This window comes from Saccopteryx bilineata, chromosome 3, assembly GCF_036850765.1.
Source record: "Saccopteryx bilineata isolate mSacBil1 chromosome 3, mSacBil1_pri_phased_curated, whole genome shotgun sequence".
In the NCBI taxonomy this organism is placed as follows: domain Eukaryota; kingdom Metazoa; phylum Chordata; class Mammalia; order Chiroptera; family Emballonuridae; genus Saccopteryx; species Saccopteryx bilineata.
This window is the reverse complement of record NC_089492.1, coordinates 6,832,367-6,891,069: the sequence shown is the minus strand read 5'-3', so window position 1 is coordinate 6,891,069 and position 58,703 is coordinate 6,832,367. Positions and strand designations below refer to the sequence as shown.

Below are 58,703 nucleotides of genomic sequence, written 5' to 3'. Positions count from 1 at the left end.
GGCAAGAAGCATGCAACAAATCCTTCCCTGGACCCTCCAGAGGGAGGATGGCCCTGCCAACACCTTGATCTTGGCCTTCCAGCCTCCGGAACTGAGACGATGAACTTTTGTAGCCTTCTGTTGTTTAAGCCACCCCGCGGTGCTTGGCTGCGGCAGCCCCAGAAACTCATTGATAAAACAAGCCGCCGCCCAGAAAGGCCGCAAGGCCAAAGGAACCATGCCAGGGCCCGGAGAGGTAAGTCAGGACCAACTGCAAGGACCAATGACGTGGGCCGTGACCCTGAAAGGACACACCTGGAGAGCTGATGAATGTTCTACTGAGTCCTCCCTTGGCACCTCCCCTTAAAATTCCCACCTTTGAAAACCCTTAGGAAGGAGGACCCAAGTGCAGCGCCCTCTAGGGTCCGTACCCACACCTTGCCCCCACTTAATAAAGCCAATTAGATCTTCAAATTTACTCAGTTGGATTTTGTCCTTGGACAGAATGAATGGCCAGAAAATTTTATTCTGAAAGTAAAACAAAACAAAACAAAACAAAAGACATCTAGCAGAGTTCTCCGCTCCTCTCCTCCACGGATAAAAACGCAAAACGCCCGCTGTGTTCCAGAGGTCCGCGTTCTCGCTGAACCTGGCTTCTTCTAACCGTAGGACTGAGCACACATGGCCTCCGAGGAGATGAGAACGTGGGCACCCAGCCCATGGCCAGTGTCATAGTCTGCATTTCGTAAATCCTGCCTCCGGACCCCCGTGCTACACCTGACCACTCTCGTCTGTCACAGAGCCTTCACGAAGTGGGTGTCTTCGTTCACCCCATGAGAAGGCAGAGGGAGCTGCTAGACACAGCTTGGCCACAGCAGTGAGATAACATCAGCTTGCCAGGAGAGGGAACAAAAGGACGGAGAGTCAGATAGAAAATATGGTAAAAGCAAGTCACCCTCGTCCGGGTCAGACTATTTAGCGGAAGGGGAAATCGCTCTGGCAATGAAAGCCTCGAGGGCATCCACAGGGACAGTCCCCGGAACTAGCTGCTGCTTCACAATCCCAACACATCAACAGGTGCTTGCATCAGCCATGGGCTCAGGGAACTGTTTGTTGCTTGTTTTTGTTTTCATTGATTTTAGAGAGAAGACAAGGAGTGAGAAAGGTGGGGTGGGGTGGGGTGGGGAGGAGCAGGAAGCATCAGCTCCCGGTTCTTCTTGCATGCGCCTTGACCGGGCAAGCCCAGGGTTTCGAACTGGTGGCCCCAGCATTCCAGGCGGATACTTTATCCACCACGCTGCAGGTCAGGCCTCAGTGCACAGTTTTACAGGCAGGAGGGATGTCGTCTATTTTAGAAATGGCTGGACAAGCCATTTAATCTCTTGAGCTTTGGATTTCTTATCTGTGACGCAAGGATAACTCAGTCTCAGAGATGAAGGGAAAAAGGGGGGAAGAAACTAAAATGTGAACTAAATATTATTATTATTATTATTAGAGGAAGTGCTTGTTTATTTAACAACAACCTCTTGGGAGGTTCTGGACCCTTGGGCAGGCCCTGGAGATACAGAAACAAAAACATCAGTGATGGAGAAAAGGAAACTCAGGGTGATGCCCATTGTAAGTGCCACATGTGCTACTGAGGCCACTTTGGCAGAGTGAAGTGGTCACAGGGTCAGTGCTTCCTGGCGGCGTGGCGGGGACAGGAGAGGGGGCTTCCGGAGACACTTCTCGGAGGAGGGATGGGGAAGGGCCTGTCCTGCAGCAGTGAGTTTGCCGTCACTGGATTTAATTCTGCAAAGGACTTAGCAACTCACCTGGCGCAACTACATCAATTACTGGGAGCCCCGGGGCTGCCTGTATGTGAAGGAGGGGGTGGGAGTAGAGTGGACCCAGTTATAGTTCATTGGGCAGTGAGTGGACATGTGAGTCTAACTGGACCAATTAGATTCTTTCCTTTGAAGACACACAAAGACCTGGTTGGTTCTGGGTCCAAGGATTGAAAGGTCACTTAGCCCTCAGGTGAGGTTTGCCATTTGGAGCTTTGGAGCTGCAGAGCAGTCTGGTCTTAGAAAGGAAGAAAGAGGCTGATCTTCTGACAAGGACGCCTCCCGAATCCCATGGGGAACCCCCTAAGGCCAGGCCCCACCTTCCGTCCACGTGGGACACAGTGGAAGGGTTTCCGGGCAGCCTGGAAAGCCCAACAGATATGTAACTAGGTGGATTTAGGCTGCATCGAGGAACCAACCAACCGAGCGACTGTACTGGGAGGCTGAGCCTGAGAGGGGCAACGAGGAGTGAGCGGGGCAGGAGGAGACCTCGGCTGCACATTCCGGCAGTGGTTGACCTCGAAGCACACCTGGTCTCCCAGCTGCTGCTGAGACCCATGTGTCAGGGCATCAAAACAAGAGAGGCAGCTAGGAGAGCAGAAGTAGGTCCCAGCTGGCAAAATAGCCCGTGGGCGTAACATCTTTAAATAGCACCCAGTACACCGAACCCCTGCAGCAGTCCACTGCCTGGGCCTGGGCGGAGGAAGCCTGAGCTCCCGGGAGCTGATGGTGGTGATCCAGGGGGTATCTGTGCCCCCCTCCCCTCCCTCCCTCCCTCCCCAAAGCTGATGTGTGTGCCTGCTCCTCTGCTGATTATTTGCTGGCTTTTCCATCACCCGCCTTTCCCTTTTTTTTTATTTTAGTGAGAGGAGGGGAGACAGAGACAGACTCCCGCACATGCACCTACCAGAATCTACCTGGCAAGCCCACTAGGGGTCGGTGCTCTGTCCTTCTGGGGCCCTTGCTCCATTGCAACTGGAGCAATTTTTTCGTGGCTATGGAGCCATCCTCAGCACGGGGGGGAGGGGGGGGTGCGGGGGGGGGGCTTGCTCCAATCAAGCCATGGCTGTAAGAGGAGAGAGAGAGAGAGAGAGAGAGAGAGAAGTGAGAGGGGGAGGGGGAGGGGTGGAGAAGCTTCTCCTGTGTGCCCTGGCCTGGAATCAAACCCAGGACCCAGGACATCCATAGGCTGGGCTGATGCTCTACCACTGGGCCAACCTGCCTTTTCTTCATTCTGACTCCCACCAGGAGCTGACACAGAGAAGGTGCTCACTGTGAATGTTGGATACTTATGAGCCTACATGCTCCTCCTCCTGCACCTGGAGCAGGGCTTATTAACCTGGAGTCTTCGGACCAAGAATCCATGGAGAAAGTACAGGGGCCATGTACTAGGATGGGAGAAAATGCACCTTTCTCTTTACTAACCTCTCATTGCAACTGAGCATTTTGCTCTATATAAATATAGACACAAACCCTAATACCACCAGTTGAAACCACACCTATTTTACTTAGCACAGCTGTGGTAGATAGCCAAGATATTGTGCTCATTGCTGCTTGGAAATCATACCACGCCTGCCTCCGCATTACTAGGTAACGTGTTAATGAAGTACATGGTATGCCTGACCAGGTGGTGGTGCAGTGGATAGAGGGTCAACCTGGGACGATGAGGACCTAGGTTTGAGACCCTGAGATCACCGGCTTGAGGATGGGATCAGAGACATGACCTCAAGGTCGCTGGCTTGGGCAAGGGGTCACTGGCTCAGCTGGAGCCCCCACCCCCGTCAAGGCATGTATGAGAAAGCAATCAATGAACAACTAAGGTGTCGCAATGAAGAATTGATGCTTCTCATCTCTCTTTTCCTATCTCTCTCTTTCGCTAAAAAGAATAAAATAAAGTACATGTTACTATGTCACATGATTGCAGCATTTAGACAACTATATTTCACTAGCAGTGAAATTAGGTTATTTTATTTTATGCATCTAAATCTCTTCCTGCCTCACACAGCCCACACGGGTCACCCACCTGGGTCTACACCACTGGTTTCCCCTGAATGCACAGACCTTCCATCCTCCATGCTGGGGTCCACACTGGCCCCTCAGCTAGAAATGCTCTCTCACCTCAGGACCGAGTCAACTCCTACATATTCCAAATCTATGTTCTCTACCATGGGGCAGTGAACTAAGCCCATGAACTACACGATGAGGCAGACTTACGGCTAATCACACCCTCTAAGACACACTCCAAGAAGTGAAGAAAAACCAAGATAAATAATAGCATGGTCGCTGTGTAAGTGGTGGGGTGTCTTCTGTGTAGGCTGCACGGAAATGGTGCCTGGCTTTGAAAGGAGAGTGGAGAAGGTCCTCAGCTCAGTGGAGAAACCTGGCGGACGCTACCTGAGCCAGGTGATCGAGGTTAAGGTCATCAGAGAGATCAACCCTGCTGACTCATCCTGAGACAGGCACCTCCTCTCTGTGGTCTTCACTCCCAGCTCAAAACCCTAATTGAACCAGGAGGAGTGTCATACCAACCTCCACTGGGGGACATTCTACAACACGCCTGACGAGTGCTTCCCGAAACTGTCAAGGTCTTCCAAGACAAGGAGAGTGTGAGGAACTGTTACCGGCCCAGGGAAGCCGAGGAGACAATGACTAATTGTGCTGGGGATCCGCGGACAGAAAAGGGACAAGAGGGGAAGAACAGTGAAATCCTCATCAGGTATGGAGTTTAGTACATCAACCCTGATTTCTTAGCTGTGACCAACGGACCATAATAACTAGTAAGCCATTGATAACAATCAGGGAGACTGCGTGTGGGGCATTTGGGAGCTCATTGTACTTATTACCTTTGTAACTGTTCTATAAATTTTAATCTTAAATTTAAATAAAAATGGGAGGTTATACTAAAACCTGTTGAATTTACATATTTTCTCCCAATAGAAACCAGCATTGCAATCGGATGTGATTGGATGTGAAGAAAAAAGAGTGGTTTTTCTACATACATTTCTGTAATAAAAATCAAACGTCAAAAAAGATGTTTCTCTCTAATCATAGGTTGAAAAGCTTTATCCATTGTCACTGTGCTGTCCAAGCCATCGAGCACTTGACCTGGGCCTGGTCTGCGAAATACACACTGGTATTTGTTAGATAAATAAAAGGATGGTGTCAGGCCTGCGGTGGCTGAGTGGACAGAGCTTCCGCCTGGAACGCTGAGGTCGCCGGTTTGAAACCCTGGGCTTGCCAAGTCAAGACACATATGACAAGCAACAGGAAATCAACAAACAAGTAAAGTGAAGCAACTATGAGTTGACACTTCTCGCTCCCTACCCTCTCAGTAAAATCAATAAATAAAATCTTAAAAAAAAATAAAAAAGAAGAATGGTAATATCTTGGATATGTTGGATTAAATAAAATGCATTATTAAAATAAAATTCACCTGTTTTTTTCTTTCTAGCTTTCAGAAATGTGGTGACCAGAGATTGCGAGGCTCACATTCTATTTTTATTGGACAGCAAGACTCTAAACCAGGGGTCTCAAACTCGCGGCCCACTGAACAATTTTGTGCGGCCCGCAGACTAATCCACGAAGTTCAAAATATTTTGGATAAAATTAAGTAAACCTAGGGGCCTACTTGTATTTTTCATTTCTCTAGCATCCTAGCTAGATATTAGCTTAGTTAACAGCAGTTGTGATGCGAACTATAGTTTCTGGTCATTTTGTGACACTGAGTAAACTGCATGTACGATTGTGCTTGTTGTACTGATTTTTTTTTGTTTTCAACCGCAGTGAGAAAAGTGTTGCGTAACAGTTGCCTTTTGTAGACCTAGTGCGGCCCGCCGAACGGCTGTGATCTTGCTCTGCGGCCCACATGCTGAGTTGAGTTTGAGACCCCTGCTCTAAACCGAAGGTGAAGGGATATGGCAGGAGGCCCCAGGTTAGGAAAGGCCCATCCCTGGACCACGATGCCCCACGCACGTTATCTCCGGTAGAGGAAAAAGACACGAGCCACTGCAAAGTTACAAATTTATTGGTCTGGAAATAAATACAAATATCTCATTAAGAAACTCCTCTGGAAAGACCTGTACACAACCGCTTTCTGTCTGGATTCGGCCACTCCTGCCTGGACACCTGAGCCTTCTGCACAAGGTCTGGGGAAGCCTCCCAGGGGTAGGTGGCCCGTGACCTGCATCATTTATTCCCCCTCAAGCTACCTACAAGGCTTGACGACTTCCTTCTACCAACTTCAGGGGTCCTGGAAACCACGAGATTCCCAGCGGCTGATTCACAATATCCCATGCACACCGATCAGACTTCCTGTAAGATCCACGGTTAGCCAAAATGAAAATCAAAAGGCAGTAGTAGTACAGGAACTCGGCAGCTAGGCTGACGTTGCCTAAAAAATGTCAGTGGTGCCGCTCCATTCAGAGAAAGGAGGTTAGAGGGGCAGGGGAGAGCGGAAGGCAGGAGAAGGAAGGAAATCCCACGGAATATGCATTCCCTTACAGCGTCCCAGCCACCACTCCCAACCCTGAATCCCCACCCCCCTGTACAAAAGCAAATGTCAATCCGAAGACCCAGGTCAACAACCTTGGGCCAGCAAGGTCAGATTCAAACCCCAGCTGTCAAAAGATTTAACTCAATCACAGAACATTCCCGGAAACCAGAACAGGATCAGTTGAAATCACAACTACACTGGATTCCATCACATCCACAAGGAATCTCTTACTTAGAGCTAGTCCCCGAACCCACCCACCCCAACACCCCTCCCCCCACTGCACAGATTCATGGCAGCCAGGTGCAGCTGTCCCGAACGTCTCCTCCACTTCAAGCAAAAGCAACCACATAGTGACCGGATCTTCCCCATGAGTGAAACACCCGTCCGTTCATGTACTTGGGGTGGGAGGCAGGGGCAAGGGAGAGGAGGCAGAGAGCAGAGAAAAAGCCTTAAATTCATGATACCACATGTTTGCCAAGAACATTTCTTTCTTTTTTTTTTTTTTGCAAAGCCAGGAGATTTTGTCGCCCGCTTTCGTGTTCATTAAAAAATGTCAGAAAAGCAGACTTGTATGCTTTGGCATTAAAATGTGTCTATATGCACAAACTTTAAAAATCTGTGTCAGGTTAACTACATAGATTTGCTTTTCCAAACCCTTCCAGCCTCCACATAAATTCTGCCTCTTTTTCCTGCTTCCTGTTTTGCCTGAATGAGCGACCCACGGTTCCCCGCTCTCCTGCCCCCCAGACCAGAAAAGGGCGCTGTTCCCGGCTGGGTCGGTCTGTCTTAGCGGGACAGGAAGTAGGAAGCGGGGGGGCGGGACTTCCAGCCCAATGCCCCTTAGATCCAGGGTGCCCAGGGCAGCCTAGGTTTGGATGGATGGCGCGTTTCCCGCCGAGGCTCTTGTTTTTGGCAGTGTGGCACCTCTGAGGGAGGGTAAGACAGTGGCCACCAGGCCACTCGTTAATGAAAACAGGACACTGAGATGCTTCTTTTCCTTTGGTCCACCCCACCCGGCCCTCGGAAAGGACACCCTCGACAAATCCCATCTAACATTGTCATTGCCAGAGCTCACGTTTACAAAATAAGCTTTGGATTAATATCGAGTTACGTGCGGTGGGGCAGGCAGGGGACGGGAAGGGGCTGGAGGAGAGGGCAGCGACGGTGATCCCGCAGTCCAGGGGGCGGCTGTCCATGCAGGCCGCCTAGCAGGACACCTCCATGGACGTGGGCCCGGCGTTGTTCCCAGTGGCCCCGGAGTTGGGGGTGATGTCCAGACGGGTGCCCTCGCTGGTGTGGGAACGGCTGCGGGTGCCCTCGCTGGTGTGGGAGCGGCTGCGGGTGCCCTCGCTGGTGTGGGAGCGGCTGCGGGCACCCTCCAGGGATGTGACACTGGAGCCCGAGGCTGTGCGAGACCGCATCAGGCGGGTCATGGTGGCCGAGGGCACTGGGGAGAGAGGAGAGAACCAGTTAGGGGTAGGGAAATGCTAGAGGCAGCCGCACGCCAGCAATGGCGCCTTCTCTGTGCCCGACCTGGCCAAGCATCTCCGAGTCCCATCCATCTCACAGTAATCCAGCCACTAGGCTCCCTGTTGTCCCTATATCAGCCCACGGAGGTGGACAGTGAGGCCCAGGTCAGGTAATGACTTGCTGCAGTCACATAGTGGCTTGAACCCAGAGCTTAGTCTGAACCCCAATTCTGCCCCTTCCCTAACAGCTGTGTGATTGTGGGGGTGTCCCTCTCTGAGCCCCCTGGCCCCATCTGTAAAATGGGCACACTAACATTGACCCCATCAAGGCAGCACTCAGGTGTATGCCCACTGCCCTGTACTGTCACCAAGCACTCAAATGAGGGGGACACTGAAGGTCAGATGGACTAGTCCCTCCAGCCACAGCTGGGAAAACCAAGGCCACACGGCGTGTTTGTGGCAAAGCTGTCTATGTCGCCTCCACCCCAAGAAGCCTCTGAGCTCCCAGGAACTATCACGGGCGTTATCCATTCTTCGGGGCTTAACACGCCCTTGCACATGGCAAGTGGTTGATAATATTATATGTAATGAAGACAAGACAACCCCCCCCACCTGTACTGGGTTGAATGCCACCCCCCCAATCCACATCTACTGGAATCTCAGAACACCACCTTTTTCAGCTTCTAGAACTGCAGTACTACGAGAGGATACATTTGTGCTGTTTCCAGCCACCCGCTATGTGGGGCTTTGTCTTGGCGGCCACACCAGTATGTTGGGGGACGTCACTCGATGGGCACCTGTGTCAGCTTTCTGTGGCAGACACCCACACCCAGCATCAATCCCTGCTGTACTAAATCCCCTTCTCAATGGTTGGGTGGCGTCATGGATGCCAAGGGCTCGTGATGCCTGCACCATCTTGAACAGGCGCTCAACAAATGATCCCTTTCTTTCGCTTTGCTTGATGCCTCTGGGGTTCTCACTCCTCCCGTGAAACCTGAAGGATGTCCCGGCTGACGTGGAGGGATAAAGGAGACCTGCTTTTTGCTTCCTTTCTCCCCACAATACACGTTCAAAGCAGAAATCCAGACCCAGGGGAGGCCGGGACAAAGGAGTTGTGACTCACACCTTGCACAGTAAACACACGCTGCCCAGTGCTATCTCGCTACAGCTTTAGCCTGCACCCTTTCCCACGGGGAGAGCAGCTGGGAAGGCGGGACACCCACAGGCAGGTGACGTCTGTTGGAAGAGGGCACCTGGGGACATGGATCCCGCCCAAAGCATATATATCAGGCTCGTCCGCTCTCGGCCTCACTAAATACGGCTGAGGCCAAACTTGGGACTGTGGTCAGACATCCTGCTACTATTTTAAACACAGCAGACAGTTTGAGTCTCAGAGGAAAAAAAGCGCAAGACCTTAGAAGTGCAAAGACTTCCTAGTTAAGATGGGCACATAAGTTATAATTCCAAGCAGCAGGCAGAGAGAGCCAAAGAAACCACATCAGGGCCAGAGCCACAGCTGACACACCAACGAGGACCAGCTGTGGCCACCGCCCAGTGGAGCGCGGAACCTTGGTATTGTCTGTCCGAGTCCTGGACCACGTTCCGGAAAAAGAACCGCGTGCGTTGATTGGAGGAGCTACAGCCACAGCACAAGCAGCAGCATGCCCTTGAACTGTGAGGCCATTTATCTAAAGTTTTAGCGAAGACGCTCTCTGTCCTACATGGAAGTAACTTGATCACCCGCTTACTCTAAGCTGTACAGTGTTCAGAGAACTTTCACAGATCGCCACTCTGCTCCTTACTTAAGTAAGCCTCAGTTTCATCATTTGTAAAATGGAAATAAGAGTATCTCATAGGATTACTGCAGTGGTTAAATGAGGAAAAATAACAGAGTTATTACTACTCTTTTATCGTTACCACCATTAAGGGCATAAGCATCATCATCACCACCATCATTCTCACCATCATCACTACAACCAAAAGTCTCTTATTAAGGAAGCAATAATGAAAATTAAAAAGATCTGCACGGTTTCACTGTTTTCTGACTTCCTGGTGCTTAAAAGGATTGTATCTGCACCTAAATCTAAAAACATTCCCCAGTGAGAAACAACTTCTGTTCAACATTCCCCAGTGAGAAACAACTTCTGTTCAACAATGGATGGAGAACAAGCCACTGTGGTGTCAAGAAGACACTCACTCTATGCTGCCACCCACCCTCCCTGCAGCGAACTAGTTCTTCCCCTGACCTGCCCAGTTTGCAGAAAGCTGCTGCTGGCCAAGGTGTTACGGAATTCTCATGCAAACCTGGTGCAGGGCCCGGCATTCCGAACCCCACACCTGCCCCCGGCCCCCACCCGCTAGGAAACGCCGTACTTACTGTATCCCATGCCCTGCACGAAATACTTGAAGGCCTCGGCAAGCTTGGCCGGCTGCAAGAGAGAAGGGACAGGGCAGTCAGTCACCGGAGCTCCAGATCATGAACAGCTGTCTGAGCTGTGCCCGTTGTCACCTTCATGAAAGACCTTGACCCAAGAGAGAAGGCCACCCTGTGCTGGCAGGACAACACACGGACGGAAAGGGACGACTGTGGGGTAAAGTGTAGGCGGCACCGATAGCTGTGGCCAGCGGGGAAAAGTCACATCCCTTCCTCGCTGTGGGAGCGCGGTCGAGTTACACGGCCGCCTGAGCCAGTGTCCGCCTGGGGAGGCTGGGCCGCACCTGCTCCTGAGGGTTTCCGTAAAGAAGACTACACGAGATGAAGTGGCGTGTCCTACTCGGCGTCCAGAATGTGAGTGACGCCATCAATACCACGTGCCACGCATGGTGGTCACGGCCTTGCGGCCTGCTTTCATTTTCTCCTGACAGTAGCCTCTGAATGCCTTCTTCATGTACAGTTCACAGCGGCACAGACTTGGAGAGGTACTTAATCCAGCCACGGTCCTACTGTTCATTAGTGGTGGGTTCTGCAGATGAACCCAGGGCTTTCCAAACCCCATGCTCCTGAGGCGGGTCACTCAGCCGCCCTAGCAGAACGGCTGGCTGGTGGAAGGAAGAAAAGATGAAGAATGGATGGATATATGATAGATAGATAGATACATACATACATACATATATACATATATACACATACATACACACACACATGCATGCATAGGTAGATAGATAAATTAAAAAAAGATTGAGGAAAGAGGAAGGAAGGGAGGGAGGGAAGGAGGGAGGGAGGGAGGGAGGGAGGGAGATGGACAGAAGAATGAAAAAATTGGATGGACAGAAAGATGATGGATGGACAGAAAACAATGAACAGAGGAAGTATAGATAAAGGGGTGGATGGTTGGACAGACAAACCAGTGCCTCAGCTGGGCTACTTTAAGTGAAATGAGTTGGGAATGCCAAGAAAACACAGTTTTACAACCCCTCTCAAAAACTGAATTTAATCAAAATCAGGAGATGGGTGCGCTCTCTCTGGGGGCACACGCATACCTTCCCCCCTCTTCCTCCCATAGGTGATTACCTTGGCCCTTCTCTCTCCTGAGCTCCCAGCTCCCTTCTTTGCTTTTGTATTACTTCCTGAGCCCACACAGCCCAGCTGGCTCACTGCTTTCTAAATAAATTCTCTTATAATTTGGGGGGAAAAAACCTGGGAGGTGAATAAACAAGTAAAGGCCACATTTACAGTCTAATTAACCCTGACTCTCCAATGTAACACCCCAGACCTCGTCTGCTCTTTCTCTCCCTGCTCCGGGGAGAAGCCGCCATCGGCAGAGGCAGGGTTCCTGCCCACCTCCCCCAACTCCTGCTCTTGTTCTATAAAGAGCAGAGGACACGTAAAGGGGAGACTGTGATCACAATGCCCTCTGTGGTTTGTGTGACAATGGAAAGAAAGTGTCAGGAGTTGCAGGCTGGGGGTGCAGAGAGCTAGGGAGGTCTCAACATGGTGAGAGGAAGCAAGACTACAGGTCTGGGAACGGGATGTCTGGGCCCAGCCCCGCCCCCCTGGGAGGCCACGGGCAACGTCTCCATCTTCTGTTTCACTCTCCTCTTCCATGAAACGGAGAGAAGATGCTTGCTCTCCCCGTCTCTGAGGGCTGTTGCAAGGATCACAGGGAAGGAAGGATGGGAATACCCTTTGTGATGCACCCAACGTGTCAGGCAGGAGGAGGAGCAGTGATGTGGTCAAGGGTCCTCCCTGGGCTCATCTGGAACCCTGGGCTAGTTCAGCTCCTGCCAGGCCTGTGAAACCACGTTTGAATTACAGCCAGGGTTTGGTCTGTGCTCATTTCAAGTATAGAAAGAAAGGGAGGGAGGGAGGGGGGAGACATAGAAGGGAATGTCGTGCCCCTTCTCCACATCCACCCTCGGGAAGGTCCTGGAGTCTCCCTGTCTCAGTGGACGTCTCGGGCTCAGGCCGAATGGGCAAAACGCCCCTGCAGGAAGGTGCAGCTATTAGCTCATGATCACATCTACGCAGGGTTCTGCTGGGAGCCCATCTGTTCCCTCCTGCAAGTGGGACTCCGCATATTTCACTGGCTACTCCCAGCTAGCAAGCGGGCAAAACATACAACAGATAAAATGCTAAAACGATCTTTGCTCCTGTCTGGTGGGAGCAGAGGGAGGCCCTGGAAACTGCAGAGAAGCTGAGAGAGCCGCCAACAGCTACTGAGCCCGCACCTCTGCGCAAGGCTCTGGGAGGGCAGACTCCGAGCAGCGCCGAGATCCCGGACCTGCCTGACGCTCAGAGAAGCTGAGAGCCGCCGACGGCTACTGAGCCCGCAGCTCTGCGCAGAGCTCTGGGAGGGCAGACTCCGAGCAGCGCCGAGATCCCGGACCTGCCTGACGCTCAGAGAAGCTGAGAGCCGCCAACGGCTACTGAGCCCGCAGCTCTGCGCAGAGCTCTGGGAGGGCAGATTCCGAGCAGCGCCAAGATCCCGGACCTGCCTGACGCTCGCTCAGGCTACCCCGGGGCCCACCCGGCCTCTTCTCCAGACTCCTGGTGAGACACTTCCATCCCACACGGCAGACTCTTTCTGGCTGGCACAGCTTCCTCTGCTAAGGTCTTACTCTGCGCCCCGATACACCTCAAAGCCATCGTCCACTGACCGGGAGACTCAGAAGTCAAGCTCCCCCTTTCCTTCCAGACGAGGCCATGAGAAAGGCCTTAGAGAACTTGGTCCCTACGGCATGGAGAAGCCCCTCTGAGCACCCGTGGGAAACCTGTGGCCTCTGGGGTCAGGCAGACCTGAGTTCTCTGGTCCCCAACTGCCACGCTGTGTCCACTGGACAAACCCCTCACCCCTGGGGACCCCAGTGTCACCCACACAGGGCTTTCTGGGGCTTGAACGAGTGCTCGTGGACAAGCACCGTTTCTGAGCAGTAACCGGTGTCATCACGGGTCATAGGGAGGTGGGGGACGAGCCTGCAGGGAGGGGGAAGGCAGTAACAGGTCTGAGAGGCCCGTGCCCTCCACCTGGGGAGTGGTGACAGGCGGGACTCACCTGGGAGATCTGTGGGAGGCCACCACAATCCGCCATCTGGAAGAGAGGGAAGGTGGTGAGCAGCCAACACTCAGCGGAGGCGATCCCGGCTCTGGGAGCCAGCTCCTCGTGGGCACCCGCCTGCCGCTGCCCTGCCCCCTGCCCTGCCCCGCCCCTGCCCCGCCCCACCCCTGCCCCCTGCCCACTGCCCTGCCCCGCCCCTGCCCCGCCCACTGCCCTGCCCTCTGCCCTGCCCGCTGCCCAGTCCTGCTGAGATGCTGGGCACGTTACAGGTGGAGAAACGCCCGGCCCCCTCCTAGTGAGGCTGCTGGTATTCCTCCACGTCTCGACACTGGACTGTCTTCCTGGCCATGATGACTTGTGGCATCTGATATGCCGGGAACCCTGCTCGGCCCTGTTGAAAATTTCACTCTGTCCCCCAAGAAGCCTGGAAGGTACATGTCCCACCGAAGAGGCAGAAAGCGGGGCAGGCAGAGCCTGAGGAACGGCACGAGGCCCTGGACACACGTTCCCCAGAAAGACACGGCTGGACTCGAGGCCTCTGGCCTCCCAGGGCCCCTGACGGGCCACCCTTGGTAAACGCGCTAACTCCCCAAGTCCCCACTAAGCCACCAAACTAAAGCCATTGGCACTTATTAAAGCCCCTCCAGGCACATGTGAGCATCTACCCAGGAGGGGGGTGAACGGGGCCCTGGCTTGGGCGTGCTCGGGCGCAGGGGGACAAGGCCTTAGGGAGACGGACCGGAGGGGTCAGTGGGAGTGGGTGATGCTGGGCCACCTTACAGCCCAGTCAAGGCCAGGTGCCAAGGGCGACAGGCTGCAGCCCATAGAGCACTGGGGTCCCACCGAGGGATCCTCTCCTCTTGGCTCTCATTCTACCAGCCAGCCAACCCAACAGATGTTTGTGAAAAGCAACATAAGTAATTATTCTGTCCTCTCTCGCCACCCGCTTTGCCTAAAGCAAGCACACCCCAGTGTTTGCAGAAAACTCAGGAGTCTCAAAGAGCAAATGCACACGCCCATCACCGCCCCCGTACCTTGAGGAAGGTGGTCTTCGTTGGGTCCAGTTTCGAGTTGCACTCCACCTGGACAAGGAAAGGGAGGAGAAGTGTGTGAATTTCCTACCTGGCGCCCAAGTCCTGAGCTTTCCCTGCTCCCTGCCTCCGCCGTCAGGGGCCCCAATGTCCCCCCTGGCAGAGCAGAAAGACGGTGGGCTTCGGGATCAGACACACGGGGCTGTGGGCTGCAGCCCCGCCCCTGCTAGCCCCGCCCCTGCAGCCCCGCCCCTGCAGCCCCGCCCCTGCAGCCCCGCCCTGCTAGCGTGTGACCTCGCACAAGTCGCTGAACTCCTCTGAGCCCTGGTTTCCTCGTCAATAAGACGAGGTTAATAGATGTCAAGGGGTTGTTCTGAAGACGACCTGAAGTGTAGAAGGTACTCTAAATATTCACTAAACGAGTGGCCTCATTCACCAGTGGAGGCCGGTGAGTCTATCTGTAGTTTTGACATCCCCGAACCCAACACCTATTTTCATATTTTGCCAAGCTGGTTTCTCTCTTCAATGTCAGTGACTCAAAAGTACACCCAGAACTGGGCAGAACACCCGTTTGGAACCTGTGGTGGTCAAAGTGCCTATGTTAGAACTATCACCTCCCTTGATGTGAACACTATATCTCTATTGGATGCATCCTGTGATTATGTCCAGTGAGTTCGTTGACAATACACTCAGGATTCATTAGGACACTTGGGTCTTTATGACAGGAACGTCTGCAGATCCTGCTCTGCAGCCCAGTTCACGGGGCATGTCACCACTGTAGGACTCCGCTTCCTAGCTCCTAGGTCTCCTGTGTCCCCAGCTATGGGCATGTTGAAAAGGTCAAGGCCTTGCTTTGTCTCCACTACATCAGAGGTGGGGATTACGGGGTGAAATAAACCAGAAAGCCTTGCTTAAGCCCAGAGCCTTGGGTGCCTCCCGCCCTGCAAGACAATCAGGCACCAACCAGTCTCCCAAATGGGAGGAAGTCTCTTGGCCAGGAAGCCAAGTGGAAAACACACTCATAAAAGCAAGCCAATGGGAGGCAGATGGGCCGGTGAGGGGGCCTGGGAGAGGAGACGGAGGGCCCGCTGCCAAGCATCAGTCACCAGGGAAAGAGGCTGGTGGCTAGGCCCTCAGCCCAAAGGCCAGTGTGGCATTAGAAGACGTCACCTGCCCTTGCAAAGGCAGAGGAAAGGAAGGAGGTGGGCAGGGAGGCTTGATACAAAGGCGATCGGATCTGGAGTGTTGAACAGAGCACAAACACCAGTGGTCGAAGCTACGTACCACAGCGTCCACAGCAGGAGAGCTGTCCCCAACCACCAGCAAAGCAGGACACCTGGGGGCAGAGTAAAGGGGGAATTAATACACAGTTCAGTTTGAGATTCTCACACTCCCCGGATGGCAAAGCTTCTAAAAACGTTATTTTGGTTTCCCCAGTACCCTTTGCTCATTTTCCTTCCATCTTCTGCTTTGTTCTGAGTATAAAATAGGTTGGTAAGTCATTTACACCTTAGTATAAATTCCATCAGAAAATGTCTACACCCAGATGTTTTTATTTTAAACACCCTCTCCTCAAGGAAGGAGTAGGACTTGGTAGCAGTCAAGGGCAGAGACACCATGGACATGGCCGACAAAGGAAAAGCCATGTGCCCAGTTCAGGTGTCCCATAAGATGGTCCACTCAGGGAGCTATAAAATGACATGTCACTATTGGTGGAACACAGCTGCTTGTCTCCACGGCTTTTCTTCTCCTACTAGTTTATGGGCACTTGAGGGTGGGCCCTGTGCCTCATCCATCCCCAGGCTCTGTGAGGCAAAGCTAACACAGCAGTCAGCATAGGGTCGATGCTCTGTAAGTTCTGTTCTAAGTGTGGGCAGCACTCCTTCTAGACCCAAGGCTCCAGCCCAGGCCTCGGGCCACCCTAACAACTGAGCACCTGCCCAGGGAGAAGGAGTGAGACCGGGTCGTGCCCGGTCTCTGGGCAGGACACATCCAGTTCTCATGGATTACAGTGTCCTGGCACAAGGTGGCCGTCCCACCCCAGTTGGAAAGGAGTCCCTGCCAGAAACTGGGAGCAAGCAAACTGGACAGTGCAGGGGAGGAAAGTGACTCACTGCAGGGTGACCGTGGGCACTCCCGGCACGGGCCGCTCAATCTCCAGGTCCCGCCGGCTGCGGACGACAAGAGCACCATTAATCACATCAGCCCATCACCCTCTTCCCAAGTCCCCCCTGAAGCCCCTCCCACTGAGCCATGCCCAAGAGGTATTGCCATTGGCCATTCTCTTCTGGCCCGCCACCCTGTGTCAGCCTGTGCGAGGTCACGTGGCTTTGGGGACAACACAGCCTCCTGGGGTCCATAAAAGTGATTTTAGGGACGTTTCCCATGGACCCACCTCATGGTCCCCAATGTGTTATTTTTGTTTGTTTGTTTAATAGGTGTAAAAATCACATCCTCTACCACAGAGCGTCCCTACGTCCCCCCCGGAGCCAGCACCTGACCTATGGCTAGCCCCCACCCAATACTCTCTCTGCTTCTGCCCTTAGTCTGAGCCCCACCCTCACACCCAGCTGCCAGTCCTATGCTCTCCACGGTCCCCCCCATGTGCCCACTGCCCCGCTGACAGCCTGACCCCTCCAGTTCTCAGAAAGTGTTTGCCGAATGAATGACGCTCGGCCTCCGAGTGGTACACACTGGGGACAGCACCGCTCCCTCCCATGCTGAGTGGCTGGGGGACAGTGAGAGGCAATGGGCCCTGGACTTCCTCACAGACGCTGATGCTCACCATGGGAGCACGAAGAGGCAGGGCCCGCAGCCCATCTCTGGCCCCTCCTGCGAGCAGGGCAGAGCTGGCTCGGCTAGCCGAGTGTGTTCCCGGGAGATGCCCAAACTGCTGGCTGGCACCAGTGGCCCTGAGCTGTCCCCTCCCCTGACTGAGCTCCAGACAGACACCCAGCTGTGGATAAGAGGGCTGCATCCTCGCCAAAGGCTGGGGGCAGGTGTTCCTTATCCTGGGAATGACTCATCCGCCTCCCAGCAGCGTCTCTGGGTCCCTCCCACCCCCTAGGGCTGGCTTCTCCCTCTCAGCTCTCTTCACATCACAGCTGTCCTTTCCTATGGTTGCCACGGGCACAGGTATGTACTCCTGACCCTCTGAGGGCGTGGATGAGTCCCACACGTGTTTGCATCCCCCCTGGTCTGGAGTGGTAGTTCAGCTCCTTGCAAAGCGCTCCAACTCCAGGCGGCAGCCTGTCCTAATAGTTTATTTGCTCAAACTCAGGGGCTGCCTCTTCTACGAACATTCCACCCCCCGCCCCCCGCCGCATCCCATGTTGCAGACCTACGCAAGGGGCCCGGTCGAAACGGCCGTGGCGTGGCCGCACAGCAGCCGTACCTGTTGTAGGCGTTGATGAACAGGTGCAGGTTGCCGGGGTTCATGTCATTCACGATGTGCTGGCGGTAGGTGTGGACCACCTCCACGTTATTCTGCATTTCCTCCTGCATTGAGAGAGGGGGAGAAGTGTCCTTCGTGGCCACCATGGCCCTCGGCTGGTCACAACCCTCGTCACTCTTCAGGTTGTTGAGGTGCGAAGTGAAGGGGACGCTGTCTGAGCCACGAGACCGCGCCAGAGCCTCAGGAAGCATCCAGAAGAGCGGAAGCCACGCCCAGACGCCGGCTGACGTCTGTCTGCACATCGGCGGGCAGCACACGGGGACACAGAGCTAGACCTGCACCGCGTGCCCTTCTGGGCTCAGCACTTAGAGTTTGGGTTTGCAGTCCGTCTTCCTGGGTCTGGAGCTGGACTTCGGAGGGGTTCAGAACAAGCCATCCCCAAGATGTGCCTCAGTAAGATACGAGTTACTTTGAGCTAAAGGCAACCGAGACCCTGGGACCCAGAAGGGAACTTCTGCCCCCCCCCCCCCTTAACTATCTAGAAGAACTTAAATCAGGAGCCTGGCCCAAGATAAGAGTTATCACCAAAAGGACTTTCCTACCTATACCTGCATGTCAGGACAAACTACTAATAAATACGTGCTCTCCCGGCAGTGACCCTCTGAAGCCCCAAGTCGTTCCCTCTTCCTTAGCTCAGATGTCAAATGCACCTCACTGTCCCTTTCTGTCTGCCTCTCTCGTGGATGCAGGGTTCCCACGCAGACGCATGTCGTTAGAGTCGGTCGTTTCTCTTGCTAACGTGTCTCGTGTCTCTTTCATTGTTAGATCAGCCAAAAGAATGTTGAGGCTAGAAGAAAGTGTCTTCCTCGCAATTCCATCACGGCTCCTTAGCCTCTCTGAGCCTCAAAGCCCGCAAAAGGGGGGAGGGGAGTTACTACAACCCACTTTCTTAGGTCGCGGAGTTTCGTGGGGTTTCACGGGGGTGCTACACTTTGGAAAGCCCTTTGTAAACTGTAACAATTGACACAACTATTAACAATTGTTATTTTCTAATGAGGAGAAGTGACAATGTTCAAATGCTTGCAAAAACAAAACCAGCTCATGCTATGGGCAGTTGCCGGAAGGACACGTGGTTCCCACAGGGGCCAGCAGCCAGAGCCTCGCAGGGGCTGCCCTCGGCCTCTCCTGGCCCCGGTTCCTTGCTGGATGTGACTCTGGACCAGCGCATTAGGAGCTGGCTCTGTTTCTCGTTTGTACAACAGCAGATACAGCAGGTTTCACAGAATGCTCTGACGTGATCGGAGGCGACCAGAGCCCGAGTGGGAGGAAGCAAGGGAGCCGACGTCAGAACCGAGCTGTCGCCAAAACAGTCCACGAGCATGTAGGCAACAAAGGGGCCGACTGAGAGATTGTGCTGGGATATCAGATCAAAACACAACCACAGAAACTTGGGGGCACAAAGAGAACCCACATAATATAGGTACAATCATGCCAGACTCTCTCCCTACACGTGACAGCCCTCCTCCAAGGAGATCTGAACACTGGCTCTGATTTTTTCCATATTCTTTTTTTCTTTTTTCTTCTTCTTTTTCAATTAAGAGGAGGAGAGATAGAGAGACAGACTTCCACATGCACCCCGACTGGGATCCACCGGGCAATCCCCTTTGTGGTTGATGCTCTGCCCATCTGGGGCCATGATCACAACCAAGCTATTTTTAGTGCCTAAGGCAGAGGCTCCACAGTAGCCATCCTCAAGTGCCTGGGACTGATGCACTAGAATCGATCGAGCCATAGCTTAGGGAGGGGAAGAGAGAGAGAATGAGAGAGAAAGGAAGGGGAGGGATGGATAAGCAGATGGTTGCTTCTCCTGTGTGCCCTGACCAGGAATTGAACCCGGGACATCCACATGCTGGGCTGACGCTTCACCACTGAGCCAACCAGCCAGGGCCATTTTTCCCATATTCTTATCAGTTCAGATTATACAGTCGGGGTGGAAAATATGGATCACAGGCTATGAAATGGAGCCTGAAAGAGGGATGAGGACTATAGTGGACCGAATGGTGGCCCCCAAGATACATCCACATCAGATCCCTGGGCCCTGTGGATATTAATTCATTTGGGAAAAAGGGTCTTTATGGATATAATTAAGGATTCTGAGATGGCGTAATCCTAGATTATCGCTGGGAGGCAGGGGTCCTAGAGCTGATGTCAAGTGTCCTTAGAGAAAGGCAGAAGGAGATCTGGGACAGACGTAGGGACGGCCGTGCAGAGACGGAGGCAGGGACGGGAGCAGGTGGCCACAGCCGAGGGACGCCTTAGCAACGGGACGCTGGGAGGAGCAAAGAGGGGACGCCCCACACCCTCTGCAGGGCCTGCAGTCCGGCCAGCACTCGCGTCCCGTTCCAGCCTCCGGAACCCTGAGAGGGTCCAGTGGTGTTGTTTCCAGCCCTCCCGTGTGTGGGGGGGAAGGCAGTGGCCACATATCGCCAGCCTCCCAGCAGAGCACCCGCTTCCCTGGGGGGTCCTACAGTCACACTGCATGCGGGCACCCTTCCTAGCTCGGGAATGGCCAGTGGAGAGCGGGCCTCTCACAGGAAACGGGGCGCGGCGCCTCACGCGGCGCCACCAAGGGGAATTGCAGACCCAGCGGCGAGCTGTCAGCTCCTACACTGCCCACGGGGTGCCGTGTGGTTGCACTTTAGTGAACTGTGTTTAAAAAGACTGATGGTCAGAAAAGAGGGGGAACAAGCGACTCAGTGAATACGAGTAACATTCGCATTATTCGGCGGCATCAGCTCGTGGGGCCCACTCATTATGTCTCGTTCTTCTCTATGCCCTACGTGCTGGGCGGCGCACAACCTCTCTGAGTGACCAACCGAATACCAGGCCACGCGACTCACCTTCCCAAAGAGGTGGGACATCACCATGTCTGGAAGGGCTTGGGTCCATCCGGAGATCTGGGAAGGACAAAGACCGGTGGGATTAGGAAGAGGGCATTCACAGTAGCAAGACAAGGCCACCCAAACCCCATGGCCCTTGGGGCTCCCAGCACTTAGGTCCGAGGACGCCCCATCCCTGAGAACTCGGTTGCCTGTCCCTGGTTACCTGCTAGACCTGCAGCCTCAGAGGCAGGGTCCAGATCTCCATCCATTGCTTATTCTCAGAGCCCGGGGCACAGAAGGTGCGCACACCTGTGTCCTGAACAGACCCAGCTAACTCCTACCTTCCCCTGCTCCATCGTGCACCAGGCCGTCAGCAAGGACCCCGTTCGTTTCTTCTAAACACACGCAGAGCTCCTGGAGTCTACACCTCAGGGTCTGCTCACCTCAAACTATGGTGTCACCTTCTAGATTGTCCCCTCCGGCCACTTTCCTCTCTCCGACTAGACTGAGCTTACTGAAGAAATGAATGACCTCCTTTTTACCTCCCTCTAACAACAACGCCGGACTAGGTATACAGCCAGAGCTTCATAAATGCTAGGCAAACAGCAGGTGCTCCATAAATACTAGATACACAGTGGGCTCTCTATAAATGCTATGTATACAGCTGCAGCTCCATAAATGTGTGCTGACCCCCTTTGAGCACCAGGCTGGGACTGGCAGGGGACCCCAGCTATGTGGCCCAGGACAGGCGGCAAAATCTCTGGGCCTCCGACTGTTCGTCTCTAGCTTGGGATGCCAGGAACGTCACAGTCGCAGGTCACAATGGGGAGTACGGGAGCAACAACCCAATGCCCAGGGTCTGACCCCAGTGCCCGGCACACAGGAGACCCCCGATGGAGGTCCTTTTCCTCCAGGGCTGGACTGGAAAGGAAGGAAGTGGTGGCGATACTCAAACCGCACAGACATTCCACAGGCTCCGCTCCAGCCAATGGTTCGTGTCCCCAGCCCTCCACGGCTGGCTCAGAACAGCTACCCAGGAGCCAAACTGGCTGACTGGAATGTCACTTCCTTTGCTGGAAAATGAAATAAAAAAACAAAAACAAAACCCAGGGAGTGTGTTCCGCTCCTGAACGTCAGGCAGGCCGGAGGGAAGGGCTGCTGCGTCTCATGGCAGAGCATTTCAGGAGGAAATGCAGGCAGTCGCAGACCCGCTGGCCAGGACAGGGCGGGGTGGACGGGGGAGGGGCACGACCCCTGTAAGCCGCCTGTCCTCAACTGCCACCCTGAACTCGGCAAAAATACTCTTTCGAAATGAGAAGCCAGGTTCACTCCAGCTTGAAAGGCTCTGTCCTGCTTCAATTGGAATGATTTCCCCCTCTCTCTGGCAAATACTGGGGCTTTTATGAAAAATAATAATAATAATAATCATTTTTAAATAAACAAGGAAGCCCAGGCCACTAGCCAGAGCAGAGCTTCCTGAGACAATGTGGGCCCCCCCCTGCTCCAGGAAAGGGTGTGTCCTGCCCCTCCCATGCCCAGCCCTGCAGCGCTTGGGTCACAGTGGGCCTTTAACACCTGCTGCAGGAGAGCCCAGGAGCACAGCACGGAGGGGTGGCCCAAGGACCGTGGGTCCAAGGGCCTGCATTCTGCCCTAATTCTCTTTCTGCCTAGCTTGCGCGACCCTGGACAGCTTCCTTGAGCACCGAGAGCCTCAGTTTCCCTCCCCTGAAAATGGTACAACAACCCCGCCTGCTGGAGGACCCATGAGGGTTAAATAAGGTCATGCATACACAGCAACGGAGGGTGGAAACAGCATTTGGTAACCATTCAACACGCGTTAGCTAATTATTCCTGTTGCTAAACTAAGTGGCCTAGAGTCAGTACCAAAGATATCTTCCTTTTTCATTAATAATATGTGGATTCCTGGGACTAGAGGCATTTGTCTTGTTCATCTTTCTCTTCTCAGCGTCTTGAGAAAAGCCCAGCAGATGTTGGGTTCCCAGAGAATATTCTACTCAGGCCTCGCTTGTCAAAGCTGGCCCGGGGACCCCGATAGTGCTGGCTTAGACCGGGGACCCCGATAGTGCTGGCTTAGACCGCAGATGTCAGATACTGATATCTGAATGGCAAATCTCGAAGGCAGTGTTTACTATTCTAAGCGAAGCAGAGGAAACCTGCTTGCTTGGCCAGGCATGGGAAGTAGGGGGCGGTGAAAGGGGGTGACTAAGAGGGGTCTCGGTTCCACCGCTCCTCCGGGCAGAGGCGGGGGCACCTCCCCCCACCCCCGCACTTCGGGACCCCGCTGGGCCCGCCCTCAGGCTCACCTTGGAGGCAGCCCAGTCCATCCAGCCTTCTGCACAAGGGTTCACATTGATGAGGACCAGGCCCTCCACCATCTCGGGGTTGTTCAGCTGTAATTCAAGACACGAGGTGAGAGACACAACCCGCCAGTCTGAGATACTATGAACCTTAAGACTCAAACCGGAGATGGAAAAGGACCAGGGAAGGGCTTGTGGGGGCCTCCAGAGCAGCTGGTGCTCTCAAGCCCTCCCTCACCCCACAGAATATGGGATCGGGTCCCCCAGGGAGTGGAAAGAGGATGCCCAGCGAGGAACAGAAGCACACATGCCTGCTGGGCAGCCTCGGACAGGTCACTGCACCTCACTGCCCCTTAGCTGTCCTTGCTGTGCAATGGGTGTATCATACCATCAACCTCACAATCAGACAGGCCCATGAGTACCCTTCCATAATCAGTAAGAATTCTAGGACTTCCAGAAGAAAAAATATATATATATATGTGTGTGTGTGTGTGTGTGTGTGTGTGTGTGTAGATGATACAGTTTAGACTGTATTTTATCTGCTCAGTGTCTAGATAGCCAGACCACTTTGTATTCATGTAGCCTTTCTAACCTTTAGCAAAGTCCAGCCAACAATAGGGAGTCAGCACATATATGGTTGAATAAAATGAGCATCGTTGCATTTTAAACATGTTTTTGGTAAAGATTTTATTCGTTGATTTTGCAGAGATGAGGGTGGGGAGCAAGAAGTATCAACCCATAGATGCTTCACTTTAGTTGTTCATCAATTGCTTGTCATATGTGTCTTGACCAGGCAAGCCCAGGGTTTCAAACAAGCGACCTCAGCGTCCCAGGTCAACACTTTAGCCACTGCGCCACCCCAGGTCAGGCAGCATTGGTGCATTTTTAAACAACTGGTTGGTAAAGATACAAAGAACCCAGCAGCCCTGACTTGGGCCCACAGTAACATACGTGACAACTGTCATGTTAACACATTTCTCTTCGATTCTAGTTTAAAATTGCTCTAGATCTAAGAGTCTCCGGACTATAAAACCTCTCACAAAGAAGTGGCATAGTAGAAAACACAGTGACGTGAGGGCCTGCCCACGGTTGGCCACTGAGTGAGCAAAGCCGACAATGAAAGGTGTATCTTCAACAGCCTTGCAGTGAAGGAAGAGGAAACGCCCTCGGTCTGCGAGTGACACACACCACACACACACACACACCATACACACACCACACACACACCACACACACACATACACACACATACACACACATACACACACCATACACACACCACACACATACACACACCACACACATACACACACACACATACACACACCACACACACCACACACACACATACACACATACACACACCACACACACCACACACACACATACACACACATACACACACATACACACACCACACACACCATACACACACCACACACACCACACACACACCACACACACACACCACACACACACCACAAACACACATACACACACCACACACACACATACACACACATACACACATACACACATACACACACCACACACACATACACACACATACACACACATACACACACCACACACACCACACACACCACACACACCATACACACACCACACACACCACACACACACCACATACACACCACACACACACCACATACACACCACACACACATACACACCACACACACACCACACACACCCCACACACACACCACATACACACCACACACACCACACACACCACACACCACACACACACCACACACACCACACACACCCCACACACATACACACCACACACACACATACACACATACACACACCACACACCACACACACCCCACACACACACCACACACACCACACACACATACACACCACACACACATACACACACCACACACACCACACACACACCACACACACATACACACACATACACACACCACACACACATACACACACATACACACCACACACCACACACACACCACACACACCACACACACATACACACCACACACACACATACACACATACACACACCACACACCACACACACCCCACACACACACCACATACACACCACACACACACCACATACACACCACACACACACCACACACCCCACACACACACCACATACACACCACACACACATACACACCACACACACACCACACACACCACACACACATACACACCACACACACATACACACACCACACACACCACACACCACACACACACCACACACACCACACACACATACACACCACACACACCACACACACATACACACTACACACACACACCACACACACACACACCACACACACCACACACACATACACACTACACACACACACCACACACACACACACCACACACACCACACACACACAGACGCTGGACCACCCACCACCGTGCGGCCTGTGCTTCTCCCTGGGGTAATGGAATGATGATGGGTCATTTCTTCTTTCCTTTTGGGATTTTTGATGTGTTTCCAATTTCTTCCCTTCATCTTAAATTATTTTTGTTTAAAATGTAATTTCAAAAAAAAAATGCCCAAGAACTCACCGCAAATCGAGTGAGGATGTAGGCACCGGCCCCTGTTCCCATGCCGATGACACTCTTCAGCCTGAAAGCAGGAATGAGAACACGTGTCACAGAAGTGGGCACGGGGAGCCCTGTCCACCCTCACGGCCTCCTTCAGTCCTTGTCCCTAGGCAACCCTGTCTTCCCCAGTGTCTGTCCCGGTCAGTGTCACTGAAGATGGCTACCAGGCGAGACAGTGTGGGGACATGCAGCTGTGCTGTGTCCTCGTGACACAAAATGCATCATGCTTTATGGATTGGCCGAAGGCTGTGACCTTGGAAGAAACTGTCCCTTCTCTTCACTTCTCTCCTGACTGCAGCCCGGGCGCTCAGGGACAGTCTGACATTTACGGGAAGGCCCATTACCGCTTCTTCCCGCTCAGAAGCTTTATTTTGGATTCTCAAACTTGGCATGAAAATCAACTGGGCAAGAAATCCAAGGTATCATCGTCAGACAGAAGGCTCAAGGAAGACAGAAATGAGCACTGGAGAAAGACGAGAGGAGTTGAGGGCTCAGGTAACCCTGTCCCAGAACGTTCCATTGGAAAGAGAAAATAATGAAAGAAAAGAAGACAGGAAAGGATGGGGGGCTGGCTGTCATCAGGTGATGCCATCACCCAAGGAGATGTGACAAAACCGTGAGTCCAAGTGAGCCAAGCGAATTTCTTTCCCGAGCTTTAAACTCCAACCTAAACGTCAGTGGTCGGGCCAGATCAAGGCTGAAGGAAAGAAAGGCAGAAGCTAGACGCCCCCTGTCGCTGCAGGCTGATGGGGGGGGAGCCCTCACCCTTACCCAAACTGGTGAAGGACACCAGGCAGCATCTCGGCCAGCTGATCCATGGAGGGGTACATGTACCTTAGGAGAAGCCACACAGAGGAGTTAGCGAGAGCCCGGACCCCCGTGGGAGTGGGCAGTGAAGACAGGACCAGGCTCGAAGGGGAGGGACCACGCAGCAGCCTGCCCCCTGTGCCCAGACGCCCCCATCGTGTCCCCCTGCGCCCCTCAGTGTACGCAGCCCGCTCTGTTAAGCAAGGCTGTCTCCATCCTGAATTCTCCGCCTTTCTCTTTGTAAATCCACCCTTCACGGATTGCTTCCTGTGTTCCAGGTCCCTCCCCAAGTGTTCGATGAGTGTTACAAGCTCATTTAATCCCTGCAACGACTTGATGAGGTTGTTAGGATCCATCCCCCCCCCCCATATAAAGATGATAAATATCCCTGAGGTTGAGAGGTTATATCAGAGACTTGGCTTCACAGAAGACTATATTTTAGTGCAATAAAAAAAAAAAAAAGAAAATTAAAAGCCAGTCTAACGCCTCCCCCGCCACCTGTTTCCACCCTGCAAGGCCCCCCCCTCCTACCCCATGGGGAAGGACGCAGCGCCGTCCTGCTGGCCGGGGGCGTCCACGTGGCAGACGGCAAAATGCTGGGTGATCTCCTGCATGTCCTCGGAGTTGAAGAGGGGATTGTAGCATGTTTTGTCTGGAGATGGGGCAGGGGAGAGAGGAGAGGGAGGAGTAAGGACAGAACGAAGCAGCTCGCTCCGTGCAAAGCGTACTCATCGGTTCGTTTCATCCTGTTCAGCAGGAGGAAAGAGACTCACATGAAAGAACCCTATCTTTCATTCCCCTGCCCTGCTTCGCTCTGGTGATGAAAGGCCAGAACAAGCCATGGGGAGAGGGAGCGGGCGTGGAGGTGGAGATGGTTCATAAAGTCTACCGTACTGGCTGGTGGAAGTGTAAGATCAGAAGGGGCCTCCTGCCTCTTTCCAAGTATTCATGTCCATCACCGTCCCCATATGAGGTGGGGTTACTCCACTGATACTCTTTCTCCTTGGGTTTCCTAAACCCCCACATGGGGGATAGTAGCACAGAAGATTTTCAAACCAGGAGGAGCATAGGGGATACAGCATGAACTTCCCACTTCTTATATGGCTGTGAATGAGTCTCCTAATTCCTGAGAGCCTGAAGCAAAAGTGGCCAGCTGGTCACCAAATCCTTTTTCTTTGTTTCCTGGGCATGCTGCTGCACTACATTTCCCAGCTTCCCTTGTTATTAGAGGGAGTCATGTGATCGGGTTCTGGCCAATAGCATGTGATGCTTGCTACTTCCTGGAACACCTGCTACTCAGTCCTTCTAGGTTTCTCTCTCTCTTCTGTCATCTACAGGCCAGATGCAGAGGGTCCAGCAGAAGCCTCGGAGGCTCCAGTGCATGGCAGAGCCACAGCTGGAAGGAGCCTGGGTCCCTGAGTTACCGCGTGGAAGGTGCCGCACAGACTGCCCACTGCCCACTGAGTTGTGAAAAGAGTGAGCAGGAGTGTATCTTGCGGTAAGCCACAGAGGTGCCGGGTCTTTTGTTACAGTTAGTTAGCTTACTGTGACTAACGACGAGCCTCTCTAAAACAGGGGGAGCATCACCACCACGTGCAATCTCCTTTCCTCATCAGAGCCCAGTGAGATACGGTGACCTCTCCCAAAGTGCCCAGCATGGGATCTGATACATGACGGACACATGGGGACACCCAAGGGAGGAAGTGGATGAAAGAGACTTGAGAGTAGAGGAAAGAGATGGTTTTCAGTGACTGACATCATCTCCAGCCTCTAGAGTATTAACAAACTGTAGGGGGAAAAGTGTAAACTGGGAAGTCTGTCAATCAAAAATCTAGCAAGCGCCTGACCAGGCGATGGCGCAGTGGATAGAGCGTCGGACTGGGACGTGGAGGACCCAGGTTCAAGACCTCGAGGTTGCCAGCTTGAGCACGGGTTTGAGCAAAAGTTCATCTGGTTTGAGCAAAAGCTCACCAGCTTGGACCCAAGATCGCTGCCTTGAGCAAGGGGTTACTCGGTCTGCTGTAGCCCCATGGTCAAGGCACATATGAGAAAGCAATCAATGAACTATGGTGCCACAACGAAAAACTGATGATTGATGCTTCTCATCTCTCTCCGTTTCTGTCTGTCTGTCCCTACCTATCCCTCTCTCTGACTCTCTCTCTGTCTCTGTAAAAAAAAAAAATAAATTAAGCAAGCATGAGCTTGCAATGCTCAAATGTAGAGACGACTGGACCAGCAAGGCCTCCATGTGCCTTCTGAATTGTCCCAGGAAGAGTGGCTCTTATTCGGCATAATTTTAACACTAAGTAGCTCTTATTCCATTCCTATCTGTGAGAAATGGGGATCCCACATATGGTAACACTTTCTGGTAATCTCAAGAATTCACCGTCTAAACATTCATAGCGGCGGTATTCAGAAGAGCCAAGAAGTGGAAGCCATCCAGATGTCTATCAACTAAAGAATGGGTAAACAAACTGTGGTATATCCATGCAATGGAAGACCACTTGGCAAAAGAGAATGGACTAATACATGCCACAGTGAGGATAAACCTGGAAAACATCACAAAGGAAGCCAGTCACCAAAGACCACCTACTGTGTGATTCCATTTTTACGCAATGTCTGGAATAGGCAATCCTTAGAGACAAAGAGTGGACTAGTCCTTGCCAGGAACTAGGAGGATAGGAAATTGGGGGTGATAGATAAGAGAACAGGATTTTTTCCAGAGTAAATAATGTGCTAAATTTTATTGTGATGATGGTTACACAACTCTGAAAATACTAAAAACCATTGTATTCGTTAACTAAAAGAAGTCACTGTCACACAGACAGACAGTGGGGCTCTCCCTGAATTCCCAGCAGCTCCAGGCACATAGACAACTCCGTGTCCCCATGCAGTGCATTCCAGACTCTCTGTATCTGTGGCAAGAGTTCTTCCCAGAACAGCTCCAAGAAGTCCCAGCAAGAGAGTGGCAGCTGGACTCCCTGCCACCAGCCCTTCCTAGCTGTCCTCTTCCTCCAGCCTCAGTGGGAACAGGCTCACTAGGAAACCAGGGGTCCTTGGAACTTACGGTTCATGCCAATGTCGTGGTATGTGAGGATGACGGGCCGGCTTCCCTTGGGGGTCCCGCACAGCGTGACGTGAATGGAGCCATGCAAAGTCTCAATGTCCTGCTCCTGAGGAGAGCAAGCAAACAGAGGGACCCATCATATGGGACGTGCAGCATCGGTGTGGCTTAAATACTGACTGCAGACACCCAGGGTGTTTCCAGCTATGCTCTGAGGAAGCTGCAAGTACCTTCTCCTTTGGTCATGAGTGCACTGGGCTTGGGACGGCAAATTTCTGCCCAGAGAACCCTGTCCAAGAGTCAGGGAGGGAAGGGGAAGCAGAAGATCGAGAGAAAAAGGGTTTAACCCACTAGGGGGCTGTGGAATCAGGGGAAGGGGACCAGGTAGACATCCCACCCTTTGAAATCCATGCTTGTCAATCTGAGACAGGCAAAAGGAGGGAGGGAAGAAGGGAGGGAGGGAGGGAGGGAGGGAGGGAGGGAGGGAGGAAGGAAGGAAGGAAGGAAGGAAGGAAGGAAGGAAGGAAGGAAGGAAGGAAGGACTATATAAGCACTGGAAAAATCCAGACCTTCGAGCAATGCCCTCCCCCCAGTGGGGCCACGGATCATATGCTGGGCCCAGCCTGGCCCTGAAGTTGTTGGAGGAACAACGGTCCATTGTAGGGGCCACATTCTCTATTGTTTTCCCAGCTGACCCACATGGCGCCCTCTAAAAATAGGCTAGGCAATGTCCCTGCCAGCCTGGGACAGCAGGGTTCAAATCCAAGCCCCACCCTTCCCCAGCCCCCCTGAGCCCCAGGTCAGCAGCTGTAAGAGGAGAGTGAGCTGCCCCACCCCCAGGTTCCTGAGTGGGGGAGGTGAGCTTGGGGTCTGGTGGAAAGGGGATTCTCGGTACACGGTGGCAGGTATGGGACACCCAGCCCTGGCTGGCATCAAGGGTGTTCCAGGCAGCCCTCCAGGGGTGGGGATGAGTAACAGATGTTGACTCATCACTTTGGAGGCGTTAAAAGTGCACAGCTGTGGAACCGGAACTAAATCTGTCCAGGAAGGCAGGGCTGCCTCTGTCTGATAGCTGTTATACCCTCAGGGCCTGGCACAGCTGCCTGCTCACAGCAGGTGCTCAGGATCTGCTGGGTAATGACTGTCCACAGGAGGCCGAGGTCAGGAGAGGGTAAGTAACCTCCCCAAGGTCACACAGCTGGAATGTCACCGCAGGACCTGAACCCGAGATGGTCCAAGTCCAAAGCCTAGACCCTTTGATGTCTGCTTTACACTCTGTGCCAGGTGTCAAATGAAGAAGAGAAGACTATACTATGTGTGACGTGCAGTGACCCTCTCACGAGGAATGCAGTAAGTCAGGCCCCCCGCCGATGTAACTGTAGGTGGCTTTTTACCTCCCAGCATCCCCAGACACCAGACACCCTCGGGGCACGTCCTGAGGTACACTGGTACACTGGCACAGAACAGAGAACCCACGTCTGCTCCTCCCCAAACGTGTATCTGGCCCACACTGCAGAAGTGCGCCCAGGTGAGCCAGACACAGGACACACCATACCCGTGGACTCTGCCTCGTAGCATCCTCACCAGAACAAACGTCCGGTTTATAGCCGCCTCTCAACCTGACCGCCAGTTCCCAGGGGGACAGGCTGGCTCTGTGATCGTCTGGCTCTGTGGTCACCGGGTTCTGGCCCAGAAGAGGCACCTAGAGATCTGCACCGTCTACACGGCCCGCGAGCTGGGAAGTGGTCAAATGGCACCCCCCCCCCTCCTGTCTACACTGCTGGCAGCAAACACAGCCCCTACCACCTCTCGGGTGCTTTGGCTTCAGAGCTTCATGAACTATGGCAGACCATGCCGGTTGGCTTCCCAAACACATGCTGTTTCCTTCTTTATGACAGGATGCCCAGCAGTGCGCCCGATAAATTCTCCCCTTCCCCATCTCCCTTGTAGCCAAGGGTGGTCCGAAGAATCAGTTCCAACGAGATGTCAGCAGAACGAGCCAGAGTTTTGAAAATAATTTTTCTCAAAGGGTCAGACTTGGCCTTTTGATTTTTTTTTTCTTTCACTCTTCAACCTGCTTACTACCTAGAACATGAATGAGACATCTGGGGAGTCAGCAGCCATCTCATGAGCATGAGGACAAAACTACATGCTCAGGATGACAGAGCAGAAAGGAGGTAGGAGTCTGGGACGGTGACATTCCCGCCTGCTGGACTAGGCCTTCTAGCTCAGCAAAAATAGCGAACAGCGGGTTGGACACTATTGAGTGACGTGACTCTGAATGATACATCCAGCCCGTGCCCTCGGCCAAGTTGCCAGACTTTCCTTAAGAGTTCTTTCCCTCAGCTGTAAAACAAGGTCAACATCAAACCCACCCGGTCCTGGGGATGCTCCCAGGACTAAAACCGTGGTGAAGAGACCCACAAGTGTTTTGCAAATTGCTGGCTTCCCTCCGTGTCCAATGTTATGGAGGCCTGTCCCCGAGGTGATCACTCTGAAGCCGCAGGGCCAGCCCCCGTGGCTCAAGTCAACAGGTTGAACGATTCAGGGGAGCTCTGAGGCCGGCTGCTGTGGCCTCCATCTGTAACCCACCTGCCCAGCAGACTCTCGGGAGGCACTGAGGGCTTTGGGTTCTAAGAGGATGACAGGCCCTAGGTCCGTCCTCCTCCGGTGTGCAGGGCTGCCCCACCCCTCAGTCTAGCAAGCCCCGCCCCTCAGTCTAGCAAGCCCTGGACAAGGCATGGCCCGAGGGCGGAGGGCACCCAACGGAACAAGGCGAAGAATGCCGACGTTGGCTAATCACACACAGCATCGACTAAGGCAAGGCTTCTCCAGGCAAGAGAGCCAAATCATGAGAACAGAGGCTCACGACCACCATAGTTTTTGTGAAATGACGTGAACCATCTTCCTGGTTCCTGTCCGGTGCCCACAATGGGGGAGGGGGAGGCCTGGTTGAGCCACGAATCTTACCCTCCCCACTGGGTCAGGAGCACGTAAAGAATGGCGGGTGACCAGGAGGGGCACGTGTGTGGCGGGAACACAACAGTATTCACGGGTAAGGACGGCCATCCCCTTACTGAGCAGGTGCTATAAAGTGGGGACACCCGTGTCACTGAGGAGAGAAGCCAGCTAGGGGGCTGAAGCCCAGTGGCTGAGGGCGCACGCTTGCAAGGTTGAATTAAGGTTCCGGACAGGTCCTTAGGTCTCCGAGCTCTGCGCCCCAGGGCTGCAGCGGACCCCTGGGACGCCGGGATGGTAAGAAGACCTCAGAAAGGGCAAGCTGGACCTGTGGCTACTCCCCCCACCCCACCTCACCCCATTCCTCGGGTTTCCTTACTGCTGTCATCATCACATCAAGAAAAAGAAAAGAAATGTAGTCGGAAATGAGCTGCTGCAGGAACGGAGGCGTCAGCCTGGGAATACAGCATGAAGCCGGACCCACAGGGAGGACCTAAATTCTCCGGGGAGAACGAATTAGGAGCAGTCTTCCTCGGTGGGCGGGGCGTCCACAGAGCAGGGGGCGGGGCAAAGGGCTAAGGGAGTAGAGGCTGTTGATTTCCTTGTTCCTGACACCTCAGGGACAGTAATGCTCCCCCAGTTTTACAGATTAGAAAACTAAGTCCCTGGGGGGTCGGGCAACTTGCCAGGCCACTGGCCTAGGGCACAGGGCTGGCAACAGCGGAGCTGATCGGAACCTGTCTGTCCCCTGCACCTGCTTACCAGAAGAGAGAGACGTCTATAGTAGGTCAGCCCAGTGGCCTGGATGGGACTGACCCCGGGATGCTGGGTGGGGGAGGCGCTCCACGGGGCGGGGGGGGGGGGGCGCTCCCAGGAAACCCACAGAGGAAGGCAGAAGAGGCAAAGCCTCATGTGGCATTGACCCAGATGAGCACCACCGCCATCTGTCACGGGGTTTGCTCCACATCCCAGTGACTTCCCTAGGATGTGGGGGCTGGGGGCGGGCGGGGATAGGAAAGGGTGGGTTGAGGATTTCCAAGCCTCTGAGTGCTGCCCACCTTCAGTCAGGGGGCAGGAGAACAAGAAGCGACTGTGTGGAGAGAAAGGAATTAAAAGGTCACTGTTTCCATCTTCCCTGAGTGCCGAGCCGCTTCTAAGAGAAGGGAAAGGGATCAGCCTCGTCCCTAGTCCCCAACGAGGATCAGATGTCCCCCTGGTCCAGCTCGGCCAGACCAGGACCCCCAGAGCTGGAGCCAGAGTTCGGGAACCCCTGCCCACCAGCCTCCAGCCCCAGCCCCTCTGCCTCTGCTCCCTCCACCCGGAGGCCCCATGGGTAACATCCGCTGACTGCCAGCAGGGCCCTGGTGAGCACACAAACACAGATTCCATGGAAACCAAATCCAATCAAACCATCTGAATAACAAAAGATCCAGGTGGAAGGAATTAGAAACAGCAAATCCAACTGGAGAGGCTGTCTGGGAACACCAGAAGGATGACAGGAAGGATAGGGGACTCAACTCCGCGCCCCTCCTCCCCATTAGTGACATGGACTTCGATCCAGACCTGGAGACCAGTCAGATTGCATCCTGTCTCCTTGTTGAGTGACAGCAAGCAAACCTCTGACACCCTCTCTGGGCCCAACGGTATAACAAAGATGGCAATGATTAAATGAGACGAGGCGGGAAGAGAGGTCGGCCTGGTCTCTGGTGTAGTTAGTGCTCAAGAGACATCGGCTACCACACGCCCGTGTTCCTTACATATTTAGGAGTCAGAGGGACCACCAGGTAGGACTATCTTGACAGTCCCCCCTTGGCAAGTTTCTCAGCATCTCCAAACTGGTCTGTCACCTGCCTAGAAAGGTAGCACCTCCCCACCGTGGCAAGGAAGGCCTGAAATAAGGAGTGGGCATGCAAATACTCACTCCTGCCCTCCCCTGCCCTCAGAGGCCTTCAACAAAACCTCCCCTCCTGGAGCGCAGGGGTAGGGCGGGGTCATAAAGCACCTGCCAGCCAGGATATTCTTGGATTCTGGAATTCTAGCCAAAGAAAATAAGCCAGGTCCCAAAATACTCCCACCTACCCCACTCGTCAATTCTGCAAACAGGACTGCCCAGAGCCTGATGCCAGGCCTTCTCTGCAAAGCCGGAGCACACAGTGTCCCGCCTGTGGCCACAGTGTCTCCGACCAGCAGCCCACCTGTCCCCCTGAGGGTTCCAGAACCTTGCCCAGCGGCAAAAGCAGTCCCGGGAGCAGCCGGCAGAAATTCACACGCCCCTGCATCAATCGATTTGTCCCAAAACAGGCCAAAACAAACAGCCCACCCTCAGGTGATGTCAGCCAGGGAGAGATAAGGCCACGAGGCCATCTGCTCTGGCAGCCTCGCTGTCTCCTGGGACAGTCCACCCACCCAGCAAACTGGGCGGCAGACCCCTCCCGTCCAGGAGCTTCTCACTGCGGCTGAGCCCTGGGCGGTGCTGTGTATTTTGATTCATGAAATTATATCTATCTATCTATCTATCTATCTATCTATCTATCTATCTTCCTTGACTACTTTGGGAAAGGAAGAATGAGTCTGCCTGGGTGACACACAACACTGGAACACCACATACTTCCAAAGTGTTTGAAAACACGGGCTGCTTTGGGACACACGCAATGAGGCAGCGCTCAGTCCTCACAAAGAACGGGCTAGACTGGGCCCCGTTTCAATGGGCGGGGAGAAGCAACTAAAAGAATAGGTGAAAGCAGGTCCCCACTAAGGCGCGTGGACTCCTGTGTCCCACACCAGCTCACCCTCAGTGGGTTGACATTAGCCAGTCAGAGCTCTGTGCAGATTACTCGCCCGAGCAGATGTTTTCTGACAGGAAGTGCCAAGGGGGGCTGCCACCTGGTCCGCAGGGCCTAGTGTGGCCCCTCCGGGTTAAGCACCATGGTGACACCTCGTGGTTGAGAGAACCGAGCTGGGTCAGGCAGAGTTGGGTGCCATGGGGCCCCTGCACAGCTGCTGGCCATGGGGGAGCCTCAGTTTCCTTATCTGTAAGGTAGGGACGATGGCATAAGTCCCACAAGACTCAGTGAGAGGGCAGGGGAGAGCCTGGACCTGGTCTGATTCCTCAGAGGACACCAATGTCCACAGCAGCCAGGAAACAGTCATTTTGCTCCTACGGCTGGTAGATCTTGGGGCCACCCTTGACCAAGGCTCTGTCATTCTCTGCTGCCAGCCCGGCATGCAGTGACCACTTAGGGGCACAGAGAACATCAGTCGTCACGCTGCACTGCCTCTTCTGAGGGACACCCTTTGGCCATGGTTTTGGAGACTGCTGGAAATCTGGGGGAAAATCCATAAATATCGTGAGTCAGCTAGACTGAGGAGCCAAACCCCAAGTCACAACAGTTTTAGACGAAGATCTTGGAACCAGCCTTGACAAAGTGTCATTCAGCAGTCAGACTCAGCTCCATCCAACACCGTGATTCACTTGGAAGGCTGCGCGGAGGGCCGGCCTACAGGAAGAACTCGTTTCACCCCTGGCTGGCTCAGAACCCAAGTCAGAGGGGCCTTTGCACGTGCTGCCAACTCTGCATGGACCAGTCGGTGCCTAGTCTCAGGTCCCATGCCTGGCTTCACCTATCGTTCAGGTCTCAGTCAATGTCACCTCCTCCAGAAGCCTTCCCTGACCCCTCAGCCTAGGCCACGCCCATCACATCAGCCCGCAGGCAGACACGAGCATCTTCCAGGCCCCTACGCTGCTGGAATGGCTCTGTCTCTTTGATTTTTCACCTTTGTTTTGCCTTTCCCTCCTAGGGAGTTGGAAGGTGTGGCTCCAATTAAGCCCATTGCTGGAGTTCACACCCCAGCCCTCCCCTTTCCAGCCCTGCGACCTCAGACAAGGCACTGGCTCCTCTGTGCTCCGGGTTCTGCATCTGTAACATGGGTACAAGACTTGTTTCCAGCATTACATGAGCAAAACGTGTGACACCCTCAGACTGGTGCCTGGGCTGTGTGCCGTGCTCACTAACCCTGAGCTCTCTGTCTGGAACTGAAGGTCCTGACAGCAGGGATCACTGCCTCTCTTGCTCACCACTGTGTCCCGAGAACCTCTGACAACCCCAGGCACAGAGCAGACATTTATTAAGGAAACGGAGGCTGCACACCAGCTCTGGGGCTAGCTGAGGGCTCGGCCCAGGCTGGTCCGCGGGGTGGGCAGACCTCATCCTGCCTCTCCCAGCTCCTCTCGGAGGCTTTCCTGTGGCCCTCGGGTCCCTACTTGCTGAGGTCCTGAGGGTGCAGCGCCCTTGCCCAACCCAGCCTGAGCAGCCTTCAAGTCACCTGCCCCGGCATTCAGGGCCAGAACTCCTGGTCGCTTCTCTACTAGCTACCGGTGCCCGGGGACGGGGACTCACAAGGGGGCTTTGCGAACCATCAAGAACAATACAAAAGCGAGGAACGGTCTTCACAGGGAACAAACTGTGTTCTCTGGTTTCCAAATCAATAACCAAGATTTTAAAAAATCTCCATAAATCACAGGATCCAACAATTCCACTTTGGGGCATATACCCAAAAGAATGACAGGCAGGAACTCAACGAGGTCCTTGTACACCCATTATTCACAGGAGCCAAAACGGGGGAAGCCGTCCAACTGTCCACTGACAGATGAATGGATAAAAAAAAATGTGGTTTCTCCATATAATGTCTGAAAGAAAAGGAGATTCTGACCCCATGCTACACTATGGATGAACCCGGAAGTCGTTATGGGAAGTAAAATAAGCTAATCGCCAAAAGATAAATGTTATATGATCCCACTTACGTGAGACACTGAAGGAGTTAAACTCATAGAGACAGAGAGCAGAACCGTGGCTTCCAGGGGCTGGAGGGAAAAGACACTGGGACTCAGTGTTCAATGGGGACAGCTTCCGTTTCACAGGAAGAAAACAGTCCAGAGGACAGATGGTGGAGGGGGTTGCCCAATGTGAATGTGTGTCATGCCCCTGAAGGGTACACTTAGACACGGCTCAGAGGGTAAAGTTTATGTTAGGTGTAGTTAACCACATACATATACACAAAAACAAACAACAACAACAAAAAAGCTCCCAATAAAGTTAGCAGGCAGGGTGAATTATTGACTCAACACTGAAGTGGGAAATCAACGTCAACAGGGACCCTGTCATTGTCTCCTCTCCACGGCCCCTTACACAAGACTGGAGTGACGCTCCCCACCTCACAGATGAGGAAACTGAGGCTGAGGGGAAGTGAAGCAACTTGCTCTGCATCCAAGAGCCAAGGAAGGGCAGACGTCTGCTTGAACTCAGATGGATCCTGGTACACCCTTTCGTCACACGAGCCCACGTCTCTAACACTTCTCTCAGTCTTTCCCCTTCCTTCCAAGGGCAAGGCCAAGGTTCCCAGCCTCTGGATATGGGTGGAGGGCCAATCATTATAAAAATGAGGTCCAGGGGGAAAAGTGGAGTTGCTTTGGGGGGGGGGTTGCAGAACAGATGCCAGAGACGCGGCGCTCAGACGGGCTGGAAGCTGGGTGCTGTGCAGGGAGGTTCAGGGGTCCAGGGGGAAAAGTGGAGTTGCTTTGGGGGGGGGGGTTGCAGGACAGATGCCAGAGACGCGGCGCTCAGACGGGCTGGAAGCTGGGTGCTGGGCAGGGAGGTTCAGGGGTCCAGGGGGAAAAGTGGAGTTGCTTTGGGGGGGGGGTTGCAGAACAGATGCCAGAGACGTGGCGCTCAGACGGGCTGGAAGCTGGGTGCTGTGCAGGGAGGTTCAGGGGTCCAGGGGGAAAAGTGGAGTTGTTTTGGGGGGGGGGTTGCAGAACAGATGCCAGAGACGCGGCGCTCAGACGGGCTGGAAGCTGGGTGCTGGGCAGGGAGGTTCAGGGGAGCACGGCAGCCTGCAGCCACCTGTGTTTGCTCCTCCTCTCTTGTCCTATAAGCTCACAGACCCCACTGTGCTAAGCCTCCCTGTCCCACCCCCAGGGCCCAACACAGCCTGGGGTGCACACAGATTTTGGGATAACTACTGAGTCAAAGATTGACGTTCCTGAGATTCCGACCCCGCCCCTCAGCCGGAAGAGGCCAGCCTACCCTGTGAGAGTCTGCTCTTGGACAAAGCTCGAAGACGCACCCACCTGCCATTACCCTGAGGCCAACCCTGAACAGGGATAGAGCCAGGGAACCACAGAGAAGGCCAGTTTCACTTCCCCAAGCAGAGCCAACAACATCGCACCTTTGCTTCTGTTCCCTCCCATCACAGGGCCCCAAGCCCACCCACTGTCTCCCCATTCTCCCCCTGCCCCAGAGCAGCAGTGTGGAAGGGGGCAGTGTCTCCCTCCTGCTTCCACAGGAAGTGACTGACAGGCTTCCTGGGCCAGAACACCAACCAGCTTCTACCCAGGGAGAAGGAGCCAAGTGCGGGGACTGGCTTCCTTCTCTCCCCTCACTCCCAATGTCTAAACAGCGGTCTGCTTCGAACCCACAGAAGGAAGAGGGAAAGAGAGAGGGCAGAGGAGGGAGGGGAAAGGGGGGTCCGCATCTTCTACTTGCCTGAACATCAAACTCTTGCAGGAGGCCACTGATGGTCTGTGGAGAGACAAGAGAAGTGGTCAGTTTCGTCGAGTTTCCTTGGGCAGAGAAAGAACTCACCTAACACATAGACTTCTCCAAGCCCTGAGTCTGTATCTACCTCCCTCCTCCGTGAAGCTTCCCTAGAGCCTTAACAACAAGAGACTCTCTTTTTCATCTCAGAGAACTGTCCAGCAGAGAAGTAAATACATTAGTGTATTCCCTTTTTGACTACAGCTTTGGTGAAAGACAATCTGAATCAGGTCTAAGCTGACCACAAGTTTGTGAGATACAAGACTTCACTGGCCGGTTAACCGGTCTCCCAATCTCCACCCATGTGCTACCCTTTTAAATCTGTCCTTAAATTTCTTCCCTGGCTACCCAGGATCTGGATTAAAATTCAGTCTCTCCTGGGTGGACACGGAGAACAGAGATCTCTAAGCATTTCCCTCAATCTTACAACTCTGAGTGTCCAGCCCAAACTCCATCCTTTCTAAAGCTGGAGCTTGGAGCACGCATAGCCAACAGTATGAGTTAGCATACTACAGAAACAGGCCCACCACCTGTTTCTGCAAATAAAGTTTTATTGGAACGCAGCAAGCCCATTCCCTTCCATATTGTTATGGCTGCTTACACGCTGTGACTGTGTGTCTGAGCAGTGGCAGCAGACTGTATGGCCCACAGATCCTAAGGTAGTTGCTGTTCGGCCCTTTACAGAAAACATTTGCGGAGCCCGAATGCAAAATTGTTAACAAGCGGTTCTGCAGCTTCCCTGGGCTTCTAAACCTGGCGTGCCACCCGCCCAGGCAATCCCCTTCCCATCAGAGGTCAGTTTCTGTATCTGTAAAATACAGAATGAAAGGTCTACGTTATAATGAATCTGAAACAGAGAGTTAACTGAACAGTCAGTCCGTCCACCAAGGGCAGCTGGCCTGGCTTTGGCTCCATGCCCCACACGTTGTAACTACGTGACAGAGGACAAATTCATCTCCATGAAACTTCACTTCCTCTTCTGCAAAGTGGGAACAATCACAGAACCTGGTATGTAACTAACCGCAGTCTCATCCTGTCCGTTTGCACGAGAGAACCAGTGAAATGTGGCCGGACCGGTGACAGGCATGCAGGGCGTGGTTCCTGTATGCTAATTACCATTACTTTCGAAAGCAGTTAGTTGACCTTAGAGTAACTTCACCTTTGAGCCTGAGTGTGACATTTTTTTTTTTTTTTTTTTTTACAGAGGCAGAGATAGACAGGGACAGACAGACAGGAACAGAGAGAGATGAGAAGCATCAATCATCAGTTTCTCGTTGCGCGTTGCGACTTCTTAGTTGTTCATTGATTGCTTTCTCACACGTGCCTTGACCGCGGGCCTTCAGCAGACCGAGTAACCCCTTGCTGGAGCCAGCGACCTTGGGTCCAAGCTGGCGAGCTCTTTGCTCAAGCCAGATGAGCCCGTGCGCGACCTCTGGGGTCTCGAACCTGGGTACTTCCGCATCCCAGTCCGACGCTCTATCCACTGCGCCACCGCCTGGTCAGGCTAAGTGTGACATTTCTTAAAAGATGCATCATCATAGGCAGTTTTGTGGCTCCGTAAGAACTGGGATGAGAACACAGTTTAAATATACAATGTCGCCTGACCTGTGGTGGCGCAGTGGATAAAGCGTCAACCTGGAAACACTGAGGTTGCTGGTTCAAAACCCTGGCTTGCCTGGTCAAGGCACATATGGGAGTTGATGCTTCCTGCTCCTCACCTTTCTCTCTCTCTCTCCCCCCCCCCCTTCTCTCCTCTCTAAAATGAATAATAAATAATAAATAAATAAATATATCATGTCACCTTTACAGCAAATGCAAAGGCTTGTGGCAGCCATTGTCAGAAAAGGCAGTCTAGGATGGGTCCTGCCAGCCCAGGCTACCTACAGGGGCCAAGGGTGACTGTTTCCAAAGGGAGGCCAGGCTGACACACCAGACACGGTGACTGTTCCCTGCCAATAACCCACTGCATCCTCACTCCAGCCCCCTGACGCAAGCCCTCGCGGGGCACTGGAGCACGGGGGGGTGAAGGGTCTGCTGCTGCTGGACACACAGCCGTTGGGTGCAGCCAGGACCTGAACGCAGGCAGTCTGGTCCCAGTGTAAGCGCATGGCCTTCATCAACCTCTAAGCTGTGGGTGGACAGAGCCCGTGGGCAGTGAGCTTCCTGTTGCATGTTCTAGAACCACGGGATGCTAGAGGCAGGGGGCGCCCAGGGGAACTCTAGTTCAGTGCCCTTACTTTACAAACGGGGTCAGTGAGGTGTGGGCAGCCCAGAGAGTGGACAAGCAGCCTGCCCGCAGTGCCAGGGCATTCAGTGGCCAACCTGGGGCCTCAACAGGTACCTCTCGTCCCTTTGTGTTCCTGGACAAGGAGACCTGTGGGAACGAGGAAGGAGTGGACACACGTGTGTGTGTCTGTGTGTGCATGTACGTGTGTGTTCACACGCTGCACACATGTATGCTCACGTATGACGGTGCCAGTGATTGGTAGGAACCGGGAGCATCTCCACTCACCTCTGCTTTCTCCACCAGAGGCTTCACCTCGGCAAGGTCCACGTCCTGCAGCTCCCGCGACATGTCCCTGCTGTCACTGCCTGTGTGTGAGGGGACAGGGCCAGGAGGTGAGCACTTCTCCCTGAGAGAGGCTTCCTGAAGGAAGCAAGTCTGAGTCTGGGAAACGAGGCCTCGCTCTGCCCAGCAGCCTCCCCCCCAGGCCGCACGGCACAGGTCCCCGGCCCCTCCCGCCCACAGCGCCAGCCCGGCCTTGCCCCTGCGACGGGACACGGAGCCTCCTGGACACGACTGCCTTTCCCATGGAACAGACGGACCAGCTCTCAAAGCCAGGTCCCCACGCCCCGCCCAGGCCCGCCCACCACACCCAGGACGTCGCTGGCTGCACGTTAGCAGGAGAACCGCATCACTGATCCCAAAGTCGGGCAGCCCTAGGTGGACAACCAAAAGGGGACAGGAGATCACGGGATGCCCACCATGGGCAAGCATGGCACACCCTTCATCCTCCTTCACCCTCAAAGCACCCCAGCAGATGGTGACCACAGGGACACTGCACACCCACCCTGTGCAGGGCTCCGGCTACGTGCTCGGGGGAGGAGGGGCAGGCAGGGAAAACCTCAAGCCCAAGACCTGCCACACTGAACGGTCGGTAGGATTATCAAAGAAAAAGAGCGGAAGTGGCTGGGCAGGGCGGGGCGGGGGCCAGAGGAGGTCCTCGTTCGCACTGACAGGGGCGGAGCTGGAGGACCGAGAGGTGACAGCCGCAGAGTGAGCAGGGGACAGAGATCCAGATGGGGGACCGCTGCCGTGATCCACTCCCCGGGGAGTGAGGCTTGGGCAAGACCGTGTACTGAGCACGCTCCTGGGAGGTTGATCCGGGAGCTGGGGATATAAACATTTATTCCTGCAGATGGAAAGTCCAGCTAGAGGTGTGAAATGCGCACCAGCACTGGGCGAGGCACAGAGAACCCAGGCGGAGGGCTGAGGGCCACAGCAGGCAGAGGACAGGGAGAAGGAGTGACAGGAGTCCAGGTCGTGTCCCGTCCCCTGCCCCCCCATCCGTGTCTCCCCCCCCCCCCACCCGGTTCACTGACCCTGACCTTCTGCAACCTGAATCGGGAAACCTGCTGGAAACCAGCCTGACTGAGACCTTCACGCTAAACACTCCCGAGCAGAGAGCCAGGCCCCGAGCTACCCATGGTCCCACGGATGGACGGAATGATCAGAGAGAGCGCGAGCCTCTGAATTCTCAGCCCAGGCGCACCGGTCCGAAGAGCCAGCTCCCCGAACCCATAAGGACCTTTTCTGTGAAACACCTGTCAGAGGTCAGCGGGCAACAGAGTCTGCACCACCCCCCACCCACCTCGGTGCCAACTCGTGGCATTGCGTGGGCAGGCCCACTGGGATGCTCTGGTCTGGGGCCCCAGTAGATAACCAGCCCCACAAGAATGCCTTTTATGCAGCCTTTGCAGACCGAGCTCCAGAACATTCTGCAAACAAAGTCAGTTTTATATTTGTGTGCATTCCTGGGCGGCGGCCAGCTCGGAGGCCGGAGGCGTGCAGAACCGAGGTCAGTTGGCTTTGCTAATTCAGCATGTCCGTGGTCCCGAGACCCTGGCCTGAGAGACACCTCGCCTACACAGCCTCAGGAGCCTCCAGAGGCCCAGGCAACGCCACCCCTCCCGCTGAGAGCCAAAGGACTTCACCTTCTAGGACTCGGGCTGAGAGGGGGGCTTCCCACTGTCCCCTGGGTGGGCTCAGACAGGCCTTCTTCGGCCCCATCCGTGGGATCCCAGGACAGGCGGCCCTCCTCGTCTCGCTGCCTGGCCCACCTGCCACTCCCAGCGTTACACTGGGGTTTGCAACGTGAGGCCGCAGCTCACTTGCTGAACAGATGAACAGTTCTGTGAGGCTTAAACAGCACGGCTCGTGTTTCAACTCACTCTGAGGGGATCCTAACCCACAAGACGGGACCACCTCGGAAGCAAGTCCGCATCGTGAGGACTCGAGCCCATGCTGCAGTCCCGCCCAGTGTGGTCAGTTCTTGGTTTCCAGACACTGCGATCACGGTAGACCGTCAGTCCCCCCGGTCCCCCCACTGTCCTTCGGAACAGGAAAGGGCCGACTCCAGCCTTCACGATTCCCCCAGCGTGCTCCTGGTGAGACCTCTCTGCCCCTCACTTCCTCTTCCTTCCTACAACCCAGCTTCCCTGACCACCTGAGGCAGAGGCGACACACTGGGCAGCCTCCCTTCAATATCTGGGCATTGCTGACTTGGGGAGCAGGAGGGGCCTCAGGGAGCCTCTCCTCATGCTGGGGGTCATGGGGAAGCTCAGAGGTGAGGCCACTGAGAACCAGGACAGTGTTTATGAAAACGAGGGGTGGTTCTGTCTCCCAGGGGACACGTGTCACGTCTGGAGGCACTTTTGATTGTCACGACTGGGAGACGCTCTTGGCGCCGTGGTGGGTGGGTGACCACGGATGGCGTGCACAGCGCAGTGCCCAGAGCAGAATTCTCCGGCCCCAGCATCACAGTGCTGAGGGGAGACACCCTGGTCTACACCAGGAAGCATCCAGCAAGCACCCCGGGACCCCGAAGTCTGCAGGGAGACTGCAGGCAGCAGAGGAAGCCTCTGAACGCTGGTCCCTGGGGCTGTGGGGGCTGCAGGCCGGCCAGTCCGCAGTCAGTAAGTGTGAATGCCCCGGGAGGGAGCCTTGGGCGGGACCTCTATCTCGGTCACTGCTCACAGTGACCAAGGATGCCCAGACTGGCTGTAGAGTGTGCCCTCTGCACCCTGACCACCACCCCTGTGCCCCCCAGCTGCCAGTGCTCCCCCTGCAATGGGCAGGGAGACAGCTAGGCTGCCCCATCCTGTCAACCTGGGCCAACTGAGGGCCACCCCTGCCCTTGCCAAGAGTCGTTCCCTTGACCAAACAACTCTACAAACTTTTATTCCCAAAGCCATTTGACTAAAGGAAATCTTAGATGGAAGTTCAATATAGAAAAACACACTTATAGGGGGAGGGGGAGGAGGGGAGCTGACATGCTTTGAATAAAGCTGAGGAACAGGGCCTGACACCCCCCAGCAGCCCCTGGGGCTTCCCTTCCCTACCATCTTCTTCCTACCCCATGAGGCAAGACCTGTCCCCAAAGACCACCTGGGTTCAGGAAGCTCCATTTGAAACAGTGAGTTATTCGGAGGCGGTTTCCTGTACTAGGTTCTCAGGTGCCCAGCACTGAGCGCCCTACCATGTGATAAATCAGGGACATGGCCATAAACTAACAGACCCAGTCCTGCTCCTGCGGTCCCCCAGCTCCCGCTCATCAGGCCAGTCATAACTGTCCTGTCCCCCCTGCGTTGTCCTGGCGGGTGGGGTGGACATGGCCGGCCGCTGTATTTCCGGGGTACAGCTTCCCCCCTGGAACAGCTCACACTGGGGCAGATTCTACCTCGTGGTGGAGGCTGGCATTACAATGGAGGACAGGCAGGAGCCCCAACCCCCCCCCCCCCCCGCCTCAGCCCACTGGATGCCAAGAGCACACACCCACCCTCCCCACACCCGCTGAGAACGAAAACCGACTAGGGACTTTGCCACATGTCCTCTGGGGGCAAAATCGTTCCTGGTTGGGAATCACGGGTGTAGGGCCGTTCGTGGTACAAACCCAGAGAATATCTGTTAGATACAATTCTTACTTCATCTAGAGTGCGTGCAAACACACACGCACGCACATGCACACGCACACGCACACACCCACTATAAGTTCACCGTAAGGCTGAAGTCCCAAGGGTCTGAGTGCATGCTCAGTCATGGCACAGTCAGCTCAGACATGCGGCCAACATGGAGAGGCCTCAGATGCTCACACGCTTCCTCTTGGCACAATTCTCTACAGGGTTTAAATTCAGAACCCCACGGTCACGAGGCTCATTCAAAGAGGCAACTCCCACGGGAGACGCTGCCTTACGGGCGACATTGATCTCCTTCACCAGGAGGGACGGTGGGGAGGCGGCCTGGTTTGGGGCGCTGAGGCTGCTGCCCCCCGCCCGCCCCAAGCACCACTTGGAGCCCACACCCCGGGGTCGCCCCCGCCCCCACCACCCCTGTGCCACACTTGGCCCAGCAAGTCCTCTCCCTGGGCTGAGGCCAAGTGCTAGACACCAGCTCCCGCCCCTCTCTGCCACCTGGAAAGTCCCAGTGCAGAATGTGGGACCGAAAAGAGCCACAGCCATTGTTTAGCAGACAGGGGGACAGGGTAAGGCCACACGGGCACCAGGATGGGAACGCAGCGTCAGCCCCAGGCCTCCCACTGCGCCGTGCAGGATGGCGGACGGCAAGGCCCCTCCAACCTTGTCCCCAAGAGGCGCAGACAGAAGCCCCTCCAGACATGCAGTTAGGTCAGGACAGGGCCGCTTTCGCTAAAACTCTACTCGGTACCAAAACCTGGGTGCAAGTCACCCCACCAGCTGCCAGCCTGGTTCCTACCCCCACTTCCTCTTTTCCCACTGCCCTCCCCAGGAGGAATTCAGAGAAACCCAACATCAGACAGCTGAAAGGAGGGGGAAGACTTGATAGTCAGAACGGGATGTCATCATTGATTAGTTCTGTGATCCCTAACAAGGTATAGAACCTCTCAGCCTCGGTTTTCTCATCCGTAAAGTGGGCACAATAGTCCTCTCCCAGCAAGTACCTGTGAGGCTTCGACACTGGCACATAGAATCTGGTAAACAGCTTTCCTGGTTGTCTCAGAGGCCCAGGAACATCTACGAGGAGGACACAGCCCTTGTTTTACACACGGCCAGCCTCACAGTGGCCCAGCACAGACGGGGACACACAGAAGGCGTTCAGCAAAGCCACGAGTCCCCAACAGTCGGACCCAGTGCGCCACTGTGTGGGTCTCCTCTCCTTTATCGCCGCTGGTCAATGAGTAACGAAGGCCCAAGGGGGCTGGGTGAATACCTTTCCGGTTCAACAGACTCAGGAGACAGTCAGCAATTAGCTGGACCTCCTGGGTTCCAGGAGAAGCCAAGACAAAGATTTGCGGGAAGAAGGGAAGGCCGTGACCCCGAGGGCCAGAGGGCAGCGGGCAGAGGCATCTCAGCCAATCTGAGGCCACATGAGAAGTGTCAGCCAGTCACCAGGGAGGTGGGGGGACACACAGCCTGTGGCTCTCAGAAGCCTTGGTGGAGAAGCAAGAACACTGGCTGTGGGATCAGGGCGTGGGGACACTCTCTCTCTCTGGGCCTCAACTTCCGTCTGTAAAACATGCAGCTGCGTTCCGTGCACATCACATGGTCCATGAGAAACTGGGGGCGGATGGGAGCCCAGGCAGGAAAGTTCTGCACGAAGACCCTGCCCAGCTCCGCTCTGCCTGGCAGCCCCTGCTCTGCTCCTGACAGCGGACCCCTCCCTGCCCACCAGACGGGAGCCTGCCTGCAGCTGGGGCGCTTCTCCACCGAGCCACCGAGGGGCACCTGTCCGCACACGGTCTTCAGCAAGCTCTCCCCGGCCCCCGGAACCTCCACGGGGTGGGCCAGAGGGGGAGGCCAGCAGAGAGACACCCAGGGCATGTGCTGGGGTCTCCCCGAGACAGCCACCCCAGCAGGACCGGCCACAGGAGGCCACAGTGAGACCCCCACAGACCCACCACGATAACACCACCAGGGGCCACTTCCTTTCAGCATGGCAGCAACCTAGAGGACAGGCCCCATCACGTTCACTGTCTCATGGGTGGGGAAACTGAGGCAAAGAGAGGTTGAGAAATGTGCCCCGAATCACCGAGCATCAGACTGACACAGGTTAAAACACGAGAGGCTTAGCTGACCACGACTTCAGCTTGCCCTGAATACGTACACCCACAGGGAGGCTGTTCTAAGAAAGGGAGGCTTTTCCTCTGTGTGTCACCCAGGGAGTCACCCGCTTCCCCCTCCACCCTCCACAGTCACCACTGAGCCGCCACCAGCAGGCCAGGCTCTGGGCAAAGTCCCCATCTTAGAGTGTTCTATTCTCCCCGGAGGGCTCCTGTTGTTGGTCTCCCCCAAACGGCCAACACCGTACTTTGAAGGGGTGCTCACTGCGCTGTCCAGTGTGCTCCTCAGGGAGCCCCTGGGAGGGGGGGCGTCATCACTCTACGGATGGCTGACCCGGAGCTCACAGCAAAGGCTGACGTGACTTCCTGAAAGCTTGACCCCCCCACCACCACCACCGAGGGAAAGACGACGGAAAACTCACTCCTTGGATAGGGTGCAGGTGTGGAGGGGAGGGGTGGGCAGACCACAGCCCCCCGAGTCCCTCCTGAGTGCAATAGAGAGAGAGAGGGAGGCTCAGAGACACTGTTGACAAGTTTGTCTCGATTGCAACTGTCAGCAACGAGCCCAGACTGTGTCCTCCCCGCCGCACGCCCGGCCTCAAAGCCACAGGGAAGTGGTGTTCTCTCCGACACACTGGGTTCTTTTTTTTTTTTTTCCTTTTTGAGAGAGAGGAGGAGGGGGAGAGAGAGGGAGGGAGAGAGAGAGGAGCATCAAGCTGTTGTTCCACTTAGTTGTGCCAGTGATTGCTTCTCGTATGTGCCCTGACTGGGGCCCTAACCAGTGACCTCTGGGTTCAAGCCGGCGCCCTTGGGGGTCAAGCCCAACCTGTGACCTCAAGGTCAATCTGGTGACCTCAACGTTCCAGCCCAAGCTTCGCTCCGTCGCGGCCCCAGCCAGGGCCACCCCACATCAGTGGTTAACTTTCGCGGACCAGCACGAAATTCCCGGCGGACCGGTGGTGGAAAACCAGGGATGCAGAGAACAGAACCGAAAAGAGGGGCGAGTGAGGGACTGATGCGCGCTGCTGCTGTCCGGCTCCGCCACTCCCTGGAAGGTTCCAGAGAACAGCCCCGTGTCCACGGGAACCTCAAGGACAGTCGCCTCGGGGGCACGCCCTGGACGCCCCAGCTTTCTGTGGGTCTGTGGGACGTTCTTTGTCCTTTCTTTGCCAAAGAGGTTTTGACATCAAGCGACAGGGCAGTTCACGGGTCTTCCTGATGTTTTCTGGACATTCTGGAACTCAAAAGCTCCGGGGAGTGCGCGGAAGTGGGCGGCCTTAACTCTCAACATTTTTCTTATGGAATCGACCTAGCCAACAATTCGGACCTAGAAGGTTCTCCAGTTTAGGGGAAGGAAGGTCGGGAATAAGGCTCTCAAACTCAACCAAACGGCGCTGGAGAAGACACCGGGGTAGGAACGCCTCGAGGGGCCAGCGCCCTGCACGGACAGAGCCTGAAACTTGGCAGTATTCAAGAAGGAAGCCTCTGAGGTTGCAGGAGTGAAAACAGGATCACTGCCGAGCAGGCAAACGCCAACCTCCTCTGTTCCCCGGGCACAGGCTGGAGACAGAACAGGCCTCCTCTGGGCTCCAGGGAGCCCAGAACCAGCACAGACACGGTCAGAGAGAGGGGCTGGGACACACCAGCACGGAGCAGAAGGAGTCGGGGCTCAGCACCGCCCATGCTCTTCTCGGCAACGCTACCGGGAAACTTTCCTGTGGGTTCCCAGGGGAGTTTTGGCAGCTGGACCAGTCTGGTTGGCAGAGAGAAGGCGACAGTCTGAGGGCATATGTGTGCTAACCGGAAGCTCAAAGCACACTGGTCAGGGTACAGGACCTTTCTGTGAATCCACAGGAACAGGGCGAGCGGGTACTGGGCAGCCCACAGGATCCTGCGTGGAGAGCACACGGACGGGCCAGTGTTCGTGCAGGAAGTGGAAACAGAGTTTTCCTGCAAAACCCTTTCCCCAGGATGGGATGATTGCCACGCTGATGGGACCCTTCCTTCCGGACATGGTCCCCCTGCCCTCTGGGTGGCTTTCCAATCCTTCCTACACGAGAGGGATGGCCCAAGTCCTCCCGGAGAATGAAGGTTTCCCTTGAACGACACTGAGGACCTACTAAGTGCCGGCCCTCAGGCCTAATGGGAGAAGGGTGAGTAGAGAAACGCAGTCTAGAATGATCCAAGGAGGGTGACACAAGAACCTGGAGGGTGCCCAACCTGCACCCAGAGCAGAACATCAGGGACAGCTTTCTGGAGAAAGCAGGTGAGCTGAGCGATTCAAATGCAGGGAGGAGGGGGAGGGGGAGGGGGAGGGGGAGGGGGGAGGGCCCCCAGCTGGAGAGTCCTTTGAATCCCCTAATTCTTTTTTCTTTTTTTTTAGTTGTTTAGTGAGAGCAGAGGAGGCAGAGAGACAGACTCCTGCACGAGCCTGACCGGGATCCACCTGGCAAGCCCCCTAGGGGGCGATGCTCTACCCATTTGAGGCCATTGCTCTGTTGCTCAGCAACAGAGCTATTTCAGCAACTGAGGCAGGCCATGGAGCCATCCTCAGCACCCAGGGCCAACTCACTTGAACCAATCATCAAGCCATGGCTGTGGGAGGGGAAGAGAGAGAGAGAGAAGGGGAAGGGGAGGAGTGGAGAAGCAGATGGTTGCTTCTCCTGTGTGTCCTGACTAGGAATCAAACCCAGGACATCCACACACTGGATCAATGCTCTACCACTGCACCAACTAGCCAGAGCCTGAATCCCCTAATTCGTAAGAAAGCCTCTTGGCCTGACCTGTCGTGGTGCAGTGGGTCAAGCATCGACCTGGAATGCTGAGGTCGCCGGTTCAAAACCTGGGCTTGCCCAGTCAAGGCACATATGGGAGTTGATGCTTCCTGCTCCTCCCCCCTTCTCTCTCTCTCTCTCTCTCTCTCTCTCTCCTCTAAAATGAATAAATAAACAAAAATAATTTTAAAAAAAAGAAAGCCTCTTTACCATGTTCAGAGAGGACTGCCCAGAACCTTCGCAAAGCCAGTGGGGTGGAGCCGAGGGCCCAGAGGGGGATGAAACCCGGGTCCCCACCCAGCCCTCTACCCTGAGCCGCACCTGGGCAGAGAATGTACGCTTGTACAGAGGTGTCTACGGGTGCAAGGGGGAGCGGTATAAACAAAACGATGAACTCAGCACAGGGCACTCCAGATGGCAAAGGAGTCTCGCCTCCTCCCACCCCTGCGGAGAAGGAGTCTCGCCTCCTCCCACCCCTGCGGGAAGCACAGGCTGCTGGACAGAAAAGCCAGCAGGAGGGTCCTGAGGGCGCGGCCAGGGGCGGGGAAGTCAGAGGGGACCGAAGACACAGCCTCCGTGGCCCCGAATGACGGAATCTGTTCAGTTCTGTAGTGACAAATCAGACACCCCAGGACGTCCCCCAGGGCCCGGGCCTCTCCTCACAGGACACCCCCCGGGGGGCACTGGGTTCCGCGGCCACCCCGAGCGCCCCACCCCCTCGGCACAGCCTCCGCAGCAAGCCTGAGCTGACGCAGCGGGGGGCCAAGCAGGTGCTCACGGATAACCTCGGAGTCTGCAACAGAGACCGCCACCCAGCCTGTCCCTGTCTTCAAATGTAAAGAAAAGGGACAGCTAACAGGGCAGGCCTGGGACCAGTCTGAGACCAGGAGGCAGGAGGGGCAGCTTGAAATGAATGTGGGCAACCAGGTCCATGCTCCAAAGACAGGTCCGGGTCCCTGACATCCACGGCCGAGCAGAAGCAGATGCCTTGAGAACGTGGTTGGTGAGAATTATTGACGGGCGTCTACGTGGTGTCCCCGCAGCCTGGGGGCGCTGTTCTCAACTCTATGTGTCTTCATGAGGGGGAGGTTGTTATTCTCATTTTACCGGGGAGGAAACTGCAGCGCTGAGCCCCTAACTGCCTGTGTGCCCTTCTTCTTCCAGCAGGTTCTCCAGGCACCCCACCATGTATCAAGGAAAAGAACAAGGTCTTTCAAGCACGACTCTCCGGGCTCAAAGCTTGGCTCTCCCACTTTGAGCCCTGGGGCTACAGGCAAGTCCCTTCCATTCCTCAGCCTCAGTTTCCTCATCCATTCAATGGAGCCCGTGCAGCCCAGGCAGAGGGGCTGTGAGGACCAAAGGGGATGAGGGGACACAGCAGCTGATGTGGGGAGAGAGGTCCTGCCCCGCCCCTGCCCCATCCCTGTTGCAATCCTGGATGCTGAGTCACCACTCCGGCTTCCGGTAGGAGGCTCAGGGAACTTGAGTCACTCCTTGGATGGGATTCCCTAGAGGTGGGTCCCATAGAAGAAGCTTCAGGCCATCAGGAAAACACAATGGGATCTTTCTTCTCCATCCACACTGAGGCAAGCTCAGGCCTCCAGCAGAGCACCCCAGGGGCTCCCAGCTCTGTTCTGATCCATCCAACCGAGAGGGGGCAGCCCGAGTCCAGCCAGCAACCGCTCAGCGGCAGGGCGGCGGCCTTTCTCACTAGACTGATTCTGTTCATCACTCAAGAACACCGCTTTACATTAAAAATAAGTAAATAAATAAATAAGCAAACAAAGCATCACAAACATACTGTCTGGAAAGCTTCCTCACTCGAAACTCGGCCAGATCCAGCTGAGTTTTGGATAGCGCCTCTGACCACCTTCAATCCCCACCTGAGGGCCGCAGGGGAGGGGTCCGGAGAGGCGAGCTTTGGTTCTACCTGCGCCTTGGTGAATTGCTCCCTGTCTCTGGGCCTCAGTTTCCAACTGTAAAGAAGGTGGGCCGGGAGCTTGTGGGAATTTTTAGTCCCATTCCAAATGATGAAACCCACAGGCAGCAATCCTGGACTCGCTGGGTGTTCCAGAAAGGCTCTCAGGAGAGGAGACCCCCAACTGATGCTCATGGAGCTCCCTGGGAAGCCAAAGCCAACCTCTCACCGGAGACCACCTGGGGAACCGCTGGGGGAGGAGTCACACAATGCATTCAGTGTATGTATCTGAACTCCTAACCAAGTACGGGCCCGGGGCCAGGTGCCAGGTTGCTGGGCTGGCCGGCAAACCCTTCCTCCACACCCTCCTGCAGCTCATCCTTGAGTAGGGGACAAGGTGCCACAGAGCTAAGAAGTCACAGGTCAGGGGATACCCCCAGTTTTGCTCCTTATACCAGAGTACTACCCCTCCAGAGGTGTCTCACACTTTTTCACCCCCACCTACCTCGACACCACCCCGCTGCCAACCTGGCACCTGGCACCCAGGACTGTGGCCTGTGCCTCCCCTGCAATTCGGCCCTGGCTGGCGGGCCCCTTGAGGCAGGTGCTGGTGTTCGCTCTTGCTGTACCTTCTGTCAGTTCACCTTTGGGAAAATCAGTTAAGACTCCACAATCCCTACACAGGAGGAGGCTGGGCAGGAAGGTGTGCCTTGGAACCTGGTTTTCATAGCAAGAACAAGGTCTGTATTTAGATATTTTGTTCCTTTGAGGTGCCTAAGAAGCTTCAAGGCGGCTGGTGACAGTATGAGGGGACGGAAGCCCTCCTGTGGCCACTGTCTGGGTCCTCTTTAAATCTTCATTCTTTCCCAGGAACTTAAAGGGACCAAACAATCTGAAATGCCCAGGACACCTCTAAAGGAGAGCTGGTCTTGGGCACAAGATAACCAGCTTGTCCCCACCAGATACAACCCCCCCCCACACACACACTCACTCACTCACTCACACCCGCTGCCAGGCACCTCCCCCTTCCAGGGCGCTGACTGGTGCTGCCCCTGACTGTAGGGGATGTCTGACAAGAGGCAAAGGCAGGCGACAGACGGGAAAGTGGGGGAGGGGGTAAGGAAACCATCCACTAAAACCTAGCTTTGGCCACTAATTTGACAGCGGCAGTGACAGCGCCTTTCCCCTAAGCCAACCACGTTGCACACGCCCTGCCCAAGGCTGAATCAGAGAGACTGCGGCCGATCTCCGAGGAACGTCCGAGCAATTCCAGCTGTTCTCTTCCCTGGAGAGCAGGGCGGCAGGGGCGAGAAGGAAAGCGGGGGAGGGTGGGCGGAGACGAAAATGACGCCACTCCTAGCCCCAGCTAGCAAAGGGCCACCAGAGGCCCGCACAAAACACCCTTACGCCAGGCCATCTCTCCAGCGCTGCCACAGTTCCAACCCTGGGCCACCTCTGGGGGCGCACCCTGCCCAGCGGCGCTCGCACACACTCCCTCCCGTGCGCGTGCCATATGCGCTGTGACACACCTCGGACCGGTCCCCAACACACACACGCACACACACACACACACACACACACCACCCCAGCTTGAGGCTCATTCAGCCCCTGCCCCTCAGATGCATATCCTTTCTGGCTCAGTTTGGGAACCAGACACACCCACGCCCCCTCTCCAGCCTAATCTCCAGCTTCTACCCACCTCCTTTCTGCACGCGCGCGCGCTCACAATTTCTGCTTCCCCAGACACCCCACTCCAGCGAAACAGCCCCCACTTCCAGCGCTCTCCTGGCCCGCGCCTCCAGGGGTGAAAGGAGAATATTGGGAAGCGCGATCCAGGTGTTTGTTCCCTGCCGGCTCTCCACCGCCTTCCCGACCGACCCCCAGAAGCCCACCTCCCCGGATAAAGTAAAGAAGCGCGGAGACTCTTTTTTCCCCCTCTTCCCTGATCGGCAACCCCCAACTCCAGAGCTGCCTGTGCCCCAAAGCCTTCCGCACGCCCTCACCATGGGGTCGCCACACACCTGCAGCTCCCGGAGACTACAAAACGCGCGCAGTTCAGGAGTAGCAGTAACACCCAAAGGCGACCGACACCCCCACCCCCTGCCCAGCAAGAAGAGGGCATGGGGCTTACCTAGTGTAGAGGGAGAAAGGCAAAAGGAGCTGAAACTAGGCTGGTAATGCCAGGCGTGAATGGGAGAGAGCGACGTGGATGGGCGGGCGCTCAGTAGACTAAGCTCAGTAGATTAAGCGGAGAGCCAGGCGAGGTTTGTTTATGTCCAGGAGGAGGGAGACTTTATAAGCGCATGGCCCCGCCCCTGCCCTCGCCCCGCCCCTCCTCCAGGGCCCGCTCGCTACAGGGACACACCCCTTGCCCGCGCCCTACTCGGTCGCTCCTCCCGCTCCGGCCTGCGCGCTTCGCTCAGCTCTGCCAGAGCTCTGCCGGCGCCCGCTGGAGCCACCGCCTGTTGCGCAAGCCGTAGTAGGAGCGCGGCGGGGAGGGACCTCTGGGCTGGGGCTGCTGTTCCGCTCTGGAGTCCCCTCACTCGCCCGAAAGGCCGGGATCTGGATGTGTGCAGTGGACGTATGTACACGGGGCCTGCAGTTGTGCGTTTGTGCGCCTGTGCCTGTGCACGCTCATGTATTTGCATGTGGACTTACTTATGTGTGTCCCTGTGTGACCGGGGGACTCCCACTTCGGTCTCAGAATTTCTTCTTCCTTGTCCCCTCAGTGCCATGCACTAAAATCCCTTCGGGGTGACACCCCCACTTCTCCCAGGTCTTAACTTTTAAGGCCCATTTAGCTGCTTTCCATCACAAGAGCTGCCTCCTGGGCTCCTCCCACCAGGGACCAGCGAGCACCCTGCAGTCCTCACCCCGTTCCCCATCCCTGTTGCATTGTCTCTCCGCAAAAATCCTCAATCCCATTTAATCTCCTCCATCTTGCCCGCCCCATTCTAATGCCAGGGCAAGCCCCTTCCCCTCCACTTGCCCAGTTCTAAACCCACCTGCCCTTTTGTCCACACACACACACACACACACACACACGACCTTCTTGTCTCCCCAGGGGCCTGGCTGGGAAGATTCTCATCCCTTCCTCTCTTGGTTCCTGGAACTTACACTGAACACCCTTTCCACCCTTAGCTGTCCGCTGCTGCCTTGCTATTGTTTAATTATTGCCTTTGTGTTCTCAACCTTATTAGAATCCCCAGCAGAACTTTCTTTAAAAAAGTGAGCACTGGGGCTCCACCCAGGGCCAATTTAATCCGAACCTCAGGGAGGGCGGACCAGGCATTGGAGTATTTTGAAAGCTCCCCAGGTAATTCTAATGTGCAGCCCTGGTGAGAAACACTGCACTGGAGGAACATCATTGCAAATAGTAAAGGAGTGTCACCATCCCAAGCCTGGACTTAGTCATTGTCCCCAGACCCCCTGCCCAGCCTGGTATTTGCAGGCTCCTGTGCCCTCCCCACCCTGCCTCTTCTGACCATTGGACCTCTTCATGCCATTGGTCAAGGCTGGGGACTTGGCTCTCCTCTGTGCATCTGATTTACCTCCTTAGGCCCTGACGTCTACTTATTCTGTCATTCCACAAATATTTAGTGAGTCGAGTCACTGCTGAGCCAGGTTCTGTGCTCAGCCACTGGGAAAGGACTGAAAAAGCAAACTCCTTTCCTCCCGGGGCATACCCAAGAGCCCTGCGTCTCAATTTATTTGCCCATTCACGCAAGAAGGGGAAGCTGAGCTATCTCATGTGGTAACGGGACTGAGCACCTACGACGTCGGGCACCATGCTAGACATGGGGATGTGGTGATGACCGAAAGTGTGCCTCCTCCACAGGCACCCTCCTGTCAGATGACCCTCCCATGTCTAGCAATCTGTACAACTTTCTTACCCGCTCCTGCCCCCCCCCCACACACACACATTTCCCTTACCTCCACTGCCCTGGCTTTCAACAAACACCTATCAAGCACCCGCGGTTTGCTACGTGCCAAAGCACAGGGAGTCGAGTTCACAAGCCTAGAGGAGGCTGCCTGAATATTCCTTCAGTAACAAACGCAAACCCCAGTGTGTGGGCTGGAGAAAGGCACTGTGCCTGGTGAGGTTATTTCCTGCCCCTTTGAGGAAGTCTTTGGAGCAGGACACAGAGCAACCCAGACCTGCAGCCCGAGGGCCCCGACTTGCCCCGTGGGAAGCAGGGCTTGTGCTCAGGAGCCCCACATTTCTGGATGGCAATGAGTGGAGAACAAACCAGGAGGGAGGGGAGGGATGGGGGTTCCAGGAGCACCCGGAAGAGAAAAGAATTAAAGCAGTGAAGGAGAATTTTCTGAGCGTGGTGTGTTCTCAAACCCGGGTGAAAGGGGACCCTTGGAGCCCACACTCCGTCTCTCGTAAGGTCCAGCCCGGCCAGTTTTTCCTTCCGTGTTGCGCTGCATTGTTGCTTCTCTCCCTGAGCCCTGGATGTAGTGGTTTCTGCGTGCTTAGCTGAGGCAGCCACGGTCTAGGAAAGACTGACTTTGGTGTGGCCCTGGGTGCCCACACTGATGGAGGGTGCCCACACCGGTAGAGGATGCCCACACCATCACATCCCCCAGCCCAGGCCAGCTGAGGCAGCAGAAGCTTTTGGAGCCAAATGCAGGGCAATTGCATTGAGCAGTTTCAATTATTTCTCTTTCTCGCTGGTCAGCAATAGAATTAGATTGCTTAGTCCATGTGCATGTGCTGCAAATCCATCATAAGATGAGGCTGGGTTTTCTGGACGAATGTCCTCTGGACATTTCTATTTATTTAGCAATATTTTTTGTGTGTGTGTGTGTGGCAGAGACAGAGAAAGTTAGAGAGAGGGACAGAGGGGGACAGACAGGAAGGGATAGAGATGAGAAGCATCAATTCTTTGTTGCAGCACCTTAGTTGTTCATTGATTGCTTTCTCATATGTGTCTTGACCAGGGGGCTACAGCAGACCGAGTAACCCCTTGCTCGAACCAGCAACCTTGGGCTCAAGCTGGTGAACCTTGCTCAAACCGGATGAGCCCGTGCTCAAGCTGGTGAGCTTGGGGTCTCGAACCTGGGTCCTCCACATTCCAGTCCGATGCTCTATCCACTGCGCCACCGCCTGGTCAGGCAACAACACCTTAACTTTTATTATAGAATGCTTGAATGGAAAGGACCATAGGGATTAGCTAGTCCCAACCCTCTTCCTTGGAATAAGTGAGTACTCTGAGTTGAGACACTGGAGAGGCAGCTTGGGTTCATGGGAAAGAACACCTGATTTCGGTATTTAGGAGCTGTGTGTCCTTTGGATGGTTACTCCGCCTCTCTGTGGACCCATGTCCTCCACGTGCCCAGGGAGGAAATGGGTGAGGGGAGCCATCAGGCGTTTCAGCCACAATTCATGAGCCCACCAGTGCGGCCCTCTGTTCTCTCCCCTCCTGCTAAGATGAGAAAGTGTTCCTGGGAAACCAGCCTCTTCCGGCTCCAGTGCCGGGCTCCCTGTCCATCCCCTCCCTCCTCAGGCCCCTGTGTCTCCCTTTCTTCTGGGTCATTCTAATCAGCTAGCTCGCCTTCACTACAGTCTGTGACCCACTGGACCGATCCTGCCTTGATCCTGAGTCTCCCTCCCGTTCCTGGGTTTCATTTATCAAGTTCCCCACGGACCTCGCCAAATAATTCTACACAGCTGGTTCGGGAAAACAACAGCCTTCACACAACCGTCTCCCCTGCTTCCACCTTGCTCAGGTCCCCTCCCTGTCACCATCAGTCATTATCGCTGTCCTTGTCTCCTCCCATCTCCCCTGGCGTCCGGCACAGGGGCCGCCACATACACACACTGAGTAAATATTGAACAAGTGGAGCAAACACAGGTTCCGCTTTGACCTCTCCCCGCTTTCTGCCGCCTGTCCTGGACGAGGTAGGAAGGGAAGGGCTCCTTCTGCCTGCTGCAGGGGCCCAAGGAAAGGACCTCCAGCTGGGGGCCTGTGTACTCTCCCCTTTCTCTCAGGTCAGGCCTGGCCCATCGTACCCAGGTGTGAGCGGTGGGGGACAACCCAGTGCCGTTAGATGCTGGCCTATGTCCAGGCTGTGGAGAGAGTACCATGAGCATCAGTGAAGAGCTCTGCAACTTCCAGCCCATAGAAAATCAGCCTCTCTTCATTCCTGGTGTGTCGTGCTTTATCAGGGCGGCCATCACAAACGGAGGAGCTGAAAACAGCAGAAACCTGTGGTCTCACAGCTCTGCAGGCCAGATGTCCGCCATCAGCGTGTGGGCAGGGCCGCGCTGTCCCTGAAGGCTGCGGGGAAGAACCTCTCCTCGCCTCTCTGCAGCTTCTGGAGCTCCCGGCCATCCTTGGCATTCCTCCGGCTCAGGGCTGTATCCCTCCGGCCTCTGCCTTTGTCGTCACATGGCTTCTTCTGTGTCTCTGCCTGTCTCACTCCACCAGGCCTGTTGGATTCAGGCGCCCATCCCAATCCAGTTCGACCTCCTCTGAGCTAATTCATTGCCTCTGCAAAGACCCTATTTCCAAATAGAATCACATGCTGGGCTTCTGGGGTGGAAATGAATGTGGGAAGGACAAGATTCAACCCAGTGTGTGCTTTAACATGTACTTAACAAGTATCTGCAGCCTGTCGACGGTGAGACCGACCCACCCTCCTGCCCCAGCAGCCGCGCGGACGCAGCCCTTACCTAGCGTCCCAGCAGCCACCCTGTTTTTTTGATGTCTGCTCTCTCCATCCCTCTCCATCCTGTGCTAGGTGG

General features: G+C 54.9%; 1 protein-coding gene across 2 annotated transcripts; it reads right to left on the bottom strand.

Annotated features, from left to right (window-relative positions):
• Positions 1-5,811: 5,811 nt before the first annotated feature.
• NDRG1 (N-myc downstream regulated 1) lies at positions 5,812-54,222 on the bottom strand. 2 transcript variants are annotated; one of them, XM_066265622.1, is made up of 17 exons: positions 54,081-54,222; positions 41,455-41,534; positions 38,892-38,927; positions 29,395-29,500; positions 26,859-26,979; positions 26,292-26,354; positions 25,482-25,542; positions 22,893-22,979; positions 20,587-20,643; positions 17,687-17,790; positions 16,407-16,463; positions 15,577-15,628; positions 14,296-14,343; positions 13,259-13,294; positions 10,144-10,195; positions 7,670-7,744; positions 5,812-7,639 (listed from the first exon to the last, which is right to left on the bottom strand). In XM_066265622.1, the coding sequence occupies exons 2-17, from the start codon at positions 41,515-41,517 to the stop codon at positions 7,503-7,505; spliced, it is 1,155 nt and encodes a 384-aa protein (XP_066121719.1). In that variant the 5' UTR covers positions 41,518-41,534; positions 54,081-54,222; the 3' UTR covers positions 5,812-7,502. The 2 variants fall into 2 exon arrangements, with proteins under 2 accessions (XP_066121719.1, XP_066121718.1); XM_066265621.1 differs by having other exon boundaries at positions 5,812-7,744.
• Between the last annotated feature and the right edge of the window lie 4,481 nt (positions 54,223-58,703).

Bases quoted from the DNA above. Each gene is read 5' to 3' on its own strand.
- NDRG1 (XM_066265621.1), bottom strand. From the start codon at position 41,517: ATGTCGCGGGAGCTGCAGGACGTGGACCTTGCCGAGGTGAAGCCTCTG. The intron at 22,980-25,481 runs GTGAGTTCTTGG...CTTGAATTACAG, and splicing joins ACATCCTCACTCGATTTGCG to CTGAACAACCCCGAGATGGT. The intron at 14,344-15,576 runs GTACGTAGCTTC...TTCCTTGTCCAG, and splicing joins CTCCTGCTGTGGACGCTGTG to GTGGAGTGCAACTCGAAACT.